This window comes from the organism of the source record quoted next, unplaced genomic scaffold, assembly GCF_019419815.1.
Source record: "Pyrus x bretschneideri cultivar Hongxiangsu unplaced genomic scaffold, Pyrus_bretschneideri_v1 Contig214, whole genome shotgun sequence".
Lineage (NCBI taxonomy): Eukaryota > Viridiplantae > Streptophyta > Magnoliopsida > Rosales > Rosaceae > Pyrus > Pyrus x bretschneideri.
This window is the reverse complement of record NW_025999518.1, coordinates 13,692-85,780: the sequence shown is the minus strand read 5'-3', so window position 1 is coordinate 85,780 and position 72,089 is coordinate 13,692. Positions and strand designations below refer to the sequence as shown.

Here is a 72,089-nt window from a genome sequence, read left to right as displayed (position 1 = left end):
TATAATTTTGTAAGAATGTGGAAAAATAGACCTATATACTTGAATATAATACAAATAGCCAAAAGATGTTGAACCAAGGAGGTTACATTGGGCATTTGTAATGCAGTGAAATACACTCACATGATATGACACAAGGTTGTAAACGAGTTCATATGAATGAAGAATTATATACGAAGGGTTATGAGTCGCACACATCATATCTCCATAAGTAAATCCCTCAAATATACATGGAAGAAAGTTACTCTGTATAAATTCCAAAGGAAAATGTGTCATGAAGTGCAGAAAATCCTTGAAGGATTCATATTGCTTGAAGAAAGCCCTGAAAAGGTAAAGCATAAAATATGTACTCAATACCAATGGATGGTATGGACTTCTGAAGAGTCAAGAAAGATTATAAAGTGTTGAGAGAAATATTGTCTCGAACTGCAGATCGAACAATATGCCAACACGAATCTTATCCATGATGTTTATGATATTAAAGAATCATATGGATTGAAGATTATGAGTTGAATACTCAAATGATTTAGACACTAAGAATGATCATTTATCTTCGTGAGGGTAAAGATAAATTGATATTTGGTCCTCAAATGATTTAGACACTAAGAATGATCATTTATCTTCGTGAGGGTAAAGATAAATTGATATTTGGTCCAGAAGTACCACATCTTAGTGAAGTATATGCTTTATTGTATTTAGCACAATACATTGAATGAAATAAAGCTTATATATTGATATCTCCGAGAAATTACAAACATGTACATACACATGAGTTAAAACAAACAAACAGGATGAAGCCTTCACAAAGGTTGCTCATGTGAAGCCTCAATACTCGGCAATAACCTAAAAGGGGGAGGCACTGGAGATTGATCATGTGGCACCCTAGTACTTGACAAAACACTAGAAGGGGAAGGCATCAGTTGCCTTCGGAATCTACCAACGAACCTCTGGTGTTCACTTTGAATCTGACTTTCGGATTCCTGTATCTAGTCGAGATCTCTTTTCATGCTCGTCGAGTAATTATTTGCAAGCACGCGTAACACTCTATTCTCGTGCTTGAGCCCTTTGATCTCTTGTTTAAGACTTGCCACCTCAACCATCAATGATTCAACTTGGTGAGTTCGAGCAAGTAAACATTGGCCCTTATTGGAAACAAAGCCGGCGAACACTGAGAGCCAAGAAGTCTTGAACGGCCGACTCATCAGACAGTTTTGAAAGGATTACGTTATCCCTTGGAGTGAGAACATTCCTAACTACCACAGTAGCAGTTATGTTATTCTTCATCACTCAGTCCCCAATTGTAAGAATACCATTAGAAGATAAGAAGGATGGGCGTCATATATTATCCTGACGCTACTTGTCTGTATCACTCATAAGACTCAAATCTAAGCAAATGTTAGATGGGCAAGCCATTTTCAGAAATGATGAAGGAAAAATGAGGTCAAATAAAATCTCAGAAGTGTAAGAAAGGGGAAAATTTCTATAGGCAACAACTTTCTGAGCATACTCTTGAACACAATTGATGTCTCTATAAAAGAAGAGGCAATAGAGCAACTTGTTCAGAGATCGAAGAGGCATCGTTATCCGAATTTCAAAAGCCAGATTTTCCTGAATAAAGTTTGTTGGCATTTTTCAGACACAATCTCAGCTTTTTCGGATATCGCGTGCAACTTTGTCAAAGATCTCTGACAAAGTTGAAAATGTGTAAATCTTACTATTCTAATTACATCACAGTTGCTGACAAGAGTAAAGACACAACACCACTACATGCTATTGAAAAATCTCTATATATGTCGACCTTCGTTCTCCATAACAAGGCAGACTTGTAAGAATACCTAACTCTTCCTCATCTTCGAGAATGCATCTTCAATAGAGCATCTCGAAATACTCAGTTTTCTTCATCTCCGAGAATACCTCTTCAAAACAAATCACACCAGACTAACATTATCTCATATCATCAGGGACGAGAGCAAGAGTGTCTCATATCATGCAATCTCTCTATCATTTCCTTTGTCCTTGTTCTTACCTGCAAAAACAAGGATATAGAAAGCAATATGTCGGAACCTCCACTCAAACTTCCGGTAAGGAATCGACTGCTTGGAACCTTTCCTGATTGCTTACCTAGAATTGCTCTCGAGTACTCATCTTCAATTGGTGGTGGAGCTGGGTCTTAAGTCATCAACACCGCAAAATAATTGGCCCGTTGATGGCTTTTTACACTGAAGCTGCCACGCATGGATGAGTCACTAAGAAGTGAAGGACATTTCAAATACAAGGTTTGCATTCCACTCCTGCATCAGTGAACAAATACTACAAGAGAAGATGCCACACATGCATGAGGGAAAACCAGGGAAAATACCACTTATGCAAGGGGAACAAGTAAGACAAGTAAAAATGATACATTGAAGCATGTGGAGACAAGCGTAACAAACATGTGCTGATTCATCCCCTGACAAAGCCGAAGATCACTTGCCACGTGAAGCTGCTCATGGTCCAATTTCATTCAAGATCAAGCCTCGAAGGTCCTTGAAGAAATCACAAGTCTGATTCAAGATCAAGTGTCCACCACCCTTGAATCAAATTCAGCTCCAGATAAAAGGAGTAAATTCAGACCTTTGGAGGAAATCAGAAGACCTTCCAGCCCAGTTCAAGAACGAGCCTGTGGAAAGTTAACAACAAGTAAAACGCCTCTTTCGGCAACTCTTTTCGCTAAGAGACTGAAGCAGAAGGATCAACGATCAGCCTAAATGATTTGAAATCAGGGGGAGATACTCATCAGGGGGAGCATCCAAAACAGATCAAGATTTTAACGAGTCAATCAAAGACTTGTGGCCATCCAAGGGGGAGTGTTGTGAATAATGTGGATGGCCCACATGAATAATTTGTTACTATTTATTTGTGGAAAATTTGTAAAGTTAATAGTGTTTTATTTGCTTATAAAATGGATGAGAAATGAAGAAGAGGTTCACGAAAGAGATTGTGAAAGAAGAAAGAGGAAGAGAGAAAAGAGAAGAAGAGGAAGAGAGAAAAGAAAGGAAAATGAGAAGAGATAATAGAGAGAGTTACTTTTGTACTCCTATTATTCTAATTTATAATGGAAGCACTACCGCTGTTCCGAGGACGTACTCCAGTCACACTGATTGTAGAGGAACCTCGTAAGTTTTCTGTCTTATTTTATTTATTCCATTGCACACAGTGTTGATTTTATAACAACACTTTTTTTATTAGTGTTCCTAAATAAAAAACCCCCTTCAAGGGCCAGCCAGGCCGAAATGGGTATTACCGTAAATTCCATAATTCCAGACGGCAGTCGATAGCGTTCCTTGAACTCCTCATAAACTTCGAAGGGCAGTGAAGGTGGAGTCCTCCGTCGAGAGAAAATGTCGGAAACAGACGGCATCTTCTCCCACGATCACCGATCAATGATTTTCAAGGTTCTCGTCGATTCCCTCAAGATTTTCCATAAAAACAAACAGACTTTTGTTTCCATTTTTGCCCTTACGACCCTCCCGCTTTCCCTCCTCCTCTTCTCCCTCTCCCTCTCCTCGCACCCCCTCAAATCCCACATCTACCACCTTGAATCCCTCGCACGCCTCGCCCCCACGCGATTCGAGGCCCGCCAGGTCTGGAAGGAGTCCCGCGATGACGCCATCTCACTCCTCCGCATCAAGGTCCTCTTCTTCTTCCCCTCCTACGCCCTCTCACTCCTCGCTTCCATCGCCGCCGTGACAGCCGCCTCGACATCCATCCATGGAAAACGCCCCACTCTCCGCTCATCCCTTAACGCCGTCAAGATCACTTGGAAAAGGCCGTTAGTCACGTCCATCTGTATCTACGCGCTGTCGATCGCGTCCGCGCTAGTGCCCCGCACTTTGTCTACTGTATTCAACTCGTCCTGGTCCAGATTGGTCATCATGGTTCTCGGGTCGGGTCTGGAAATATACCTGATGGGGATGATGGGCCTGGGGCTAGTGGCATCGATTTTGGAAGAGAGGTACGGGTGGGATGCGATTCGGGTCGGGTGGGAGTTGATGGCGGGTAAGAAGCTATGCGGGTGGGTGATGTCGGGCATGTTCGTGTTGTTTACGTGGGCGGTTGCGAGGAAGCTGGAGGAAGTGATGGATGGTGAGGATTTGATGGAGGGATCATCGACGGCGACGCTGACGAGGGTGGTGGTGGGCATTGAGGATAAATTGGGTTGGGTAATTTTGTACGGGTTAGTGGTGCTTTGGGGGTACGTTGTTACCACGGTTTTTTACTGCGACTGTAGGAAACGCCACGTAAGTGGAGGTGGTGAAAATGAGGACGGCCCTGACTGAATTCTCTGCTCTTCAGATCCAACTCCACAAGAGGTTTTTTTTTTTTTTTTTTTTTTTTTGAAATTTCTTTTTGGGAGATACATAGTTTGTTTGTCATTTTTAAATGTAATGGTATAGGATTGAAATAATGTTTTGATTTGGTTTGTTGATCAAGTTGAAGAAGCCGACAGGCAGACTATATTCTTTTGGGTTGAGATGTTTTGCATTTGAATCCAATTTATAGATCATCCTCACATCCACATGTATTGTTTTTCTTTTCCTAATGTGATTCAACAAGTAATGGGAAAACTATTTCAATAAATGTAAATACAAGATTGGATGATGGATGAGATTTGTCACCCACTCTCATTGTTTATTGAAAAGCTAGCCTTGGAATTGTATGGGTAATGCTACGAATACCAATATTTTAGATCAATTATGTAAACTATATGACGTGGTTGTTGATAATAATTTTTTTTTGAAATTAATTAATATATTAAGCCAGGGCCAAGCCATGAGGGGTAAAAAACCAGCAAGGGCAAACAAGCGGAGAAAACAATACAAAGTGAGAGAGGGAATACAAATGATGCGCCCAAACCCACTACAACAAAACACTAATTTGGGGAACAAGGAAATCCGTCTTTGTTTAAGATACCAACAAGCGAAGATGGGGGTCTTTCGACCTAGACATTATTGCACATCTTCATGCCCTGATGAGACATCACATAGTCCGTCGCAAAATTAGCTGATCTCGGAACTCAAGACCAATCCCAAGCATGAAAGGAGTTCCCCAAGGCATAAACGCGGAAAATGATGGGGAGCACCTCCCAGCCGCTATCATCAATCTTAGGCACGAGATAACCTTCAAGGAATTAGATTCAATGATAATATTTGAGAACCCTCGTTGCAAAGCCATTATGTTAACCAGTGTGGAGTATGAGGGGTCTACTGAGAGGACGACCGCGGGGTCCTGCTTACCATGGATCGAGAGGTGGGCCTCCTTAATCGAGCAGCCATGAAGGACACATCATACGCTTATTGCGGATCAAGAGGTTGTTGATAATAGATTATTACTTAAGTTTTGATAAACGTATTTATTGTCCATTGGTGACATATCATACGGTTTACAAATTTGACCTCAAAAGTTGGTCTATTGTAAATTTAGGCTATATGACAGTGGATCTTCTTAATAGCCTATGTAATTGTTTAGAGGTCAGCTTTTAGTTTCATAGATATGATCGAGGAGACTTAATAATTTTGTAGTGTGTTTTTTATATAGCCAATTTTGGATCCAACTGTTTTATCAAATTTTTATAAGGAAAAATTTGTAATTAATTTGTTGTCGGACTATGAATATGTTGATAATAATGCGCAATTTAACACTACAAATCTTTTATGCATGTACATATTTCCAAAGCATTTTAAACACCCGCAACACCGCGCATGAACTTTTGCTAATGCGTACCAAATAACCTTCAACATAATTACCATTAGTTTTAACACTAATGTCAAAAATTAATTTTAAGCATTACTAGTCCTTTTGAGCCGCCGGTACTATTCTTGCTTCATCATTGTACCCATAGAATAAAAACGTGGGTAAGGACAAACCGACCACTGCATCTACAGAGCACTTCCTGCAAAGTATGACATTTCCATGTATTTTGTTCCTACTCAAACTTACGCATGTCTTATCTAGTGCGAAAGTTGTTTTAATAGTAACAACATTATCAAAGTTTCTCTCTTACTAGAGGCGTTTTTCACTTTGTTTGATGTGTTTGTCAATGCCAAATGGTGTTAGAAATAAATGAGGTATGGAGTGTCCAATTTTGAATAAATATTAGATGACACATCAACAAGAACTTACACGAAATAGTAGTGGTGGTCCAAACCTAACCCTATCACGCATCCCCGCTTTTTAGAATTTTCTCGCACAACGTTGCATTATCGGTTTTGGACCCGCCATATGAAGTTTTTGTCGTACATAAGTCCCTGGAACAAGATTAGGACTGTAACTTGGTTTGAAAATTCCCTACCTAAAAATTTGCCAAGCCTATTCGAAATGATGATCCCAAACAAGTCTTAATGAAGAAATCTAATCTGTGTAATATTTTGATTCAAAAATGATATTCTTATTATCTAGTTGTATGATTTATATCATCTTTCTAATAAAGATGAGACCCACATATATTGATGGGTCTTATCTGTATTTGAAAGATAGTGGGTTCCATCTCTATTAAATAAATGACATAAATAATGATATAACTAGATGGTAAGTATAAGACTACTCCGTTTAATTATGATCAGGGTTTGGTTTGACCGCAGAAGCACATGCAATTCCTATGTTTTGATTCGTTCCCAAGTCCCAAGCCAATCCCACATGTCTCACCCAACCCAATGACTAGTTGGGTTCTCGGAAGCTGTCAAGCAGCTTAAGCTGACTAAAGAGAATGACGAAAGGATAAAGCAGTGCGTATCTTATTTTTAATGTTTTCCATATATATTGTGGGTTTGCCTTTTGGCTCCTAATTTATGTTTTGCCTTGTTGGCCTTGTTCCTTATAAATTTGAATTGTTTAGTTACATAAACGCAAAATAAAACATATACAAAGCGTAATTGCATCTGCAATAAAATTAAGGTTTTAAAAGACATTAGGTGCTAGTCGGGCGGCGAGTTGGGACCTAACGGCTAGACGGAGGTCTAAGCGGACTAAGCTAATTCAAATAAATTTATTATATGTTGTATAAATCTATTTATACAGAAAAAACACATAATTGTATTGTGATACATAAATTGCAAAAGAAAATGATATATAGATTATAAAATATTAGGACATATTGAAAACATGGGAAATAAGTAGATAATGAATGCTCATCCAAATATTCAATAAGCCTATTACATTTTATTGACAAAATAAAATTCAAAAATGAGAGCTATCGGATTTTCTATCTAAGTGAAAGTCACGACCTAGGTGAGTTTAGGCGGGTTAGGTGGACGCCTAAGCAGGTCTAGACGCATTTTCTTAATTTTCAAATGCTTAAAGACTAATCGGGACGGTGGCTAGTGACAATGCCTAGGTAGGGCCTAGCAGCGCTAGGCGAGGTCCTTTAGAACAACGAAAAACATTTCACCTCTCTCTCTCTCTCTCTCTCTCTATTCGTGGTTTCAAGAAATCGTGTTGAAATTTTGAAACAAAATCCTAATATCCTCGATTATAAATTTATCCCCCATAAAGTCGCACACCATCCCAAAATCAAATCATTAACTAGTTTGGAGTTGTCTTAAACAAGAACGTCCTTATAAATCTTTTGCAGTGCAAATTTTAAAGCATCTCTCAAAGCAAACTGCTTCCGAAATATGTCACCCACAAGACTACGACAGTAGGACTTCCTCTCTCATCACGAATGACAATACCACAAACCACAAACAACGTGTTGATTTAAGAGAGAACCATCAAAATTGATTTACAACTTGTTTCTTAGGGGTCCCTTTCACTTAATGATCCGTCTAGTTAGCCTACCAACAATGTCTCATAAGGTATGGCCCAATCACTTAGATAAGCCCGATTATTTGATAAGGTGCTAAAAGTAAAATGTGGTTAGTTTCAATGATATAAGTTTTTTTAATACATACTAAGGCGGGAAAGGGATCCTCTCCGGATCTCTTCCACCAAGACCATCAAATTAAGTGATCCGGACCTTTGAAATTTCATCCAACGGCCCACCTATTTTGATCCCTCAAAAGCTATAATAATTTTTGGGCGTTGGATGAAATTTCAAAGGTCCGGATCACTTGATCCGATAGCCTTGGTGGAAGAGATTCAAAGATGATCTGTTTCCACTAATGTGTGGAAGATTTTAACTAAGTCATACAATGGACTCATCATAATAATTTGATATTAAATTCGTTATCTACAGAAGTCGAGGCAAAAGAACAAGATATACAATGTCGTTTTCAAAAGTTGAAAGCATATTTATAGCTCTTAGCCGGTTTGAGTTGGCTTATGAACTTACAACTTGAATATATATACATATACATATATATACATATACATATATATACATATACATATATATACATATACATATATATACATATACATATATATATATATATATATATAGGAATCCCTTCCCAAGAGGGATCCCCATTTTTCAAAAAAAAAAAATGGGGATTCCCTCTTGACCTTTAAATTTGGCTTTAATGAAATTCTGTGGTTGAGATTCCGTGGTCTGTGATTTAATCTTAACCACAAAATTTCATTAAAGTCAAATCTAACGGTCAAGAGGGTATCCCCATTTTTTTGAAAAATGGGGATCCCTCTTGTGAAGGGGCCTGTATACACACACACACACACACACACACATGTGTGTGTGTGTGTATCAAATTGAACCAAACTGGTTAATTAGATCGCTTCACTGCTCTTGTCCAGTAGTTTGCTCTCCTATGATCCCCATTGTGGAGCAAAAAATAATTTCAAAAATCCTGAAGATGACACGTGGATTTTTTCTGAAGAAGATAAGAATGCTCTCATTAAATGAGTAGGTCCACAAAGAGTCACTAAACTCTGTAAAATTCTTTGACCAGTCCCTGGAGAAGGATACGAGAATGGAAAATTCTAAAACCAAGACGAATAGAACATCCCATGTACATATATACGGACCAATCAATGGAACAAGAACATATACGACCTCTACAAGCCACCACCGCAAGCTGCCATCACTTCCATTGCATGAACTGGAGCCACAGTAGCTGATGAAGCAGCCTAGCCCATGGTGTGAATGCCTAGGAAAAACTCCAGGGACAACAGCTACACTAGGCCATGGCATCAAGAGAAAGCTTGGCCTTCCAAAATCAAAACCAGACCATTCTCGTGCCACATGCTGCCCAATCAGGAGCCCAGATGTGGCGTCCAGGAGCAAATCCAAGAACGGGCCCAATCTCCAATCCATACAGGCTCAAGAGAGGATCCAGAAGGCCAACGTTCTAGGAAGTAACATGCGAGTAGCAGTGAGCCCAAGCCTCAATGTGCACGAGCACATTCCACCCTCACTGGTGCCACGTGTTTGAACCTGAGCTTGAGAGTGTTAGTAAATTGCTAATAAAGAGTGGACTAATGTTGAGAAGTATGATGTTACTATGGGGTTGAAATCTAAAACTTTCATTTGCTGGCTAAGACCTCCTAATGGGTGGGTTAAGTTGAATAATGACAACTGCAGGTTTGGGGAGAATGGAGTTATTGGTTTAGGTGGGGTTTGTTGGGGGACTTTTAGGTCAAGGTGTAGGCTTTGAGAACGTCATATTGTCTTCCTTGGTATGGATTCATAACAAGTCCCGAGATATCTCCAAAGAGTTAGTTTGTCTTAGGGAATACCCTGGTAACATTAACGACTCGAAGATAGCGTGAAAGATCAAGATAATTACTTGCTCAAGTGAAGCATGATGTGGAAACTAGAAGATTATCAATTTACATGAGAGAGAAGGGATTTGCATGGTTGCATAGCATTCTTTATTGGATAATTTGCCTTTCCTAGGGTGATAGTAAGGTTTCTAATGGCTAGGATATTTGATGCAAAGCTATGGAAATTACTAAGGTCACATAGATGGTGATGCTTGGGGCTTGGAGTATGCTTGTGGGCTAAATGGAGCTTTTTGGCCTTTTTCCTGGGTGGTTTTCTCTATCTCATTATCTCTGTGTTCCTCTAATCTTCTGTCCTCCTCTGATAGGAGCATATTTATGCGACTTTGTTATTTTATTTCTTTGCATTTACTTCGTTAATTTCCATTTATTTTGGTAGTTTATGTTATTTTTGTATTATTGTAGGTCCAGTTGGTAAAGATGACAATAAATAGTCAAATGGAGCAATTTGGAGCAATTTTGGACTTGGATTGGATAGCATGGGTGGATAGCATATGGGCTGAACGTTTTTGGTGTTTAAATGGTACTAGACATGTGCTAAAATCTGTAGAAATTAAAGTTGAGGCTTGGAAGGCAAGGAATTACACTAGAAAGAGGAATCCTAATTGGAGAGGAACATTACCTTATCTTATCTTATCTTATATTATCTTTTCTTATCCAACATTATCTTATCTTATCTCCAGCTGCAAGGAGGAATCCTAATCACATTCCAACACTTCTACCTGATTTTTAGAGTCCTAAAATAACTCAAAAACACCAAAACCCTTTCCTCCTTGGATTCAGCCATTTTCCCCTATATATATGAAATTCCTGCAGAGATTTAAGAGTGTGCCATGCCTACCATTCATCCATTGAAGTTGCCGGAATTTTCGGAGTTCATTCTATCTTTGTTTTAAGTTCAATGTTTATTTTAGATTGCTTTTCAATTATGATGAACATGTGTAACTACGTTTCTTTTTAGCTAGAGGTGAATTCGAAGTCATGATCATATGGTTTATATAAATTGATTACATTTAGTTATTGTTTTGTAAAACAAGAATGCAATTTACTTATCTGCTTTTGTTTGGGCCCAAAATAATATTGTTGGGCCGAGCAGCAGGATGTGCTCGGCCCAAGGCTCTGTCAAATACTATGGGCCGGGTGATAAATCCCGGGCCAAGGTGGCGGGGTCGGTCAAGTCCAATCCTAAGTAGTCCAGATAAACAGAAAAGGTCGAGGAAGTCCTGATGCGACCAGGAGTCCCGACCGGCAAAGAATAAAGCCTCAAAAAAGGGGAAAGTTCAAAGTCCTAGTGGGAGTAGGCTTTTTCGAGGTAAAGTTAAAACGGGACAAGGACTCCCAATCCAGATAAGGATGCAATTCGGTCTCAGGGAATGGGGCGCTATAAATACAAGAAATCATGCAACAGAAAAAGGACCTCCAATTCAGCATACAATTGCCCTGCGCAAAACCTCTCAAAATACCTTGAGATTTTTTCCCTTTTCTTGTTCTGCCGACACACCTTCAGTTTGGATAAACAGCACTGTGGAGGCACCCGGCGAGCACCTTTAGTTTGGATAAACAGCACTGCTGCCGCAGAATCAGCCTACCGAGAAGCACCTTCAGTTTGGATAAACATCACTGCGTCGAGGCTGACCGGTTACCTATCTAAGTCTCGGCTGATAAGGGTTTTTGAACCCTTGTTGGTAGAGGTCACCTTGCTAGCCTTTTCGGCATAGTTAGGTGTTACGAATTGTGTTACTCGGCGTACTGGACGTCGAGTGATTTTATGATTGGATATTCGCAAGTAAGTTTCAGGGTTCGGCATTCCAACGGCCGAACTACATTTACCATCACATCACATTCGAGTACCTGTGCCCATATAGTTTGGTCCCGATTCGACGTGCTTATACTCTTACGAATAGAATCACAGTGACCGAATCGGGCTCTGACAATTTGTGAACTCCGCAGAATTAGTAGCCTTGTCTTCAGGCTATAAAACCCAGAGACCGAGAGTGTTCCTTCCTCGGTCGCAATCGCAAGATAGTGAAGTCAACGACGCGCTCAACGCGACATCAACGAATTTTCTCCTCGACTGAGCTTGGCCGACGAGTTGGCACGCCTCGCATTCAACCGAAGGACATAGTTAGCTTATTAGTTACTCGGCCTGCGCGCCACGTAGGTTTTGTAATTTTTAAAGTCAACATTTTGGCACGCCCGGTGGGAGCATTGTGCTAAACCTTCAGAGTTCATGACCATTGAGACATGGTCTGTAAAAAAGAAAACAATCATGGGAAAGTCAACAGCTGACTTACCAGTGTAAGGCACTGGGCAGGATTTGCACCCTGCAAGAAATCCGATCATTGTTGCGCTGCCCGAGGCCACAAGCGCGACACACCGAGAGAATGAAATCTAACCAAATAGCCAGCATGTTCGTGGAAGGAATAGTAGAAGATTGCGACGAGGATGGTGGGGAGGGTTCTGATCCACCAACTAGGTCGTTTCTTCGGAGACGACTTGATGAACAATATCGACAGGTCGAGTAGTCGATTGGTCAAAAGATGAATGATTTACTGGAAGCAATACGAAGTAACAACGACACACAGACTAGGATGCTTGAACTGTTGGTTAGTAAAGCCTTCGAAGATGGCCAGGTCGGCCAGCCTCGGCAGCTTTCTACAAATGTTCCGATACAAGCCGAAAAAGGGTCTGCTCGGCCACAACCAATCATCTTGAATAAAAGAGGTGGACCGGGCAATAGAGCCGAGGGGCCAAACCAGGGAGAAGTAGCCGCTTTTGTAAACATGACCGAAGTCCAGAGAATGATTGACTCGGCCCTAAAGAAGGGGCCGAAGTTCCCAAAATTCATCCATCCATACCCGGCTTATGTAGAAAGGTTGGAATACCTGCGAGGTTTTAAGATCCCTGATTTCAGTCTTTTCGCCGGGGAATCATCTTTATCCTCTTTAGAACACGTGGCTCGGTTCACAGCGCAGTGTGGAGACGTCAATAGCGACTTCTATAAATTACGGCTATTTAATTTTTCACTAACAGGCTCCGCTTTCGCTTGGTACATTAATCTCCTACCTAACTCCGCGCAGAGTTGGGAAGAGTTAGTCGAAAAATGCCATGAACAATTCTATCGGCCAGGGATGGAAATGTCCGTATCATCATTGGCCAGGATGGCTCAAGCGTCTGACGAATCTCCAATGGAATACCTAACAAGGTTTAAGTCGGCCAGGAATTGGTGCCGAGTACCTCTCCCCGAAGTGGAATTCGTCAGGATCGCCCGCAACGGATTGGACGTGGAATACAAAAAGAAGTTTCTGGGGGCAAACATTAGAGATATGTACGAACTTGCTCAACACGTTGAACAGTATGATTATCTGCTCCGAGAAGAAAAAATATCAAAGTCACCATCCCGGGGGACGTTGTATAAGAACCCCACGGTTAGCTATGCATTGGCCTAGAGCGAGGACCATCAGTATGCTAGTGTCGATGCAGCCGAGATAGTAATAGATAAACCTTACGTCTGCAAGGCTTTAGCTCAAGTGAGTTCCAAAGACACCAAGACCTGTTCGGCTGCCGAGGAGATGAGTAAATCATCGAAAGTATATACTTTCGATATCACCAAAGCCGATGCAATTTTCGATCAATTATTGGCAGCAAAAATCATCAAGCTTCGGCCGGGGCATACTATCCCCAAGGCCGATGAATTGAAAGGCAAGGTATACTGCAAGTATCATAATTCTAATAAGCATGCAACCAATAATTGTGTTGTATTCCGGGACACAATTCAAAGTTGGATCGAGAAAGGAAAGTTGAAATTCCCGGAAAAGCAGATGGCGGTCGACGTCAATCCCTTCCCTTCAACAACAATTGGTATGGTGGATGCTCATCTTCCTAAAAACAAAGGGAAGGCCGAATACGTCCTGGTACAGCATATCCGTAAACGGCATGGTCAAACAAGACTAAAGGTTGATTTATTTTCAAATGCACCACCCACGGAACGTTCGGGGCCACCCATCAATGAGCCTATGACGGGGGCAAGTTCCGACGAGACTCATGAATCAAGGGTTTTATGCGACCATTGTAAAACACCATCGAACCTAGGAAGAAGACATCTTCGACACCATCCACGACCCCTACAACATCGCCAAGGGGACTTGGTAACGGTCCATGACCCCAAGTGTTTAATAGACTCGGCCCACAAGCATGGCCACAAGACCAGGCCCCGGTTAGGCGACGTCTTGACTTCGACGTACCGTTCTATAATGAGGATTATTACTCGCGCAATACCAGCAGTTCGGGCTCCCCAGCCGATCGAAAAACTTTCAAACCACCCAGGACATCGGATCAATGCTGGTACAGTTACAATTCTCCGACTGGTCTGTATACGGCGTTGTTTAAGTCTCGAAAACATCGTCGCCAACGGATAGATTGCATCGTTCGATGACGAGAAGCGCAGGCCAGCACTGCCAACCAGTGGCAACCAAAAAAGTCCGTGGAAAGCAGTAGTGAACGGCCAACCCCAACTATCATGACCGAGTTAGTCGAAGAGAGAAAAATAGTGGCTCTCGGATTTGAAACCACTATAGAAGAGTCTGAAAAACGTATCAAGCTTCTTCTCCGGCCTGGGGAAACGAGAGCTCGTCTCGAGCATTTTAGACAAGAGGCCGAAAGGAAACTTTCTTCGTTACCACCGTGCGAGCCGTTCATCAAAATACGACGCAATTTACACCTTCCATTCCTCGGTGAATCCCTGGAGTACATGCGAGAGTTTCATAGGAAATATTCCGCCAATGACTTATACGGATTACCCAAGGCGTGTCAGGAAGCCCTCGACCTAGCTCTAACTTGCCCTGATGCCGAGCAAATTATTTAGAAAACTTCCGACCCAGCGATCAAAGCTAGATTCCAACATATACGGGAGGCTCGGGTCCTTGGTTTTGAGGTCGATCCTTACACAGATATTGACGCCGCTGAATTACCCTTTTCACTCGAGGACCTTCAGCATTTGCGCTATCATTTTGAAGTTTTCTCGGCTGTATCTCTCTTCGGCCTCACAACCGACGAAGAAAAAAGGATAGCACGGTTGGATACATATCTGGACACGAGGAACGCCCGTATCGCCTATGAAGAACGAGCTCGTATAACACAGGACCACAATAAATCTTCGGCAGTAGACATAGCCGAAGAAAATAGCTAACACAAACTTGACTCGGTCAACACGCCTCAGATGCCGATTTACACCAAGGCACTCAAAAGTTCGATTGAGGGTGGTCCGCCGACTGATACTATGGTTACTTCTATGGAAGACGACGACCACGATCCGATGGGTCCCTCGGTCCTCGAACATATGGAGATCAGTATGGTCCACGTCCTACCGACTGAGTTCCAACCAAATACCCACCAATCAAATTTCTTGGACGGGGACGTGGTTGCTGAGGAAGCAACACAGGTAGATTTGGTCACAAACGACGATGATAGGGAAGTCCGAAATGAGGATAACCTTAAGGCTGCTTTGGCAGAATTATTTCCCCGTTCCTCCTCGGTTAATCTCCAACACCTTAAGCCGTTATATGTCACGGCTCACATCGAAGGATTTCCTATTTCTAAAGTGTTTGTCGACTGTGGGGCCACAGTCAACATTATGCCGATGTCTGTCATGAGGGCTCTACGCCGTTCCGATAACGAACTCATCTCGTTAGGATCACTATGAGCAGTTTTGTTGGTGACAAGTCTTAGACCAAAGAAGTGCTCCCGTTGGAAGTCAGCATTGCCGGTCGTCACCACATGACAACATTCTTTATAATTGACTCTAAGACCGACTATAATGTATTACTTGGCCGCGATTGGAACCACCAAACCAGTTGCATTCCTTCATCACTATACCAAGTCCTCATTTTTTGGGATGGCAAATCGGTCGTAGTACACCCAGCCGATAATCAACCATTTGAAACTAACATGATTCAGGCTCGCTATTACGATGATTACGTCGGCTACATCACCCTCCAAGGCCTTAACGTGGATGGGCGGCCGACGAGAATTTCGGTACAGAAAGTGATTGAGGTCGGCGCCGAGACTGTCCAACAGGATTTGGCGAGACTTGGCTTGGCCGACTTAGTCACCAACGCCGATGATTGATAACACGAAGAAAGAAAGGCGTCAGGCCGCAGTTTCATCAACAATGGAACGTTTGCTAGCCCATTGGTACGCCATTACCAAGCAACCAAATTCCGGCATCAATTTAATCGAATTTTTGGCTGAAGCGGATAACGGCCCCGTTCTATCTTTTTATAAAGTTCAGGCAGCACCAGCCAAACTCGAAGACAATCGGCCCCAGGTTAAGGACCTATTAGAAGAAGTTAATGTAGGCACGGCCGATGATCCTCGAACATTGTTTATCAGCGCGTTACTCTCACTGTCTATGAAGGTCGAACTCCGTAAGTTACTCCAGGAATTTAGAGATTGCTTCGCGTGGAACTACCATGAAATGCCAGGCATCGATCGAAACCTTGTCGAGCATGAGCGACGCATCAAGGACGGGTGTAAGCCTTTTCGACAACCCCCTCGCCGATTTTTGAACGAGGTACAACTCGGCATCAAAGAGGAATTGGTTCAGCTTCTAAAAGCCGGGTTTATTAGGACCGCTCGGTACGTCGAATGGTTGGCCAATATCGCCCCAGTATTAAAGAAAAACGGAGCCCTTCGCATTTGCATCGATTTCCGTAATCTAAATCTGGCCACTCCCAAGGATGAATATACAATGCCAATCTCAGACTTGCTCATTGACGCCGCAACTAATCATGAATTGCCATCTTTTATGGACGGCCATGCGGGTTACAATCAGATTTTCATCGCCGAAGTCGACATCCACAAGACAACTTTTCGCTGCCCCGGGGCACTCAGTACTTACGAATGGGTAGTTATGCCATTCGGCCTCAAGAATGCCGGCGTCACATACCAACGGGCCATGAATATGATATTCCACAACTTAATCGGTACAATCGTCGAAGTTTATATCGATGATGTGGTAGTAAAGTCTAAACACCGCCAAACACACCTGGATGATCTGCGACAAGCGTTCCTTCGCATGCACATGAATAATCTCAAAATGAACCCGGCCAAGTGTGCCTTTGGTGTTTCGGCTGGTAATTTTTTAGGATTTTTAGTGCACTATCACGGCATTGAAGTCGATGAAAATAAAGCTCGCGCAATCATTAGCGCTCCACCTCCGACAACAAAGAAATAGCTACAATCATTACTCGAGCAAATAAATTTCCTCCGCCGCTTCATCGCCAGTTCGGCCGGTAAGATGAAAGCATTCTCTACGCTCCTTAAACTTAAGGATACCGACAAATTTGAATGGCGTGAAGAGCATCAAACTGCATTTACGCAAATCAAGGTGGCCCTTTCCACTTCACCTGTGCTAATTCCACCTTGTCGCGGCAAACCCCTTAAATTATACATTTTGGCAGTCGCTGAATCCATTGGTTGTCTCTTTGCGCAAGATAATAATGTAGGGTGTGAACAAGCTATCTTTTATCTTAGCCGTAATCTGAATTCACCAGAGCTCAATTATTCACCTGTCGAAAAACTTTGCTTAGCTTTGTTTTTTGCCGCATCAAAGCTTCGGCACTACATGCTCCCATCAGTTACGCAGGTCATCGCCCAAACAGACGTAATTCGTTACATGCTCACTCGGCCCATCGTCAAAGGCCGAATCAGGAAATGGACACTCGCCTTATCCGAGTTCAGCCTTCAGTACATACCCCAAAAGGCTGTCAAGGGGTAAGCTCTCGCCGACTTCTTAGCCCAACACCCTTCCCCTTACGGTTTTGGGGGAGACGACGTCGACATCGGTTTAGTCACAACACATGATAACCATTGGACTATGCATTTTGATGGTTCCAATACTTCGACCTCGGCGGGTGTCGGTATTGCAATTCATTCGCCTGACCACTGCCGATGGTATTTTTCTCTCAAGTTGGATTTCAGCTGTACAAATAATCAGGCCGAATATGAAGCTCTCATTATCGGCTTCCACGTTTTACACGATCTATGGGCATCCCGCGTTCTCGTCCTTGGTGATTCCGAACTTGTGATTAACCAACTAAACGGCGTGTTCCGTTGCATGAGTTGTACTTTAGCGCCCTAACACATGGTCGCCACCTACCTGGCCGAGTTGTTCGAACGGATAACATTTGAACATATTTCACGTCTTCACAACACAGACGCCGACGAACTCACCCAGATCGCCTCCGGAGCACAACTCACGGGGGGCAAGCTAGATCAAAATGCAGCCACAAGTCTGCGATCGTACCCAGCCTTGATCAATCGGCAAACTCTCCAGCGCGAACACGTAATACGCACAAGGGTGATGTCGCTCCCATCCCTACTAGAACGGGGAGACTCAGTAGAAGTATGTGCTATCGAAGTGGAGCCAGATGATTGGAGAAAGACGATGTTACGATACCTCGATAACCCTAATGGGAAACACAACCGGAGAACGAAGGTCCTCGCCACGAATTACGTGTCATACCAAAATGAGTTATACCGCAAGGGTGAGGACGGGTTACTACTATTATGCCTCGGCCCACACGAGGCTGCCCAAGCAATGGTCGAGGTACACGAAGGAATTTGTGGGGCACACCAATCTGGACGAAAGATGCGCTGGTTGCTTCGACGACACGGTTATTTTTGGCCAAGTATATTAAAAGATTGCATCGAATATGCACGAAGATGCGTATCATGCCAAATTCATGGACCCGTGCAGAAAGCCCCAGCCGAATTACTCCACTCGGTTACTAAACCATGACCCTTCAGGGGATGGGTAATGGACGTAATTGGCAAAATCACGCCATCATCGGGGGCGGCAAAACACGCGTGGATAATTGTAGCGACTGATTATTTCACCAAATGGGTCGAGGCAAGATCATACGCCGAATTAACGGCCAAAGAGGTATGCAATTTTGTAGAGGAGAATATTGTGACCAGATTTGGCGTACCAGAAACAATCATAACTGACAATGGCACCATATTCACGGCCGATAGGTTTAAGGAATACACGGCAAGTCTGAATATCCGACTTGAGCAATCTACACCGTACTACCCTCAGGCAAACAGACAGGCCGAGGCAAGTAATAAAGTGCTGATCGGCATCCTCGAAAAAACGGTAAGAGAAAGGCCTGGGTTGTGGCATTTGAAGTTAAATGAAGCATTATGGCCATACCGAACTTCACCCCGGTCGGCCACTGGAACCACTCCTTACGCGTTAACTTATGGACACGACGCTATGTTACCGGTCGAGTTGAGTATAAACTCATTACGAGTAATCGAGCAGAGTAGTTTGTTCAGTGTCGAATATAGTCAAGCGATGCGACAAGAATTAGAAGACTTAGAAGAAGATCGAATCGACGCGGGTAATTTATTGATAGCACGAAAGAAAATTGCCGAACGAGCGTATAACCAACGTGTAAGACAAAAGACGTTCAGCGAAGGAGAATTGGTTTGGCAAATGGTGTTGCCCGTGGGGATTAAAGACCCCCGATTTGGTAAATGGTCGCCGAATTGAGAAGGGCCATTCATCGTTCACAATGTTCTTGGCAAGGGGGCATATCATCTCAGAGATCGGACGGGGTCGATTCATAAATTGCCAATTAATGGAAAGTTTTTAAAAAAATACTATCCAATTGCATGGGAAATGCAAGAGTAAAAGACCATTGTATTGATAGTAAAAGACCATTGTATTGATAGCAAAAGAACAAGTACAAAGATAATTTCCTAGGGGGTCGAGGGGAGGAAAGTCTCAAGGGCAGCTTTTAGCTCTAGCCACTGCACTTCGCTCAAAATTATCTCAGCCTGCCTCGTCTTTTTGTTGAACTGCAGTTGCTGGATGTGCTGTGCGCCGGCAGCGAAGGTCGTCAGCCGAGCCCTGTTGGCTTCAAAGTCCTTCTCAAGCTCTGAAGCGGCAGCAGACCTTTGCCGCTGAAGGTCAGAAATTTGACGCTGGAGGTCAGAAATCTGGCGATCAAACTCGGTCAGCTTCGCTTTCTTGGCTTTTATTGCCTCCATCTCCACTCGACCAACCTCTTGCGCGACCTTGGCCGCCTTCAAGTCATCCTCAGCCTGCAGTGCTCATTCAAAAATATTGAAGTGTTGCCGAGTTCGCTCCAGAAGGTCGGTGAGGAAGGAGATATTCTCCGTGCTCAGGTAACTGCCGTTGGCAAGGTCATTAAGACACTCCCCAACAGAGTCAAGACCCTTGCATCGGAGACCCTAGGAGGCAGAAAGAGACAGGACTTCGTGCAGCTTCACGAAGGCTTGGGCCTCGGGCATGATCCCCACTGGTTCAGCAGGAGCAGCAGAGGAGCCGGCCTCACCAGTCGTGCTCTGAAGAAGAGCATCGAGCTCCACTTCCCACGATGGCTGCACATAAAAGGTTAACTTTGTGAAGAAAAAATAAGACGTCGTAATATAGTGCATGACAAAGGGATTGTTTTAGACTTGCCGAGAGGAGACTTCGGCCATGCCCTGTGGGTTATTGCTCGAACCCAGGGAACTTAATGGTCGACCACAGTGCCCTAGACCGCTTCTCAATTCACGCGGCCGATGGAGGTTATCTACATTTGATAACCATGACGGGGGCCAGGAAATGTTGACAACGCCTGTCGACGCATAAAATTGTTGGTGAAATGAATGTTCGGGCACTTGAGATTTAATAGTTCTTTAAGAACATGTGTCATGATAAAATCAACGCAAAAGAAACAAGACTTACAAAGGTCGAAGAGACTTCTTGCGGAGGAATGGGGAGGTCTTCATCCTGCGGATGGATCGGCGTTTCGACCGTTGCCTCAGGATCAGCCATAGGCCTCTTTCCTCGATCCGCCGTAGGGAGACGCGGTTGGACGGTCGCCTCGACCAACGGAGGAGGAGGGACGGAAGTGTTGGCTGGTCGACGGTGGCACTCCAGCGAGACTTCGTCACTCTCGCTCTCGATGTCCTGAGAAAAAATTACATTACGACTAGGAGGCTAAAGAAACAAAGGATGTAAGTAGAATTATACCTCTTCCACAAAGACCGTCGGTCGTTGAACGGAGGGTGCCTCGACAGGTGCAGCCGTCTCCCCCACGGCAGGCGCCATGACCAGCTCCGAAGCTGGAGCTGATACGATCGTTGGTTCGGCCGTGGTCTTAGGCAGAGAGACGGCTGGAGGAATCAGGTGTGTTGAGGTTGGGGTAACCGGGACAGAAAGAGAGCCGGCAGGAGCAGTTGTCCCTGTGGTGTCACTGGGAACAACATGAATCTCCCGGTCGCCTTTCTTCGCCAATTTCTTGACGCTTTTGGAAGAACGAGGAGCGTCATCCTCCAGTTTGGCTTCTCGATGATGGCGTTTTGCGGGGACTATCCGCTCGGTGGCGAGGGTCCTCTTCGTGGGAACAAATTTTTTCGCCCTCGCCACCGCGGCGACCGCTTCCACTTTCCTCGACACACGACCCCCTGAAATAGCAGTAATTAATAACCAAGGGAAAATAATTGAAATACAAGGGGCAGACGAACAGTATACCATGGGTCGACTCCTTGAGTTGGGCCGAGGGCGCCGGTTTGGGCCGATCGCCGAAGACTTTGTTTACCACGTCTTCGGCCGCGACGCCGAAGAAGTCACTGGTGTACTCATCTCACCAGTCCCCGAAGGTATCAGTTCCTAGGGATTCAGGAACCGTCGACCGAAGTCGGAATTTCTTACACCTGTCTTGAAACTCCTGCTCCGGTGTCTTACATTCCCTCTCAGAGGAACCAGAAAGACGCCCTCGACTTAAGAAGGACCGAGAGGAAAGCAGGGGTACATGGCAACCTTGGAGGTAGCCAAGCTGCTGGGCGACGAAGTGGGGATGGTAGACCTCCCAGTTGGCTCGACGGGCATCGCAACCAAGGGGGAGATCGCGAGCTAGAATGAATGACCCCCAGTGTTGGCGAAGGTCCGCATCCTCAGACTCGACCCACGCTGCCATGGGGAGCCTAATCGAGGTGGGGTACTCCTGGCGCCGGCACACCAGGAACTCGTCGTCCGAAAGGACGTCGAGGCTAAGGAAGTGTTTGAGGACCTCGTCGGCCCTGTGAGGAAGCTCCGATCGAGAGGCCAGTTGAAGACCGAGGGCTGCCGAACGTTGAAATGCGGGAACCTCGGGCCGAAGGGTGGAAAAATAAACCTGCAACCAGAGTTGGAAGACCCAGAGGGGTCCGTTCTGGTACGGGTCAATCTTGTTAATGGTCGTCTCGGCCAAGCAGCGGTAGAGGTTGGCAAGTATGGCCGAACTGAGTACCAAGGAGCTACCACTAGCTAGTGTCTGGGCCACCGGCATATTCTCGACCAGGCATTTGTTCGACCTGGTACAACAAATTCATTTGTTGTACCAGTAGAAGAGGAAGGCTTTGTGTTCTCCCTTCCTAAGGTTTTCCTCGCCTCGGCTGACGAAGTAAAGGATGAGAGTGTTGTAGTTGAAGAAGTTCTTGTGGAGCTTCTGAACTTCTTCCTTTGAGGGCTCCCGGTCACCTCGACTGAGCGTCTCGACGGCCCGTTTGTCGAATAACGCCTTTAAGTCGAGAAGAGTAGGGCATCCAGAAAGAGCGGCATCGATGGGGAGGCCGGATGGAGAAGTCCCAAGGATGGCCGAAATGTCGAGGATTGTGGGGCCGAGAGGACCGAAAGGCAGGATCATGGTGTTGGTGGCCGAACACCATAAACTCAGGGCCGCTATAAGCAGCTCCTTATCCATGGTAATCTCCATGGTCGAAAGAATAATGGCATCATAGATACCAAGATCTTTCCACTCCTTGTCGAAGAATGTACTCATTCGGTCGACCCAGGCAGCCCAGGCTGTGGTAGTTGAGGGCCAGGCTCCTTGAGGCGGCCAAGGTCCATTTCGACCAATCGAACCCCTGCAGCAGGGGTGTTAAGCACTGCTCCTTGAGAAGGTTGGTGATGGACGACGACACTGCGTCTTTGAAGAGTGGGCCCAGAATTTGGTGAGAGGTGGCCATGTCATTTTCAAAGCGTAGCGTCCTGATGGCGCTTCGATTGATGAAATCCTTGCACTTATTGCACTTGTCGGAAAGCTTTGAAATAAAGGAGGCCATTGGTAGAGAAAAGAAAATGTGGTTTTAAAAAGTGGGAGATTACAGAAAGATGAATTTGAAGGCGTGGCTTGAACAAACTGGAATGATAGAAGGAAGTTTTCGGAATTTCTGAAGGCGTGGGATACGAATGGCAAAAGTTTGGGTATTTATAGGCTTTTCAGAGTAAAGATCAAACGTTTGGTATTCGAAAAGCACTGGTTCGAATTGGGGGGATATTTAACTGGGAAAAGGTCCTAATCATTTCGGATATTTTGGGAACCTGCAAGGATAGGATCGAGGTTTTAGAGGATCCAGGATGCACGATTGCGTGTGGCCGCGGTTTTAATGCATTAATGAGGAAGAGACGCTTCGGTGGGTGCACGTTTTCGAGGGCCATGATTGAAAATGGTTTGGATTGATAGAGAGTCGACACGTGGCTGCACAGCAAGAGTAACGAGGATGGTGCAATCATATCTCATAAATATGCAGTGATGGTTATCAAGAAAAGCGAAGTCTAAAAACAAAAGATGGTTCCGCTTCTTCAAGGTCGAGGCCCGACCTAAGGTCGACCATCGGTGACCTCAGAAGCGAGGGGGCAATGTTTGGGCCCAAAATAATATTGTTGGGCCGAGCAGCAGGATGTGCTCGGCCCAAGGCTCTGTCAAATACTATGGGCTGGGTGATAAATCCCGGGCCAAGGTGGCGGGGTCGGTCAAGTCCTATCCTAAGTAGTCCAGATAAACAAAAAAGGTCGAGGAAGTCCTGATGCGACCAGGAGTCCCGACCGGCAAAGAATAAAGCCTCAAAAAAGGGGAAAGTTCAAAGTCCTAGTGGGAGTAGGCTTGTTCGAGGTAAAGTTAAAACGGGACAAGGACTTCCAATCCAGATAAGGATGCAATTTGGTCTCAGGGAATGGGGCGCTATAAATACAAGAAATCATGCAACAGAAAAGGACCTCCAATTCAGCATACAATTGCCCTGCGCAAAACCTTTCAAAATACCTTGAGATTTTTTCCCTTTTCTTGTTCTGCCGACACACCTTCAGTTTGGATAAACAGCACTGTGGAGGCACCCGACGAGCACCTTCAGTTTGGATAAACAGCACTGCTGCCGCAGAATCAGCCGACCGAGAAGCACCTTCAGTTTGGATAAACAGCACTGCATCGAGGCCGACCGGTTAGCTATCTAAGTCTCGACCGATAAGGATTTTTGAACCCTTGTTGGTAGAGGTCACCTTGCTAGCCTTCTCGGCATAGTTAGGTGTTACGAATTGTGTTACTCGGCGTATTGGACGCCGAGTGATTTTATGATTGGATACTCGCAAGTAAGTTTCAGGGTTCGGCATTCCGACGGCCGAACTACATTTACCATCAAGACATACATCATATTCGAGTACCTGTGCCCATATAGTTTGGTCCCGATTCGACGTGCTTGTACTTTTATGAATAGAATCACAGTGACCGAATCGGGCTCCGACGATTTGTGAACTCCGCAGAATTAGTAGCCTTGTCTTCAGGCTATAGAACCCAGAGACCAAGAGTGTTCCTTCCTCAGTCGTAATCGCAAGATAGTGAAGTCAACGACGCGCTCAACGCGACATCAACGAATTTTACTCCTCGGCCGAGCTCGGCCGACGAGTTGGCACGCCTCGCATTCAACCGAAGGACGTAGTTAGCTTATTAGTTACTTGGCCTGCGTGCCACGTAGGTTTTGTAATTTTTAGAGTCAACAGCTTTATAGAGAACTTATTCTTGTATGTTTATTAAGGATGCAAACTTAGTTTGCATGCAGGGATTTGATGCTAGAATATAAGGGAATTTCACCTAATCGTTATGAACTTATATTTGCAAGTAGTAAAAGTCAGTAGTCATGATTGAGTTAAGTAAATTCTTGGTAGGAGTATCATGCTTTCCATAGTTACGAATGCTTTGTCAATGCTTATGATTTTCACAGAACTTCCTGATCTTTGAGATGTATCTCTGTCATGCTTTTCATAGTTAGGGAACTTGAGAAGAATAATTTGGTTGCGTCGCTGAGTCCAATTCAATGAACTTAGGAAAATTTGAGAATTAATTAGTGCTGTTTATAGTTAATTTGGGGCATTGTCATTCATGGTTCCGACTCGTAGGTGATCTACGATTATTCGCACAGTCTTCACATGATCGTAGCACTTGAGCGTATTTATTTACACCTAGTCTTGTCGTACAGACCACTAGAGGTGGTTTCGACTCGTGTGCAGGTATGTTTGATGAGTTATGGATAAGTCGTACAGGTCACTATATGTGACTCCGATTTATATGCTAGCATTGGTTGATGAGATATTGATTAAGTCGTACAGGTTACTATAGGTGACTCCGACTTATATGCTAGCATTGATTGATGATATATGTGATGAGATATTGATTAAGTCATACATGTCACTATAGGTGACTCCGACTTATGTGCTAGCATTGATTAATGAGATATGGATAAGTCATACAGGTCACGTGAGGTGACTCCAGCTAGTATGTTGATGAGTTATTGATTCAGCCGTGCAGGCCACAATAGGTGGATCCGGTTGATATACTATTTCATCTTGGTTACTTATTCTTGTTGAGATATATATGTTTATTGAGATCTATGGCAAGATATTCATGTGGACTTTGTTATGCCGTGTTTGGGATTGAGATAGATATGTATTCTATTTTCTGGGAAATATAAAGGTGTTACGGTGAGGGGCTACTGCCTTTGGTAATTGAAATTGGTTTGGAAAGTTTTGTTTCACTCACTCACACTTTCTATTTTTGCACCCCTCCAGGTTCTAGTAGTAGAGTTCCGTATGGACGAGGATTCGTGGCACTTTTCATTACAAATGTCTTCTTATGATGGTATAATCATTATCTTACCTTACTGTACTATACTTATACTCTGTATCATGCGTGCAATGGGTCCAGACCCGCTCATCGCGCACTCATGTACTTAGGCACTTTTAGATTTTAATTTATTCACATTTTATACATTATCAAACTTTATGGCTTTGTCACCTTCCTGGTGTCGGCTAGCACGGTTCGATTCGGGGTCCTAGTGGACATTCTAGGTTGGGGTGTGTCAGTTGGTATTAGAGTATATGTTGGGCAGTATTGTGTTCTTCACATGCGTGATGTGAGCATTCTTGGTTTTGTGTCTAATGTTCGAATCTTGCCACCTCGTCGAATACAGAAAAATATGTTTGTTTGTTTGTTTGTTTTTTTTTTTTTTTTTTTTTTTTTTTTCCAGTTTTGGGCAATTTTGTGGTCTTGACGACATTTTTGAAAATCATTTTGGTGTTTGTCCTTAGAATTAAAACAAAGTTATTCCTTGTGGAAGAACTGTGTAGATTTGAAGTAAGTTGGTGGCCTAAGTTAATGTATTGATAACCGTGTATCAATGGAGAGTTTACCAACCAAATTCCATCACCATTCTTCCACCGTTAGTGTTGATCCTTTTGAGATTGGAAGTCCCAGCTAGTTTTGATTCCTTGATAGTATTTGTTAGAATATCACTTATTTGAATTCTTGCGAAGTCTACTTTTGTTTAGACTCTAGAAATATCTCATGTGGTAATGTGGTGTTAAAGTGGTAGCACTCGACAGAAGAACATGTTGGGAAATTACTTTTGGCCCTTGGTAGTTTTAATATCTTGTGTTGTTACTTTTCGATCAGCAAGAATTCTTGTTAGTTCATTCTTAAATTCTACTTTTCTATATTTGACTTGGGACAAACTATCCAGGAGGACCACTTAAACATGGAAATTGTACATTTAGTCCAGATATCTTGTACTCTAGATTTCATGAACTTGTTTTGACCCTCAAATTCTTGAGTATTCTTTTAACCTTCTTGACATGGTTTTTTGCTCGGTTAGTGAGGAATTCATGATAGATCAACTTGGCGGGTGCTTGTGCCACTTTCATATTGACACTATCAGGAAACCATTGAAATATAATCTTTTTGCGAGTTTACCAGACTTACCAAAAAGAATTCTAAACAACTTTGAGTTGTGGGAATGTGAACGCCGAAACACTTTTAGTAGCCGAATTGGTGCACCTTGGGATAGTACGGTATCGTGATCGAGTTACGAGTCAGACAATTTAGGCATATTTGCTCAGGAGGCACAAAATGATATTTTGGTATCCTCAGGAACTTTTCACTAGTTGTTGAGATGACCATAAGTTATCGGTGTTACAGGCTACAGACTTAAATGTCAATGCTCTAATTGTTAGGTTCACTAACAAGTGGGCAAGACCGCTCATTTTTGGCAACATTTACTAATTAGCTATGGTTCGGACTCATTAGTGGAATTTGTGACACGACGAATGTTTGGTGAGGTCCCTTTTCATTTTAGGCTTTGATTTGGTTTGTGCAAATATTTTTTTGACTACCTTATTTTATTTATATGATGTGGTTATGGATGAACATGAATGAAAATATGGAATGAGATCTTGAGTTCACTTAATATAAACGTTTTCCAGTGAGTTTTTGCACTTAAAGAGGAGAATTGACGAAATTTTTTTTTTTAATTATAAAATTAATTGGTTTGGTTTGCCATCAATGAATTATGGCGTGAAATTCTAGTATTTTGTTAGCCACGATAGTTATGGCTTGAAATTTGATATTTCATTATGCCAATATCATTATGCCCATAATTTATGGTATTCGTGTTGCCTAAAGTAATGGGAAGCGGGATTACCAATAATTATGATGTAAATTTTCCAAATAGCAGGAATAGAATTTCGTATGAAAATTCATCGAGTGAGAATGGAAATCATGAACTGAGGTTATGATTTGGTTATTATAATTTACAATGGTGGGAAGTCCATGAAGTTATCTCCATTTATTTATTGGTGGATATGAGTAAAATTATGAAATGAAAATTTTGAGTTTGTTTAATATGAACATATTTTCAGTTGTGTGAGAAGTGAAATTTTATGAATTATGGAAAAAAAAAAATTGATGGAGAAAGGGTATAATTATAAATGTGTTGTTTTGGTTGCCATGGGTCATAGGTGGTCATTGTTAGAAATTGATATTACGAACAAAATTGATGACTAGCATATTTTCTCTTGGCTATGTGATTAGTAAGGATCAATTCCGTTGACCGTTAGGGTTGTAAAATGTGAATTTCTCTTCCTTGGTTGGTGAAATGTCAATAGTACTTTGGAAGTGCAGCTCACTAATTTATCCGAGCCGGGATGACACATTATACCACTATATTATTGAGGAAGGAAGATAGTATGAGCTTGGGGGCATGAAAGAGGAATAATTACATTCCGACTGCGACAGAATGTCATTTTTTCTTTAGCACAAATGTTCGAACTTGATTTTTGCTTTACGTATATATATTATACTCCTATCTTCGAGTGTTATATAGCAATGATTTTAAATTTCGGGGATGAAATTTTTTAAGGTGGGTAGATTGTGACAGCCCATCCCAAATTTTATTATTTTAGAAATCTTAAAATGTGAAATTTACGAGAATACCTTAGAGGCGAGGGTATTGATTTTCATTGATCGTTAGTTCATGATGCGTATAAACTATTACCTTACCATATTTCAAAAGTACGTTGGTAAGAATTATTATTTATTATCTTATTCATTTCTTATTATTATTTTTTTTTTTATGTAAAATGGTTGTGGGAGATTAATAAAAAGAAAAAGAAGAAAGAAAAAGGGAGGATGGTCGCCTGATGGCAGCGAAAGAGAGGAAAAGGAAGGATATGGGTACTGCCCAATCACAAATGAGGAGAGAGGGAGAGTGACGAATTAGAGAGAAGAACTAGGAGGGAAAGGAGAGAAGAAGAAAAGGAGGGAACCCAAAACGGTCTTCCTTGACCCGTGTGACCCGGGCGGTGGAAACCATAGAAACTGATGGTTTCCCAGCCAAATTTCGGTGAATTAAGCCAAACCATCACCTGGAAACACCTCCCTAGCCTTCTCTCTACCATTCCTACCCCTAAATTCATACAATTTGGCCTTAGATTTGGGAGAAATGCACTGGTGGTGTGTGTGGGTGTTCGGCGGCAATCCACAAATTGTGAAGCTAACTCAGCCAATTATCACTACCAATAGGCTCCCCTCAACCTTAGGAAGAAAGACCAAGTGATGGTAGGGGCGTCGGAGCATCCATGGAGTCGAATTGAATATACCCAAAAACTAAGGTTTCGGTGGGTTTTCGTGAAATTGGAGCCTTTCCAAGCCAAATTGGCCTTAGCCATAGGTATAAAGTTTGCTTTACTCATTGAGATCTTCATTTATTTGAAATTTGGTATTTTTTGGAAATAGTTGAATTTTCCGGCGAGTCGGGGTGGCCCACTGCCACCCACGGCATCGCGTGCGGCGGCGCGTGGCCAGTGGGCCGCCAATGCTATTTTTAGGCTATGTTAAATGTTTTGAATTCAGTTTTGATATTTGAATGACGCAGGTTGATTGTTGGAACCTAAATTCTCTATGATACGTTAATAGGTATTTATGTGAATTGACGATCCAACCGTTGGATTGTCACCAAACTTTATTACATTGTGGTACGTAATATTTGAAGAATGTAGAAAGTTATGGATTGGGAATCTGACGTGCGGATCTTCCCGAATTGGATTTGTAAGTTCGTAAAATAAATGTTAACTACCATTTGGTTTTGGACAAGTAGCAAAGATCTGACCGTTGGATCGTAATGAAATTTTAATATGTTATTCTAGAAGCATAATGTGAATCTTTGGAAGTTATGGATTGGAAATCTGATATGCGGATGTTCTGGACTGAGTTATACAGGGTTGTAGACCCTATTGTCGATCAAAGATCGACGGTTGACTTGTGCTCAATGGGCCTCAAACTGTTTAAAAATGTCCTTGAAGATGTACTTTATGTGAATTATGTATTCTGTTGATAAGAGTTTTGAGATGTAATTCGATAATTGTTCTAGGCACCAATCATTCGAACGCTTCGATGTGCGTGCTAGAGAATCATAGCGTGGAGTCCAGGTGAGTCGGTCTTTTCCCTTTTTATCATATGTATATAATTGATTGTTCCACAAACGCTTCTAAATTGATTTATGCATGTTACCTACAAATAATTATTGTGAACTACGATTGGCTTGATCCCTATTTAGGGTACATGGGCAGTCTAACGAGACGTTAGATGCAGCCATAGAGTAAAGGGGATTAAATAATCAAGACAAAAGCCTTGTTTGGGGAATTGAGCAATGTGAAGGAAGTTGATGGAAAATGTGAGATTTAACCTTATTTATTGGTGGTTAAATGTTGGTTATAAATTAATGTGTGAAGAATCGTAATATTGAAGTGAAAAATAATTAGGAATGATAGTTAATTTAACTAGTGTTTAGTTGAGCTTATCACCGATAATTATTTTCCGAAGGTAAATAGTTTGGGAGTGGGGTGTTACAGCTTACACATATTATGCCATTTGTATATATGTTTATACATGGGATGTGATATCTACACATCCTATTTTACTTCTCACACACCTTTTTAATTTTGACCGTCGGATCGGATGAATTGAAGAAGATCAACGGATAGAAATTATCAAGGGGTGTGTGAGAAGTAAAATGGGGTGTGTGGATAGCACACCCCTTATATATTTGGAAATATTATAATATAGTTGAATTTCAGATTTACGTTCTGGTATATCCATATGTATGTCACTTGTGCATAATTAAAGGTGAACGCTCTAAAGTGTAAAGGTGAACGCAAGATGCATAGGTAAGTTCAGGTGAGTTTATGGTATTAGTTGAAATTATGGAGTTATGGCATGACTACATATAAGTTTTAGGTGTTGTTATATTCCTTCCTAGTGCTAAAATATGCTTAGTATAATGGCACAAGTAAGGGTGTCGAATCCACAGGGACTAATTGGACCTATACAACCACTTGTTTTGCAAGAACCCTATTAGAGAATAAAACTAATCAATTTAGACAGATTTGTTGTTGTAACTTGAAAGCACACGAAAATGAAGTAAACACAAGTAAATGAATCAACAAATAATAAAATGGGATAGCACCAACGGAGATGAAGCTAGGGATTCGGTTTCACCATTGCTAAACCAAGTCCATGTTTGTTAAGTCAGTTTATACTTAGCCATCTACCTATTTCTTGGGTTTGTTTCACTTAGATATGATCAACCATATGATGTGTGGATTTGATCAAATGTTCCTAATCTTGAACCTAATTGTGATGTGCAACTTTGGTTCCTAATCAAGAATGTGTCATGCACAAGAAACTGTCATAAAACCAAAGGTAACACTCGACAGGTTGTTTGCAAAACATTCCCTTCATTCATTCACATATCCACCAAGAATATGCATGATGTGTGCTCTAATCTTGGCTAAACAACCTGTGGTTAATTCAAATGGTGATCAAACATTAAAATCAACACACAAAGTCACAATTAAATCAGAGAATGAAACAAGAAATAGATGGACCAACTGAGCATTCTAACTTGACTACATGGCAATCTTGCAAGGCTACATCGAATCCCTAGAAAGAGATTAGTTACACTTCATGTTTACAAGATGTTTGACATAAAAATATACAACATGAGTGAACAAAGAATTAAGGAGAAGGAACCCTTGAAGCAAACTGATGTCGAAATCCCTTAAGGGTGGCCTTCGGCGTTGGCTTCCCAAATGTGTTGTGAATGAAGGTGGAGAGGCTAGGGTTGAATGGTTGCTGCAAATGGGAGAGAATTTGGGCAAAGGTGGAGCGGCTAGGGTTTTGGAATAATAGAATGAAGCCAAAAAGAAGTCCCTGAAATGCCTAATTCGCTTGGTTTAAATAGGGGCTGGAAAGATGCATAAAAGGTAAGTGTTGATGGTGATATAGAAGGCTAGAATCTGATTTAAAGGTATTTCTGAGGATGGCATTTGTTTTGAACTTTGTTTCCTTATTTTTCCACCTCCAAATCAGGTTTTCACTACTTTAAAATATGGCTGAAAGGATGACAAACAAGGTAAGTGTTTAAGGTGAGTTAAATGGCTCAAATCTGATGTAAATGGTATTTCCACGTATGGCATGTGTTTTGAGCGTTTTTCCTTGCTTAGAACCACCCAATATGGCCGAATTGCACCACTTTCCTTCCACATCATTTCCTGAAATTCCAGCAGCTAAATTAGTCCTAGATTCCTCATTTGGACTCCAAATTAACTCCCCAGAATCCTCTCCACGTTTGGAATAATGCTCAGCTACCAAAAGGAGTGTTTTTACTTCATTTGCCTTCCAATTGATCCTATTACACACTTGGCTGCACACTAACACCAAATAATGTAAAATGCAACCAGTTTAATCCAAAAACATCACAAAGAAGCCAAATATGGAAGATATAAATGCATGCAAAATGTGAATTATCAAATACCCCCAAACCTGGTTTTTGCTAGTCCTCGAGCAAACTTAAAACTAAAACACACAAAACACTAACATCTAACTAAACCACTTTCGCTGGCCAAACGATTGCACTGAGCATGTGCAACAAGCCTTTGAACCCCTAGGTGTCCCTAGTTGGAGGAGTTGTGTCTCCTGAGGGTTTACAGTGATGACACCCACAAACATCTACAAAATCTGCAAACAATTTGGTTAATACATGCTTTAAACAAACTAATAAGAACCAATGAAAACTTTGTCATACATTCAAACTCAAAAGTTTGCCACTTCAAAGAATCGTATCAACTGTAACGTATAAAGATATTTCTCCATGTCTTACAACTTCAAGGTCACCATACCCAAATGCTTAAGATAGAATTCGCCTCAACTCTACTCCTCACAGATTTCACTCAAATTTTCACTCAGATCCTAAGGTTTAGTCTCTCCACAAACATATATGAGTGAAATTATGTAAAGGGAATCAAAAGTCTCACATATGAATTCTGAAATAAAAGCACAATTTCTGAGTAGATCTCATGAAATGAATCGAATGCTAAGAAAATAGATAACACACACACTTACCATCACCATGAATACATCCTCAATGATCAGCTAGGTCTTTCTCAAGATTGTAATGTAAGGCTTAGGTTATAGGTTACGAAAGAAGTGATATGAAATACTAGAGCTTGGGGCATACCAAAGTGTCCTTGAGGATCATGCTCTTCACTTGCATTTGTCTTCTTTCTTCTTTGTTTTTGGCGTCCAGGACCTATGCAATATAATGAGGAGATTTGGAACTTGTATCTACTTTGATTCTCTTTTTTTTTTCTATAACTTTATTTTTAGAAACAACTTCAACATAGGTAACCTCGATACACGCCACAATCTTGTTCTAAAGCTCGATTTACCTTTAGTCTTCATCACTTTGGTATTCCCCAAACTATAAGGTATGGCTTGTAATGGGCTAGAATGGGTAGAGTATGGTGTGGGTGATGAAAGAATTAGGCTAAAGTGTTTGGCTGCAACAAGGGTGAATGGAGCACACAAAGGGATAGGATTTAAGCCTTTTAGTAGTTAAAACATGCATAGCCTAACCTCGTCTCATTGAGTTCATTCATGAATGATACTAAACACATGGTATCTGCAAAAGAGAGTAATTCTTAGTATCCAAACAAAATAGAAGTAATGAGATCATTTAAAGTGAAATTGAAAGAAAAAGATAGGAGTAGAAACACTTTAAACCCTCTCAAAGAAGCAATTAGGCTCAAAATAACTCACTAGGGTAGTCTCCACTATTCTTCTTCCAGAATTTGAGTATGGTACCTCTATCATCATAATTTCAAGAGTTACAACTTTATAAATGACAACAAGATACAAAACTTTTTCATAGCAACCCAATAGTTTGTTTGCAAACATAGCCCTCATATACATTCGTATTAGTAAGCAAAAACACACTTAACAAAAAACAAACACAAAAACAAACCTTCCATCCCACACCCCCAAACCTAACCTAAGCATTGTCCTCGATGCTTAAAACTGTATGCAATGCAAGTAGGCAAAGAATATGGAATGGTGACAACATACACTCAATATAAGGAAAGAACACAAACCACACTAGGTTGCCTCCTAGCAAGCGCTTTATTTAATGTCTAGGCAAGACATGGTAGCTTGTTTACGGTGTTGTAAACTCAAGAAAATCTACAACTTGATAAACTTGCTCTTCCTCCACTTTCTCCAAATATGGTTTCAATCGCTGCCCATTGACTTTAAAAGAGGTGCCATTCTTCATGTTCTCTATCTCCACAGCTCCGTGGGGAAATGTTTGCAGCACCTTGAATGGTCCCACCCACCTAGACTTCAATTTACCTGGAAAAAGTCTCAAACGTGAGTCATACAAAAGTACTTTCATACCTTGGTGAAACTCCTTCCGTAGAATGGCCTTGTCATGATAAAGCTTAGTCCGTTCCTTGTAGATTTTGGCATTCTCATATGCCTCATTTCTGAGTTCTTCCAACTCATTAAGTTGGAGCTTCCTTGCTATTCTAGCATCCTTGTAATCAAAGTTGAACTTCTTGATGGCCCAATATGCACGGTGTTCAAGCTCCATTGGCAAATGACAAGCTTTCCCAAACACAAGGCGATAAGGACTCATGCCAATGGGGGTCTTGTATGCTGTTCTATATGCCCATAGTGCATCATTCAACCTCAGTGACCAATCCTTCCTTGTAGGGCTCACAGTCTTCATCAAAATGTTCTTGATCTCCCTGTTGCTAATCTCCACTTGTCCCGAGGTTTGAGGATGGCACGGGGTTGCCACTTTGTGGTTGATGTTGTACTTCTTCATCAAGGATTCAAAGGGTTTGTTGCAGAAATGGCTGCCACCATCACTAATAAAAGCTCTTGGGGTTCCAAACCTACAAAAAATCACATCTTTAAGAAAATTCAAAACAACCTTATGATCATTAGTTCTTGTAGCAATGGCTTCAACCCATTTGGATACATAATCTACTGCCACTAATATGTATAAGTATCCAAAAGAGGATGGGAATGGTCCCATGAAATCGATTCCCTAAACATCAAAGAGCTCCACCACCAAAATGTTGTTCAATGGCATCTCATTTCTTCGGCTAATGTTCCCCATTTTCTAGCACCTATCACACTTAGAACAAAAATCAAAAGCATCCTTGAATAAAGTAGGCCAAAAGAAACCAGATTGTAAAACCTTAAGAGATGTCTTTTTGGCACCAAAATGTCCTCCACATGCCAATGTATGGCTGAACGTTAGAATGCTTTGTTGCTCACTCTCTGGGACACATCTCCTAATGATTTGGTCAGGGCAATATTTAAACAAATATGGTTAGTCCCAAACGTAGTGCTTTACCATGGCAAGGAACTTCTTTCTTTCCTGAAAAGAAAGATCATTTCTAATTACACCACAAGCAAGATAATTAACAAAATCAGCATACCATGGTTCTTTTTCTTGAATAACAAGGAGTTGTTCATCTGGAAATGATTCATTTAGAGGCAAAGGTTGTCTAACTCCATGGTTTTCATTGAGCCGTGACAAATGGTCAGCCACAACATTATCACTTCCCTTCTTATCTCGAATTTCCAAGTCAAACTCTTGTAGCAAGAGTATCCATCTAATTAAGCGTGGTTTAGCATCCTTTTTTGTCAACAAGTACCTAAGGGCTACATGATCAGAAAACAGAATAACTTTAGATCCCACATGATATGACCGAAACTTCTTTAAAGCAAAAACAATAGCAAGCAACTCCTTTTTAGTTGTGGAATAGTTAAGTTGAGCATCATTTAGAGTCTGGCTTGCATAGTAGATCACATGTGGGAACTTGTTCACCCTTTGCCCTAAAACAGCACCAATAGCATAGTCAGAGGCATCACACATTAATTCAAAAGGTAAAGACCAATCTGGTGCCATAATGATAGGAGTCGAGGTTAATTCATGTTTCAAAGTATTGAATGCATCCATACAAGCTTTATCAGAATGAAATACAACATCTTTAGCTAACAGATTGCATAATGGACGAGTGATCATTGAAAAGTTCTTAATGAAACGACGATAAAAGCCCGCATGTCCCAAAAAACTTCTCACTCCCTTCACGGTTGTGGGAGCTGCCATATTGGTGATGATGTCAATTTTGGCTTTGTCCACCTCAATTCCTTTGCTAGAGATTACATGTCCCAACACAATTCCTTGTTTTACCATGAATTGGCACTTTTCCCAATTGAGAACCAAATTTGTTTCCTGACATCTTTGAAGTACTAAAGAGAGATGGTTAAGACATTCATCAAAAGAGGAACCAAACACTGAAAAGTCATCCATAAATACTTCAATAAACCTTTCTACCATGTCAGAACAGATTGCCAACATGCATCTTTGGAATGTTGCTGGAGCATTGCAAAGTCCAAAAGGCATTCTCCTATATGCAAATGTGCCAAAGGGGCAAGTAAAGGTAGTTTTCTCTTGATCCTCCGGAGCAATTGCAATTTGATTGTAACCTGAGTAACCATCAAGAAAACAATAGTATGAGTGACCTGCCAATCTCTCAAGCATTTGATCTATGAAAGGCATAGGAAAGTAATCTTTTCTAGTACTAGAATTCAACTTCCTGTAATCAGTGCAAACACGCCAACTAGCCGTGGGCTTTGTGGGCACAAGCTCTTTGTTTTCATTCTTCATCACCGTGATTCCCACTTTCTTAGGTACCACCTGAATAGCACTCACCCATTTGCTATCAGAAATGGGATATATGATCTCCACATCTAACAACTTCAACACTTCATTCCTCACAACTTCTTTCAAATGTGGATTGAGCCTTCTTTGTGGTTCACGGGTTGACTTTGCTCCTTCCTCCAAAAGAATCCTATGCATGCACATGGTAGGGCTTATTCCCTTGATATCTGCAATAGACCAACCAATAGCTGATTTGAACTCTTTTAACACCCTAATTAGTTTATCTTCTTCATTTGGGGTGAGGTCAGAAGCTATGATAACTGGAAGAGTTTCAAATTCAGCTAGATATGCATACTTTAGATGTGGTGGAAGTGGTTTAAGTTCAAGTTTTGGTGCCTTAACAGTGGAAGGGGTTAGATGTGACCTCGATGGTTCTAAAGGCTCTAAAAGAGGTGAAACATTCAAAGGATACGGTGCCAATGCTTCCAAGGCAGCTACCTCTTCCATGAGTGCATCCTCTTCATCAAACTCGTCTTGAGATTGACTCAAAACAGCTTGTAATGGTTCATTAGATTGTGCCTGCAAGAATTTAGAGAAAACAAGCGAATCAAGCACATCAATGGCATAACAATCAAGAGATGAGGAAGGATGAGAAAGAGACTCAAACACTTTGAATTGAACGGTCTCTCCTAGCATTGTCATAGTGAGGAGTCCATTTTGCACATCAATGATGGTCTTGGCCGTGGCCATAAACGGTCTCCCAAGCAAAATAGGCAACTCTCGGTCATGTATAGGAGCTTCTTCCATGTCCAACACTACAAAATCCGCAGGCAAGATTAGTTTATCAATTTGAACTAGAATATCCTCTACTATACCTCTTGGATATTTCACGAATCTGTCCGCAAGTTGTAATGAGATGGTGGTGGCCTTCAATTCCCCCAAACCTAGTTGAAGGTACACGGAATAAGGCATTAAGTTGATGCTAGCACCCAAGTCAAGCATCGCTTTCTCTACGTTCTTGTCCCCTATGGTGATGTTGATAGAAAAACTTCCTGGATCCTTGAGCTTTGGTGGAAGTTTTCTTTGCAACACGACACTTACATTCTCGGACACCACTACCTTCTCATGTGGTTCATACTTCCTTTTGTAGTTGTTTAACTCTTTGAAGAACTTCCCATAAGCTGGCATGTTCCTAATGACATCAAGCAAAGGTAAGTTAACATTCACCTTACTTAGAATATCAAAAATTTCCTTAAATGACTTATCCTGCTTGCTCTTGGCAAGTCTTCCAGGGAATGGTATTGGTGGAGTATAAGGTTTCTCGGCCTTGTGAAGATTTGGTGCTTCAAATGAGGAAGTAGCATGGCTTGGTTCCTCATTTGGTTTCTCATTTTCTCCTTGAGTGACCCCTGCATTCACATGATCAGATTCATTAGTAACTTCATTGCCAACTCTATTATTGATAACCTTACCACTTCTAAGTGTAGTAATTGCTTTGGCTTGCTCTTGGTTCCTTTGAAGTATCACGGGTTGGCTTGGAAACTTTCCAACCTCTCTTTGGTTCAAGGCATCTGCAATCTGCCCCAATTGTGTCTCCATTTTAGTTAGAGCCGCCGAATGTTGTTGGAGGGTGCTATTGGTGGTTTGTTGGAATTGCAAGGTATTTTGGGCTAACAACTTAACCGTATCCTCAAGTGTAGTGGCAGGTTTTGGTTAGAAGTTTTGGAATTGATTGTTGTTCTTCCATGAAAGGTTGGGATGATCTCTCCAACTTGGGTTATATGTATTGGAATACACATCATTCCTTGGCCTTTGATTGTAAGAATTCATGAGGTTCACCTGCTCTTGGACAAACTCGGGGTAAGCCTCCCTAGATGGACATTGATGAGTAGGGTGACTTGGTATGTTGCAAATGGCACACACTTCATTTGCTTTTGGCACCATGTTGAGCACGGATTCAAGCTTCTTTTCTAAGTTAGCTACCTGCAAAGAAAGATCATGATTAGAGCTTGTTTCATATACTCCAACTCTCTTACCCCTTAGATCTTTGTGTTGAGCATTAGACCCCAACATCTCATAAATGTTATATGACTCTTGAGCATTCTTTTTCTTCAAAGCTCCACCTGCTGCATTATCAACAGTTGATTGACATGTTTGGGTTAGTCCATCATAGAAAATTTGCATTTGTAAGTGAAGAGGTAACCCATGGTGTGGACATTGCAGCAAAAGGCCTTTAAAGCGCTCCCAACACTCATTGAAAGCTTCTCCATCATCTTGTTTGAAGTTGAAGATTTGTCCCCTTAATGTGGCTGTCTTTTGAGTGGAAAAGAACTTCTCCAAAAACTTCTTAGCCACGACATCCCATGTGGTGAGGGAACCAGGTGCTAGAGTCATCAACCAACCCTTGGCCCTATCTTTCAAGGTGTAAGGAAACACTCTCATCCTCAAATTTGCTTCACTTACTCCCTGCAAAGGTAAACCACTCACAACATTGTAAAATTCTTTAATATGAGCTAAAGGATCTTCATTAGGTAAGCCATAAAAAGAAGGAAGCATATGGAAATGTGAAGATTTAAGATCATAGTTTCTAGCTTCTGTGGGCAACAAGATGCATGAAGGTGAATTTGGTATGATTGGTTGAGCAAAGTCCTCCAAAGCTCGAAGATCATCTTGGTTGCCCGCCATCTCTTCTTCTCTTTCCCAATTAAAGTGCTCAGATCCTTCACTTGTTGGACTAGACGAATTCTCTTCCTCTTCTTCACGGACAATGGAGGAACTTGTTGGAACAAAGCTTTCCAAAGTGTTGCCCTTTAACCGTTCAAGTCTTTGGCCTAATTCAGCAAGTCTATTGGACATGTACTACCTGGAACAAGATAAAACAAGTTTGAATAAAAAAAATCAGAAATCTACTTAAAATGAAAAGAACAAGGTTTAAAACCAAAACAAGCAATTATAAGGGACTGAAATCAGTCCCCGGCAACGGCGCCAGTTTTTGTTGTTATACTCCTTCCTAGTGCTAAAATATGCTTAGTATAATGGCACAAGTAAGGGTGTCGAATCCACAGGGACTAATTGGACCTATACAACCACTTGTTTTGCAAGAACCCTATTAGAGAATAAAACTAATCAATTTAGACAGATTTGTTGTTGTAACTTGAAAGCACACGAAAATGAAGTAAACACAAGTAAATGAATCAACAAATAATAAAATGGGATAGCACCAATGGAGATGAAGCTAGGGATTCGGTTTCACCATTGCTAAACCAAGTCCATGTTTGTTAAGTCAGTTTATACTTAGCCATCTACCTATTTCTTGGGTTTGTTTCACTTAGATATGATCAACCATATGATGTGTGGATTTGATCAAATGTTCCTAATCTTGAACCTAATTGTGATGTGCAACTTTGGTTCCTAATCAAGAATGTGTCATGCACAAGAAACTGTCATAAAACCAAAGGTAACACTCGGCAGGTTGTTTGCAAAACATTCCCTTCATTCATTCACATATCCACCAAGAATATGCATGATGTGTGCTCTAATCTTGGCTAAACAACCTGTGGTTAATTCAAATGGTGATCAAACATTAAAATCAACACACAAAGTCACAATTAAATAAGAGAATGAAACAAGAAATAGATGGACCAACTGAGCATTCTAACTTGACTACATGGCAATCTTGCAAGGCTACATCGAATCCCTAGAAAGAGATTAGTTACACTTCATGTTTACAAGATGTTTGACATAAAAATATACAACATGAGTGAACAAAGAATTAAGGAGAAGGAACCCTTGAAGCAAACTGATGTCGAAATCCCTTAAGGGTGGCCTTCGGCGTTGGCTTCCCAAATGTGTTGTGAATGAAGGTGGAGAGGCTAGGGTTGAATGGTTGCTGCAAATGGGAGAGAATTTGGGCAAAGGTGGAGCGGCTAGGGTTTTGGAATAATAGAATGAAGCCAAAAAGAAGTCCCTGAAATGCCTAATTCGCTTGGTTTAAATAGGGGCTGGAAAGATGCATAAAAGGTAAGTGTTGATGGTGATATAGAAGGCTAGAATCTGATTTAAAGGTATTTCTGAGGATGGCATTTGTTTTGAACTTTGTTTCCTTATTTTTCCACCTCCAAATCAGGTTTTCACTACTTTAAAATATGGCTGAAAGGATGACAAACAAGGTAAGTGTTTAAGGTGAGTTAAATGGCTCAAATCTGATGTAAATGGTATTTCCACGTATAGCATGTGTTTTGAGCGTTTTTCCTTGCTTAGAACCACCCAATATGGCCGAATTGCACCACTTTCCTTCCACATCATTTCCTGAAATTCCAGCAGCCAAATTAGTCCTAGATTCCCTATTTGGACTCTAAATTAACTCCCCAGAATCCTCTCCACGTTTGGAATAATGCTCAGCTACCAAAAGGAGTGTTTTTACTTCATTTGCCTTCCAATTGATCCTATTACACACTTGGCTGCACACTAACACCAAATAATGTAAAATGCAACCAGTTTAAATCCAAAAACATCACAAAGAAGCCAAATATGGAAGATATAAATGCATGCAAAATGTGAATTATCATTAGGCAACTCCGACACTATCGTACTAGTTACCCATGAGTTGTACATGTTATATTGAGATGCATTGAGAGCTCATAAACCTGCACCTTGGTGTTAGTGCTCCAGCCTGTGGCCAGGGCACAGTCCTTCACGTGATGTTCACCTTCCGCACCTTACGCTCACCTTGGATCCAAGGTAGGTGCACAGTCCTGTTGTACAGACCACTATAAGTGGTTCTGACTCGTAGGTGACCCGCGATTATTCGCACAGTCTTCACGTGATCATAACACTTGAGCGTATTTATTTACACCTAGTCTTGTTGTACAGACCACTAGGGGTGGTTCCAACTCGTGTGCAGGTATGTTTGATGAGTTATGGATAAGTTGTATAGGTCACTATAGGTGACTCTGACTTATATGCTAGCATTGATTGATGAGATATGTGATGAGATATTGATTAAGTCGTACAAGTCACTATAGGTGACTCCGACTTATATGTTAGCATTGATTGATGAGATATGTGATGAGATATTGATTAAGTTGTACATGTCACTATAGGTGACTCCGACTTATGTGCTAGCATTGACTAATGAGATATGGATAAGTCGTACAGGTCACGTGAGGTGACTCCGGCTAGTATGTTGATGAGCTATTGATTCAGCTGTCCAGGCCACAATAGGTGGATCTGGCTGATATACTATTTCACATTGATTTATTTTATCTTGGTTACTTATTCTTGTTGAGATATATATGTTTATTGGGATCTATGGCATGATATTCATGTGGACTTTGTTATGCCGTGTTTGGGATTGAGATAGATATGTATTCTATTTTCTAGGAAATATACAGGTGTTACGACAAGGGGCTACTGCCTTTGGTAATTGAAATTGGTTTGAAAAGTTTTGTTTCACTCACTCACACTTTCTATTTTTGCACCCCTCCAGGTTCTAGTAGCAGAGTTTCGTATCGACAAGGATTCGTGGCACTTTTCAATACATATGTCTTCTTATGATGGTATAATCATTATCTTACCTTACTGTACTATACCTATGCTCTGTATCATGCGTGTAATGGTCCAGACCCGCTCATCGCGCACTCGTGTACTTAGGCACTTTTAGATTTTAATTTATTCACATTTTATACATTATCAAACTTTATGGCTTCGTCACCTTCCTGGTGTCGGCCAACACGACTCGATTCGGGGTCCTAGTGGACATTCCGGGTCGGGGTGTGTGATAAGAGCATATTCATGCGACTTAATTAGCTTGTTCTTGTGCATTTATGTTGTGTTTCCTTAGTTATTTTAGTGTTTAAAGTCACTTTTGTGTGTTTTCAGGTTATAAAGCCAAAGTGTGCAAGAAGATGCAAATTGGAGTCTTTTGGAGCAAAAGAGGAATGAATGAGATGAAGACTTGAAGAAATATGAATTCCTACTCCAACGAGGATTCCTACTCCAACAAGGATTCCTACTTGAAGTAGGAAAGTTAATCCTAGGTTTCCCATTTTGGTAACCTTTCCTAATCTTAAACGTCCGTATTTTCTAGCCACTTTGAAGGCCTCATAGGCACTTTAGGACACAAAACAAAGGCCCTAGCCCCCTTAAACCCCTTTGTCGTGGCCTTTTCCCTTCTCCCCATCCCTTGCTGTGCAAGGGGGGGGGGGCAATTTTGTCCTAGTTATGCATTTAAACACATGCTCCTTCCTAAACTAAACCCTAGCCGCACCTTGCAGCCACTTCCCTTTTAATTTCTGATTTTATTTCCTAATCCTAGAAGCCTTTGACTTAATTTTAGTTAATAAAAATAAGCTAGGGTTTTATTTTCTGAAACCCTATATAATCTAAAGCCTAGCCGCACCCTAGGATCTTTTTTTAATCACTCTATTATTCATTCACCCTAATACCTATCAGCCGTAGCTACCATCACCCAAAAACCTCTTTGCCGCAGCCTTCTCCATCCATTCCAGCCACCTCCCATCTCTGCCGCAACCATTTCCACCTTTCCAGCCACCATTCAAACCTCCATACACCTTCCACAACCCTTGCCGCAACCCTTCACCTCCCTAAAACCATTCCCAAACCAAAATAGCATCCAAAAACCCCCTAAACCATCTCTGCCGCAGCAAGAAGAAGAAGAAAGAGGAGCTTGAAACGTGCAGAAATTCAAAGTGGATTCGTTGGGCGTTCTAGGTGTAATCAATCTTTTGTTCTCTATGTTTAATTTCAATTTTGTTTCTCTTTCTGTGAACATGAGAGGCTAAATCCCTAGTTAGCTAGGGGTTGATTCAAAACCATGTTTATGCTTGCAATATAAATTGATTACCTTTGGTTGGAATTTCATGAGTTGTGGATTCAATTTGTTTAACTGCTTGATTGATAACTTATTTGTGTATGTTTATTGAAAGTGCGCGCTTAGTTTTCATGCATGAATATGATGCTAGAATATAAGTGAGTTTCACCTAATAGTTACAAACTTATATTCACAAGTAGTGAAGGTCGCTTATAAACGATCGCGTTAAATGAATTCTTGGCACTAGTTTCATGCTCATCATAGTAACGAATGCCTCGTCAACACTTATAGTTTTCATGATGCTTAATGATCTTTGATTGTATCTTTATTGTGCTTTTCACGTAAAGGACTTTTGGAGAATGCTTTGAATTGTTGTATGCGTTGTCCCATCCAATTTATTAACTTAAGGAGAACTTGAAGGTTAATTTAAGCGAACCTAATTAACCCGCGGTGTTGAGTTTCATGATTCATCGAAAGACCAACTGAAAATCATCTTGTATGCAAGTGTGACATGTGTGGAGAAGAACCTTCTAGCTAGCATTCCATCCATATTTTCATCAAATTCATATTTACATTCTGTCTTTATTACAATCTGTGCATTTTGTTTAATTTCGTCAAAAACTAAATCCCCATTTACTTTAGTGTTCAATTTAGTTAGAAAGTGTCTTAGTTTGTGTTTCTAAGTGTTTTGATTCAATCTATCACCCAAATTCGTCCAAATTAGTGTAAGTGCTCAAAACTGCCCAGATTGTGTTTTTAAGGCAGTTTTGAGTGTTTTGGTGCTGTTTTGAGTCTTTTGGTTCGTTTTAGTGTTTTAAGTGTTTAGTTTTGCATTCTTTGAGTCTAGTTTAGTGTTTTAACCTTTGTTTTATGTTTTTGAGTCAGTTTTCAAGTGATTTAGCAATCCCTCCTAATCCCCGGTTTAGAACGATCCCTACTTATACATATACTACAATTGTCAAAAAAGGGTTTTAATTTGTGTGCTTATATATTTCGCATCAAATTTTTGGCGCCGTTGCCGGGGATTAGCAACTTTGCTAATCCCTTGGATTGTTATTTCTGTTTGTTTATTTTGTTAAAGTTTCTGACCTTGTTTTGTTTTTCTTGTTTTAGGTACTAGTGTATGACTCGGAGTTCTCAACCGATTCGTGAGCATATCTTGGACTTTGACAGCGATTTTGAGAGGACTTTGAGACGAAAGAGGAAGCAACACGAACCAAATCCACCAAGCCCGGAACCTGACCTTGAAGAACAAGTCCTAGAAGAGGAAGAGGAAGCCACGACAAGGGTATTTGAAGAACCACAAGGCATGGCCGTGGACAACCGGACACTCAAGGAGCTTTCCGCTTCGGGATTGGATAATGCCGCACCTTTGTGTATCCAATATCCCCCACCTGCCAAAGGTAAGATCGAAGAGTTTGAGTTGAAGTCAAGTTTTCTCCACCACATTCCAAAATACCATGGGTTGTCCATGGAGGATCCGAACAAGCATCTGAAAGAATTCGAAGTGGTGTGTTCAAGCATGACTCCCGTCAACGTCGATGGAAGTATTTTGAAGATTAAGGCTTTTCCATTCTCTTTAATGGACAAAGCCAAGGATTGGTTGTATGAATTAGCTCCCGGAATCGTCACATCATGGGAAAGTGTGAAGAGGGCATTTCTGGAGAAGTTTTTCCCAACTTCTCGAATCATCCTTCTACGTAAAAGGATAAGTGGAATTCAGTAAGATGAAGGTGAGTCTTTTCCTACATATTATGAACGTTTTAAATCACTTGTTGCTTCTTGTCCACAGCATCAGATGAAGAAGGAGTTACTTCTACAATACTTTTACGAGGGGCTCCTACCAATTGAACGTCAAATGCTTGATGCCTCGGCGGGTGGAGCATTGGTGGACAAGACGCCCATGGCTGCCAAGGTCTTAATAGCTAATCGAGCGTTGAACGCTCAACAATACGAAGGAGTAGGCCAAAGAGGACCCCCACGGCAGCAAGTCCATGAGGTAAGTTCCACACCCGACATTCATTCACAATTAGCTAATCTTACTTCCATTGTGTCTCAGATGGCCGAAGGAATGAGGATGCAAGGACCAATTGTATGCGGAGTGTGTTCTATCCAAGGACATGCTTCTGAGAAGTGCCCATAACTCATCGAAAATGGTGGATGGGAAAGCGCAAATGCAATTGGATTTCAAGGCCAAAACCAACCACAGAACGATCCATATTCGAACACATATAATCCCGGTTGGAGAGACCACCCAAACTTTAAGTGGAGGGAGCCCCAACAACCACCACAACAAGGAGGCTTTAGACAACAACCCCTGGGGTTCTTCACTAAGCCATACGCACCCACACATGCTCCACAACAATCTACCCCAAATGCATCAGGTACATCCCCAGACAATGATACACTTCTTAAGTTACTAACTAATTTGTCTCAGGGGCAAGAGAATCAAGCCAAAGCCATGCAAAACTAGGACAAGAGGGTGGATCAATTGGAGAAGCAAATTGGGCAGATTGCGGAATTTGTAGGGCAATTCCGAGACCAAGGCAACCTCCCAAGCTCAACCATTCCAAACCCAAAGGGAGGGTTCGAAACGGCCAACGCAATCACCTTGAGAAGTGGAAAAGAAGTTGGCATTACATCCAAACCATCACCATCAAGCCTCGAAGAGGATGAAAAACTGAGAATTGAAGAGGAGGAAGCAAGCCAACCCACGACAAAGGTGGACATATCTTTGCCGCAAGCTTCTAAAGATCCCAACTTGTCCAATTTGTCCAAAAAGGGTAAGAATGTGTCAAATTCGGTTCCTACTAATGTTTTTCCTTTGAATGTGCCTTTTCCTAGTAGGTTCATGCAAACAAAGAAAGAAGAAGCCGAGAAGGACATCCTTGAGACATTTAGGAAAGTTCAAGTTAACATACCCCTCTTGGATGCCATAAAGCAAGTGCCCAAATACGCCAAGTTCTTGAAGGAATTATGCACTACAAGGAAAAGGGCTTCACTTAAAGAGGTAGTAAGGGTAAGTGAAAACGTTTCCGCTATTTTACAAAGAAAGTTACCACCAAAGTGCAAAGATCCAGCTAGCTTTACAATTCCTTGCATTATTGGCCAAACTAAGTTTGAACATGCTATGTTAGACTTAGGAGCTTCAATTAATGTCATGCCATACTCTATTTATGCATTCATGAACCTGGGTGAATTGAAAAATGATGGCGTGATTATTCAATTGGCTGATTGATCTAATGCCTATCCAAAGGGAGTTTTGGAAGATGTTTTAGTGCAGGTGAATAACTTGATACTGCCGGCGGATTTTTATGTGCTTGAAATGGACGACTCGGTTCATTCTCCACCCTTGCCACTCCTACTTGGAAGACCGTTCATGAAAATAGCCCAAACAAAGATTGATGTGGCCAAAGGAGCACTAACAATGGAGTTTGGTGGTGATATAATTAAATTCAATGTTTATGACTCTATTAAGAATCTTAATGACAGTCATTCTTGTTTTGCAATTAATGTGCATAAGGATATAGGGCCGAAAGGATCCACACTTATCAAGAAGGATGTATCAAGAACCACCATTGGAGATGAACTTGGAGTGATTGCCCTACAACCACCCAATGTGGCCGAAAGTAGCCATAGTAACATTGTTGATAGGGCTGCCACTTTTGAGCCTTCACCACACTATGTTTGTAAGTCTTCAATCCCAATTTCAATTCCCATTTCAACTAATAGGTTGTTACCTTCGTTGGTGCAGGTGCCCAACCGATTTAAAGGTGGTGGGAGCATCTACATGGACTTTCGGAACCAAAACACCACCATCAGGGAGGATCACTATCCCCTCCCATTCATTGAGTCATATTATGGAAGTGTTGAAGGGCATGTTGTGGAGGAAATCCCATTGCATGCCGTGGGCTCCAATAGGGAATAAGCATACCATCGTCCGGCTCAAGATGTTAAAGCAAGCACTTCGTGGGAGGCAACCCATGCAATCACCAAGGAGAGGATGTCAATTACACTCCATAACCAGATTTGCGTCCCTAGCCTCTTCTCTTTGTTATTTACATTCTGCAATGTTTAGTGTGTTTTGTTGCTGTTTGTGTGTTTACTTTTGTTTGGTGTGATTTTAGGCTTGAAACATTGAGGACAATGTTTGATTTAAGTGTGTGTGTGTGTGTGGGGGGGGGGGGGGTAACTAAATGTGTTGATGCAAATTCGTGGGATTTTATCACCCATAACTTCCAATGTTGTTGCTTGCTGTTTTTAAGTGTTTTTAAGCTATTTTAGAGTGTTTTAGTGTGTGTTGACTTAAAAATCCGAAAATCCCATAAAAATTTGAAAAATTGTTTTGAAAAACCCAAAAAGAGTTGTTTTTGTGTGTTTGTTTGTGTCGTAGGTTACCTTCCAACACAATGATGAGGATTTGGTTTTTAATTGCATGATGGTTAAAGAAAGTTACAAACATGGTTGGACGTTTGATATACTCTTTGGTTTATGCTTGGTTGTAGTTATAGTTTACAAATTCACATGTAATCACAAAGGATAAAATCAGTTTTTGTAACATGCTTGAAGGTAGGAACTCAAACAAACGCTACATCCCTGAGAGACTTGAGCCTAAATGTTTATTTGGAGAGTTATTAATCTGTGCATTATTGTTTTCTAAAGTCGTTGCATGATCTCATTATTCTTTGCTTGGTTACTGCGTAGAAGGCGTTTCATCACTTAGTTCCAAATGCTAGAACTCATGCCCATTTCATTCAAAGCATGTTATTGATTTGCATAACACATATTCAAGATGAAGTCGTGTAGTAACCACCATCAAAGCCAAACAGCCGTGTGCCCTTAACTCATTTTGTGTTTAAGTTTAACCCCATTGAGCCGTGTTAGCCAATGTTCTTTGTTAACCCATATTATCCTCACCTAGCCTAGATTAGGACCATCCATACCCTTGTTCTTGAAGCATAGTAAGCATGACTAAAAATGAATTCCTTTTGATCAATGTGTTGCAGAAAATAAGTGTGGGGGAAGGATGATGGATGTGAGTTCACATACTTCACTAAGATATGGTACTTTTGGACCGAGTATTGATCCATCATTTCCCTCACGAGAATGAATGATCTTTCATAGTGTTTAAATATTGGTTAATCATTTGAGCATCCAACTCATGATCTTTAATCCACATGATTCTTTAATACCATAAACATTTTGATGTATAAGATTTGTGTTCACATATTGTTCGATTTGCAGCTCAAGACAATTTTCTTTTCAACACATTATAATCTTTCTAGACTCTTCACGGGTCCTAATCTAATATCAACTGTAGGAGATTTATTATGTTGCAACAATATCATAATGATCATACTCACTAAGACAATTTATACCATGCATTGGTATTGAGTACATGAATTTTGCTTGTCTCTTCTAAGGTTTGCTTCAAAGCAATTTAAATCCTTCACAGATTTTCTACACTTCATGACAGATTCTCCTTGGAATTTATACAGAGCAATTTTCTTCTATGTGTACATGAGGGAATTACTTATGGATATATGCTTCGGGCATGTATATAATTCTTCACTAAAATGAACTTTCACAATGAAAAATCATAATTCCAGGAGTGTATTACAATTTGAGGTTTCAATTGGAAACCTAGTGTCACATCATGTGCGTGTATTTCCCTGTATTACAAATGTCAATTTGTAACCTTCTGGGTTCAACATCATTTGGTGATTTGAACTATAGGTCAGATTTTCCATGTTCTTACTAAATTGAAATGGAATTGTTCTCTTTTCATTTTGGCCAATAATTTTGTCTTTTCATCGACGAACAAAAGAACATGGCTCAATATCAACATAGCTCATAGATGAATCTAGTAGCTATTGTAAAAAACAGAATTAACATTGGTTATCATCAATTTGTGATCCCATATTTCCCATGAGCATGCACATACATATTTGATAAGCATTTCATTACTTTGAATATCCTTGCCTCTTCAGGGGCTCTACATTGTCTCTTCTAGGACAGTCATCTCTTATTAAATGAATTGTTTGGAGATTTGGATCATAACTTCCTCTACAGTGTTATAGAGCTTGGATTTTTAATCTACACTTCTAGGGATTTGAATCATTGGAACCTATACATCCATTATGCTTCAGACATGAGATATATAAAAATTGCTATGTCCATGGATTGTCCTTTTGGGACATGAATCCATGCGGTGACTTCATGCTTTGGGCATGCAATAGTTTAGTAGTGCCAAGTCTATGGATATTCTTATTGAGATACAATCCATGCATTTATGTAACTTGTTAATACATTTGGTAATAAGTAATTTTCAAAATTTGGATTACCTTTTTTTGTACATCATTTGAGTGATATAAATTGAGGAGACAAAAATGATTGTTGAATCTGTCCTTGTCATTTGGTCATTGTATACTCAGGTAGAGTTTTAGTGGGCATGTGAGTATAATTCCCACCATTGAGCTTTAGTCTACCATTCACTTGGCCAGCCACTCATTTTCTCCCTTTGAACTTTTATGCATTCATTGTTGATCCTTCAGCTTCAGCCTTATGCATAATAGAAGTGGTGCTAAACATTTACCTTTGAATGATCCTTCAAAACATCACTTCTTAACGACTCTTCCTTACTTAGCAGCTTCAATGTAAATAGCCAATAGCGTATCAACTATTTTGCAGTGTTGGTGACTTGAAATCCCATGCCAACAACAGTTAAAGATGACTACTTGAGAGCAATGCAAAGCAAGCAATCAAACAAAGGTTCCAGGCAATCAATTTTAGACTATAAGTTTGATTTCAGGTTCTGACTTATTGCTTTCTTCCTCACTATTTTGCAAGAAAGAGTAAGGGCAAAGGAAAAGACATGGAAAGAACATGATATAAGATACTCTTGCTCTCGACCTTGATGATATAAGATACTTTTGCTCTTAAAGAAAACGGTAGAAGACTTGAAGCTGATGTAAAACTTCCTAATCTAAAATATTGCTGAGGAAATGAGTTCGGCATTTTGAGGGACTTGGTTAAAGATGTATTCTCGGCAAGGAAGAAAAGTTAGACACTTTTGGAGCTTTGCCTTGCAATGGAGGACGGAGGTCGACATATATAAGGATTTCCCAATAGCAGGTAGTGGTGCTATAGGGACCATCTCCTTCATACTTGTCAGCAACATTGGTGTAGTTGGAATAGTAAAATTCAAGCGTTTCAACTCTGTCAAGAGATATTTTGGCAGAGTCGTCCTTGATATCCAGAAAGCTGAGATTGCATCAAGAAGTGTCAATGAACTTTATTCAGGAAAATCCGACTTTTGAAATTTAGAGAGTGATGTTTCTCCTATTTTTGAACAAGTGGCCCTGTTGCCTTTTCTTTTATAGAGGCATCAATTGTATCCAAAATGCATGCTCGAAAAGTTGCATGTATGTGAAATTTGCTTATGTTGTATTCCTGAGATTTCACTTTATTGGATTTGCTTTTCTTTCATCTCTTTTTGAAAATAACTTGCCCATCTAACTGTTGTTTTCATAAAAATGTTGTGGAAGATGCTGACGTGCCTTCTTGTATTCTGGAAGATGCTGACGTGCCTTCTTGTATTCTGGAAAATGCTAACGTGCCTTCTTATCCTCTAGTAGTCTTCGTACAGTTAGGGACTCTGTGATGAAGAATGATATAACCGTCACAGTAGTAGCTAAGAATTTTCTCACTCCCAAGGATATTGAAAATAGTCCAATGAATTGGCTGTTCAAGACTCCTTGACTTTCAGTGTTCAATGTGCAAGCTCTATATCAAATATAGACCAACGTCTACTTGCTTGAACTCACTAAGTTGAATCATTAATAGCTAAAGTGGCAAGTCTTAAACAAGGAATTAGAGGGCTCAAGCACGAGAATAAAGGGTTGCACATGCTTACAAATAATTACTCGATGAACATGAAAGGAAAGCTCGACCAACAGCAAGAATTTGCAAGTTCGATTGAAAGTGACCATCAGAGGTTTGTGGCTATATTCTAAAGGCACCCATTTCCTCCACCGTCTGGAGTTCTACTAAGTATTAAGGCTTCAAATGATCAACCTCTGGTGCCTTCCCTTTCTGGAGTTTTGCCAAGTACCAAGGTTTCAAATGATCAACCTTTGTTGCCTCCCCTTTCTGGGGTTCTTCCAAGTAATGAGGCTTCACATCATCAATCTCCAATTCTTTCCCCTTCTTAGGTTCCACCAAGTACTGAGGCTTCACATGAGCAACCTTTGTGAAAGCTCCATTTTTTTTTTTTTTTGTTTTTGTAGTTGTAACTCATATGTATGTACCTATATATATGTAGAAAAATTCCATCTCTTCAGGTTTTATACATGTCTGAAACTTTTGGTTCAGTTTGTTAGATATAGGAAATTATGGAAACTTCTAGTTCCATTAATATGAATCAGTGAAGAAACGATGGAAACTTATGGTTCCATGAATATGGTTCCATGAATATGATTCAATGAGCTTTTAAAACGATTGCATAAAAGAGAATGCTCGTCATGATCGGATGGCAATGATTCCTCTTTCTTGTCCCCAAACTTAAACTTTCCTTCTCCTTCAACATAATACTATAATATAATACCTTTATAAAACATAGAGTAAAAAAAAAATATATATATATATATATATGTATGTATAAGATCACATCAAAAATACATATATACTGAACATAGAAATGATTTTCACCTACGCACTTGTGGCATCATGTATTCCGAGGTTATGTGTGTAGTATCTTTAGGTCAAGCCCAAATAATAAATAAATAAATAAAATATTGACGTAGGCGACCCTACTTGCCCACTTGCTTAATGAATCCAACGAATAAGTTATCGATATTACAGTTTGCAGCTTGCAACACTGACAACTCACTGTTGTCTCAACAAGCAAGTAATAAATTTTCGAGGATGCAATATTACCATCTTGCCTTTCAATGGGAAATACACATAAATATCCAATTAAAGCCTTCATCGCGCTCACGCACTAACCTCTCAGGTGACATCGTCAAAAGTACATAATTTCCTATAATCTCGATCATTCGAATACCTGATCATTATACTCTTCTGTCTATCAAGTACTATCCGCTTAATTCTCTATACAACATCTCTAATGGTGCCATACCCAAAAATCAAAATTGTAACCGTAGTTACATGGAACTCTAACAAATTTAAGTGTCTATTACAACCATACTAAGTATGTAGAATGAACAAACGCAACATGTTCTCTAGTCTAGATAGGTCATTCAGATTGGCTGTTAGTCTAAGGGTGAAATGTGGTACTGGATAACAACTTAGTACTCATATCCTTCAAGAAGACTTCCTAAGACTTGGAAGTGAAACGAGCATCACAGTGACGTACAGTGACACGCACCATGTAGCCAAACAATGCAGTTCACAATGCCATAGTGAGCTGATTCATATTGACTTTCTCTCAGATTTAGCAAAAAACTTTGTTAAGAAGGCTAAAAGAACATTCAAGAATTTGAAGGCCAAAACAAGTCCATTAAATCTAGAATACAAGGTAACTAGAATGAATGCATGACATCTCATTACAACAGTAGCTTCTAAGAGATTCAATCACCAATGATAAAGCTTCGTTTAGCAAAATATGTGTTAGGTGGTTGAGGAATTAATGGTCATGACTAAAATTTCAAGGTCCGAGCAATTCCCCTAGGTGGTCTGTCTGCATAAGAAATAATACGAAGTGCAATGGGGTAAACACATACCCATGGTTGACTGAAATGCTTTCCAACACAAAAAGGTGAAAATGGAATCACGGTCAGAGTGGATGTTGATCGAAACACCAGAAAATTTGATAAATTCAAGAATGAGAAATTTTACTAAGTGTTCTAAAATGTAGTCCTTCTAAACCAACAGAAAGTAAGTTGACTTGTCAAGTCTGTCGATAATTACCAAAACATTATCATAATATCCACATGTACAAGATACCTCATACCGGGAGCTTATGGTGCTATTTCTTCATCTCCATTCGGATACAAGAAGTGATTATAACCACTTAAACGATTTCTTGATGATTTATAAGTAACGTCGTATCAATACTCATGAATTCTAGCTAAAATGAGAAAGGACATGCTGAAAGTGTTCAAGGGTAGATATGTTTTTTGCTGCAGTAAATGGTAACTACGTTTGCACAGCTGGGGTGATACACGATGGTGCAATCGTAGGTGTTGATTTGGTTCTTCCATCGTCACCGTCAGAAATTTAGTTCCTTTCAAATAAAGACGGGAACTGTTGACTCTAGGTCATGAGTAAGATGGTTTATCTCGTACGGTTCTAACTATTAGGAACATAAGCAACACGCCGTCATGCTGCATCTACATAGCCAAAACATCCAAAAAAAATGTCACTATGGATTTCAAAATGATCAATGTCATTGAAAGGTGTCAAACAAAGATGAGGTGATGCAACAGTTCGGTGATCAAAAACTTTATTCATAGTCAACATCACAAACTAAACCTTTCCTCGATTGACAAGAGAGGAGAAATGCTATAGCTGAAAAATGCTAATAAACCGTCAATAGAAATCGATAAAACTAAGGATCGTATTTCACAACACTTGTGAGGATTTCAACTTTCTTCCGCTACAACCTTTCAAGGAAATGAAAAGAATATCATATGCTAGATCACGTCTCCTAAGAAAAGTATTTGATGTAAACAAAGTTACACTTGAGGAATTTGGTATAAAGTTGACTGTCAGTGTTTTGAAAATTTGATTTCGTTGCTGAAATATGTGAGAAAGTCGTCAATAAGACTACTATGAATCCATCAGGCTAAGGAAGAAAACTCGGGTTTGAAAAGTTAGTCATGTAGACAATTAATTTGAAGTATGGGTTGATAGGAGCATATTTATGCAACTTAATTGGCTTGTCCTCGTGCATTTACGTTGTGTTTCTTTAGTTATTTTAGTCCTTTATGCCAATTTCGTGTGTTTCTAGGTTCATATGGCTAAGGAAGCAAAAAGGTGCATTTTGGAGCATTTTGGAGCAAAATTGGGCTTAGAATGGATAGCTTATGCTTGGAGCCAAAGTGTTGGACGAAATTGAAGCCTTGTATGCACTTTAGGACATAAAACAAAGGGCCTAGCCCAATCAAACAATCCTTTGAGCCATGCAAAACCTCTAGCCCAATCAAACAATCCATCAAAGCCATGCAAAACCACCATACACACACCATTCCACATCTCCATTCACCACTGAAATTCTTCCATTCACACAACAACACAACAAAAAAAAACACAAAAACAGCAAGCTTTGCCGTGCTTTCCCTTTCATTTCTGCACCATATCTCTTCCATTTCACCACTCCTCATCCCTCCAAAACACTACCCAACCATTCCCCAATCCATTCCACATACAAACACATTCCAAAACCTATCCTTAGACCTTGTGCCACAACAAAGAGGAGGAGAAGAGGGCTTAAACGTTCATACAATTCAAGTTTGAGTTGTTGGAATTTTTAGGTGCTTCCTCCCCTTGATTTCAATGGTTAAATTTAATTCTCTTTGTCTTGTACATATGAGGAACTAAACCCCCCTTTGGCTAGGGGGGGATTCGAAATACATGTTTATGCTTGCAATATGATTTGATTACTTCTAATTACGTTTCATAAGTTGTGAATTCAATTTACTTATCTATGTGAATTACATTGATTTGTGTGTGTTGGTTGAGAGTGCACGCTTAATTATCATGCATAAATTGGATGCTAGGATATAAGGAAATTTCACCTAATCGTTATGGAATTATATTCACAAGTAGTAAAGGTTGATGATCTCAATCGCGTTAAGTAAATTCTTGGCATAAGTTTCATGCAATCATAGTAACAAGTGCTTCGTCAATGCTTATGGTTTTCATAGAACTTAATGATTCTTGCTTGTATCTCTATTATGCAATCATGTAGGGGACTTGTGGGGAATGTTTTGGGTTGTCGTATGCAATCATCCAATTCAATAACGTTAGGAAAATCTGAGGGTTAATTAGTGCAATTCACGGTTAATCTAGGGCGTTGAGAATTCATGGTTTATTGAAAAGCAATTAGAAGTCGTTTTGTGTGCAAGTATAACATGTGTGGAGATGAACCCCTTAGCTAGCTTCCCATCCATTCAATTCCATCAAATTCGTATTTACAATTTGTTTTCTTTACAATCTGTTCATTTTAGTTTAATTTCGTCAAAACCTCAATCCCCCCCATATTTTGTTTAGTCTTAGTCATTACAATCTATCTTATTTTGAGTTTTGCATTCTTTGAGTCTAGTATAGTGTTTTAAACTTGTTTTTACGTTTTTGAGTCAAATCCAAGTGATTAACAATCCCTCCTAATCCCCAGTCCAGAACGATCCCTACTTACATACTTACTACAATTGATAAAAAGAGGGTTTAATTTGTGTGCGTATAATGTTCGCATCAAATTTTGGCGCCGTTGCCGGGGATTAGCAACTTTGCTAATCTCTTGGATTGTTTTGTTTTCGTTTGTTTTTATTTTATTCCAGATTCTTAATCTTGTTTTGTTTCTTGTTTTAGGTACTAGTTTATGACTTGGAGTTCTCATCTGATTCGTGAGCATATCTCGGACTTTGACGCCGATTTTGAGCGAGAATTGAGACGAAAGAGAAAGAACCCAGAACCTAGCGAATCAAGTGAAAGCTCCGAGTCCGTTTCTGAATCTGAAGAAGAGAAACCCACGGCAAGAGTGGGTGAAGTAGACATGGCAGCGGACAACCGAACAATCAAGGAGCTTTCCGCTTCGGGATTGGACAATGCCGCACCCCTATGTATTCAACATCCTAGGGCGGCTCAAGGCAAGACCGATGAGTTCGAATTGAAGTCAAGCTTGCTGCATCATATTCCTAAGTACCATGGGCTGTCCATGGAAGATCCAAACAAGCATTTGAAGGAGTTTGAAGTTGTATGCTCAAGCATGACACCCATTAATGTTGATGGGAATATTTTGAAGATGAAAGCTTTTCCATTCTCTCTTGTGGAAAAGGCTAAGGATTGGCTTTATGAATTGGCACCCGGGACAGTGACTTCTTGGGAAAGCATGAAGAGAGCGTTCTTGGAGAAGTTTTTCCCTACTTCAAGAGTCATTCTCTTGAGGAAGAAAATTAGCGGAATCCAACAAAGTCAAGGAGAATCTTTTCCGGCATACTATGAGCGTTTTAAAGCCCTTGTTGCATCATGTCCTCAACATCAAATGAAGGAGGAGCTTCTCCTTCAATACTTCTATGAGGGCCTTCTTCCCATTGAAAGGCAAATGCTCGATGCTTCGGCAGGAGGTGCATTGGTGGACAAAACTCCTATGGCAGCCAAGACCCTAATTGCAAACCGTGCTCTAAATGCACAACAATATGAAGGACTTGGGCAAAGGGACCCCCCACGGCAACAATTGAATGAGGTAAGTTCTCAATCCGATATTCAATCTCAATTAGCTAATCTTACTTCTATTATGTCTCAGATGGCCGAAGGAATGAAGATACAAGGACCAATTGTATGTGGTGTATGTTCTATCCAAGGACACCCTTCGGAAAGGTGCCCTCAATTGATTGAGAATGGAGGATGGGAGAGTGCAAATGCCATTGGATTTCCAAGCCACAATCAACCAAGGAATGATCCATATTCCAACACATACAATCCGGGTTGGAGAGACCATCCAAACTTCAAGTGGAGGGAGCCCCAACAACCTCAACAACAAGGAGGCTTTAGACAACAACCCCCGGGGTTTTACACCAAAACCCACAGCCAAGACCAAAACCAACATCAATCCGGCCAAAACCATCAAGGTACGTCTTTAGATAATGCTACAATTCTTAAGTTACTTACTAGTTTGTCTCAGGGACAAGAAAATCAAAACAAGGCGATGCAAAACCAAGACAAAAGGGTGGACCAATTAGAGAAGCAAATAGGGCAGATTGCGGAGTTTGTGGGACAATTCCGAGACCAAGGCAAGCTTCCAAGCTCAACCATTGTCAATCCAAAGGGAGGGTTCGAATCTGCCAAAGCAATCACTTTGAGGAGTGGAAAAGAGGTTGGCACCACATCTACACCACCCACAACAAGTCCTAACGAAGAAGAAACGTTGCAACATGAAGAGGAGGCTGAAGGGAAGCCCACGGGAAGGACACAACCTCCTTTGCCGCAAGCACACAAGTACCCAAATTCATCCAATGCATCCCATTCGGCTACCAAAGGTAAGTTGGGTTCAAATTTGATTAATTCTAACCCCATTCCACCCAATGTTCCTTTTCCTCACAGATTTTTGCAAACAAAGAAGGAGGAGCATGAGAAAGACATTCTTGAAACGTTTAGGAAAGTTCAAGTCAATATCCCGCTCCTAGATGCCATAAAGCAAGTGCCCAAATACGCTAAGTTCTTGAAGGAATTGTATACTACGAGGAAGAGGGCGTCACACAAAGAGGTAGTAAGGGTAAGTGAGAATGTTTCCGCTGTTTTACAAAGAAAGTTACCACCAAAGTGCAAAGATCCAGGTGGCTTTACAATCCCTTGTATTACTGGTCAAACTAAGTTCGAACATGCTATGTTAGATTTAGGAGCTTCAATTAACGTCATGCCATACTCTATTTATGCTTCAATGAACCTTGGTGAATTGAAAAATGATGGTGTGATTATTCAGTTGGCCGATAGATCTATTGCCTATCCCAAGGGCGTATTGGAAGATGTCTTAGTGCAGGTGAATAATTTGATCTTCCCGGCGGATTTCTATGTCCTTGAAATGGAGGAAACCACCCATGCTCCATCCTTGCCGATTCTTCTTGGGAGGCCATTCATGAAGACGGCCCGAACGAAGATAGACGTGTTTAAAGGCACTTTAACAATGGAATTCGATGGGGAAGTGATTGATTTTAATATTTCTGAAACTATGAAATTTCCTAATGATGATCACTCATGTTTCTCTATTGATATTCTTGATTCTTTGGCGCAGGCACACCTTGATCAATTACATGGCGATGTACTTGAAACGGTCATTACAAATGGCATCGAAATGAAGGACCACATAACACCCCACGACACACAATTGAACACCCATGCCGTGGCCTTTGATGAAGATGTGATTGAGACCGTGGCAGCCCTAGAGTCATTGCCACGGCTCCAAGGTAAGTCCCCTAGTCCAAATTCAATTCCAATTTCGACTAATAAGTTGCTTCCTTCTATAGAACAACCACCTACACTTGAGCTCAAACCATTTTCAAATCACTTGAAGTATCTGTTTTTGGGCGAGCAAGACACATTGCCCGTCATTATAGCTTCATCACTCACGGCACAAGAGGAGGAGAAATTGGTGAGGGTTCTCAAAGAGCACAAAGCAGCCATTGGGTGGACTTTGGCCGATATCAAGGGTATAAGCCCTACCACGTGCATGCATCGAATTCTCATGGAAGAAGGCGCCAAACCATCAAGGGAAGCCCAACGTCGACTCAACCCACCAATGATGGAAGTAGTGAAGAAGGAAATCATCAAGATGCTAGATTGTGGCGTCATCTATCCCATCTCGGATAGTTGTTGGGTTTCACCGGTCCAAGTGGTTCCCAAGAAGTCCGGAGTCACGGTGGTGAAGAATGAAGAAGATGAACTTGTGCCTACCCGCATTCAAACCGGTTGGAGGGTGTGCATTGACTATAGGAAGCTCAATGCCGCAACAAGGAAAGATCACTTCCCTTTGCCATTCATTGATCAAATGCTTGAAAGGTTAGCCGGTCATTCTTTTTATTGCTTTCTTGATGGTTATTCGGGTTATAATCAAATTGTCATAACGCCGGATGATCAAGAAAAGACCACCTTTACTTGTCCATTTGGTACTTTTGCATATCGTCGTATGCCATTTGGTTTATGCAATGCACCGGCCACTTTCCAATGATGCATGGTAAGTATCTTCTCTGATTATGTTGAAAAGATAATTGAAGTATTTATGGACGATTTTAGTGTGTTTGGAGACTCATTTGATGCTTGTTTGCATAATCTCACTTTAATCTTGAAAAGATGCATGGAAACTAACCTTGTTTTGAATTGGGAAAAATTTCATTTTATGGTTAAACAAGGTATAGTTTTGGGTCATATCATCTCTGAAAAAGGGATTGAAGTTGATAAGTCTAAAATAGATCTTGTACGTCACTTACCCTCTCCTACTTCGGTTAGAGAGGTCCGTTCTTTTCTTGGCCATGCAGGATTCTATAGGCGATTTATCAAAGATTTCTCAAAAGTTGCACAACCTCTTTGCCGCCTCCTACAAAAAGACGTGGCGTTTGAATTCACTAAGGAGTGCATGGCATCATTCAACCAACTCAAGGAGTTGTTGACCACGGCACCCATTATTGTTCCCCCAAATTGGAGCCTCCCGTTCGAGCTTATGTGTGATGCGTCCGATTATGCTTTAGGGGCTGTTTTGGGACAAAGGAAGGACAAGAGGTCGCATGTCATCTACTATGCCTCACGAATGTTGAACGATGCCCAGTTGAACTACTCCACTACGGAAAAAGAACTTCTTGCCGTTGTCTTTGCTTTAGATAAATTTCGATCATATCTAATTGGGACTAAAGTAATTGTTTTCACTGATCATGCAGCTCTAAAGTACTTGCTCACCAAAAAGGAGGCCAAGCCCCGGCTAATTCGGTGGATGTTGTTACTTCAAGAGTTCGACATCGAGATTCGTGACAAGAAGGGAAGTGAAAACGTGGTGGCTGACCACCTAAGCCGAATGGTGCATAATGAGGAGTCCCTACCCATTGCAGAGACATTCCCCGATGAACAATTGCTGTCCATAAAGGTTAGTACACCTTGGTATGCCGATATAGTCAATTTTTTGGTGTCAAAACGTATTCCAAGTGAGTTCAATAGGCACCAACGTGACAAACTTAGGCATGATGCACGGTTTTATGTATGGGATGATCCGTACTTATGGAAATTTTGCCCCGATCAGATTACACGTCGTTGTGTGCACGATTATGAATGTCATTCAATTTTGAGTTTTTGTCACACATATGCATGTCGAGGGCACTTTGGCACACAACGCACAGCCCTTAAGGTGTTACAAAGTGGATTCTATTGGCCTAGTATTTTTAAAGATGCTAAAACTTTTTGCTTAACATGTGATAAATGCCAACGAATGGGTGGAATTAGTGCAAGGGACCAAATGCCGTAGGTTTCTATCCTAAATGTTGAAATTTTTTATGTTTGGGGTATTGATTTTATGGGTCCCTTCCCTTCATCGTATGGTTTCATGTATATTTTGCTTGCGGTTGATTATGTGTCAAAATGGGTGGAAGCCAAGGCCACCCGAACTAATGATTCTAAAGTGGTTACAGATTTTATTAGAACTAACATTTTTGCAAGGTTTGGAATGCCACGAGTGATCATTAGTGATGGAGGGTCACACTTTTGCAATCGGACCATTGAAGCGTTATTGAGGAAATACCATGTCACCCACAAGGTTTCTACACCTTACCATCCTCAAACGAATGGTCAAGCCGAGGTTTCCAACTGAGAGATCAAGCAAATACTTAAGAAGACCGTTGGGCCAACAAGGAAGGATTGGAGCTTACGGTTAGATGATGCACTTTGGGCGTATCGTACGGCGTATAAAACCCCCATTGGGATGTCCCCCTTTCGACTTGTCTATGGCAAGGCGTGCCATCTTCCCGTTGAATTGGAGCACAAAGCACTTTGGGCCATCAAGAAGTTTAACATGAACCTCGATGAAGCAGGAAGTCAAAGGAGATTGCAATTAAATGAGCTTGATGAGATAAGGCACGAGGCGTACAATAATGCAAGCATTTACAAGCAAAAGACCAAAGCTTTCCATGACAACATGATCCGTGGGAAATCATTCTCAATTGGGCAGAAAGTGCTATTGTTCAATTCCCGTTTACGTTTGTTTCCCGGTAAGTTACGTTCTAAGTGGATTGGACCATTTGTTATTACTAATGTTTTGTTCATGGTGCAGTCCAAATCCAAAGCTTGAAAACGGGACACGAATTCAAGGTGAACGGGCATCGTTTGAAGCCCTATTATGACACCTTTGTGGAGCATGCCGTGGATGACATACCCTTGGAAGCCGTGGGCCCTAGTAAGGAGTGAATGAGGTCTTCGTCCGGCTGTACGACGTTAAAGCAAGCGCTACTTGGGAGGCAACCCATGCATTCAACAAAGGAAGACCGAGAAAGCACTCCAATTCCAGATTTGCGTTCCTAAACTCTTCTCTTTGTTGTTGATTTTGTTTCTGCCATGTTAGGTTATTAGATGTTGTTTTGTTTGTTTGTTTGTTATTTGTGTGAGTCTATGCTTAAAACATTGAGGACAATGTTTGATTGAAGTGTGGGGGGGGGGGGGGTAACTAAGTATGTTGATGCAAATTCGTTGGATTTTATCACCCATAACTTCATGTGTTGTTCCTTGCTATTTTAAAATGTTTTTAAGCTGATTTGGAGTGTTTTAGTGTGTTTTGTTTAATAACTCCGAAAATCACATAAAAATTTGAAAAACATGTCTTGAAAAGCCTAAAAAGAGTGTTTTGAGTCGTTTTTGTGTGTTTGTGTCTTAGGGTACCTTCCAACACAATGATGAGGATTTGGTTTTTAATTGCATGACTGTTAAGAAGAGTTATAAACATGGAGAAAAGTTTGATATACTCTTGGTATATGCTTGGTTATGGTTATAATGTATGACTTCACATGCAATCCTAAAAAAAAAATTAGTTTTTGTAACATGCTTGAAGGAAGGAACTCAAACAAACGCTACAACCTTGTGAGACTTGAGCCTAAATGTTATTTGGAGAGTTAAAATCTGTGCATTATTGTTTCTAAAGTCGTTGCATGATCTCATTATTCTTTGCTTGGTTACTACTTAGAAGGCGTTTCATCATATAGTTCCAAATGCTAGAACTCATGCCCATTTCATTCAAAGCATGTTATTGATTTGCATAATACATATTCAAGAAGAAGTTGTGTAGTGACCACCACCAAAGCCAAATTGCCGTGTATCCTACTTCATTATTTGTTTAAGTTAACCCCGTTGAGCCTTGTTAAGCCTTTATTCCTTGTTAACCCACATTATCCTCACCTAGCCTAGTTTAGGACAGTCCACACCCTTGTTCTTAAAAGATAGTGAGCATGACTTAAATGAATTCCTTTTGAGTTACATTATGCAAGAAAATGAGTGTGGGGGAAGGAATGTTTGTTCTTAAGTTTGTATGTATGTTTTGAGATTCAAAAGAAAAAAAAAAAAAGAAGCTTGAAAAGATGTAAGAATGAGTGATTAAGTGTTGAATGTTGAAGAAAGGGTTCAAAACACCAAATCTGGCCCTAAATTGTCTAAATTTTCCCTTTTTGTTCAAAAGTTGAGTTTTCATTCAAAAGTGAATTCTAAGTTGATTCGAATGCTTTGCTCACTATTTCTTTAAGAACCTTTGTTTTCCATATCCCTTCTTGGTTAGCCAAATACCCCAAGCCCCATTACAACCCTTGACTTCTATCTTGAGTGTTGTGCATTTCAATTTGTAGAGTTTGAATTTGGCATGAGCATATGGTGTCACTGGTTCTCGCGTCTAAGTAGTAGCATTCCAGTCATGAGATCATATCTAAACATGCTTATTAACTCCAGAAATTGCTTTCTTTGTGATACATATATGTGAGTGTTCGTTTTCATGTTTACATCAATCTTCTCACATATGACTAGATTAGGGTGTGTAGTTAGAAAATCTGAGTGAAAATTAAGTGCATATCTTGTAAGGAATTGAGCAAATTCTCTAAAGCATGTTACTACATTCAAAACATGGTTTTAAATGCTTAATTGTGAACTAGTATGTGGTGACTATGATTAAGAATGTACTTAAGTGTGAAGATGACTAAAATCTGTGGAGATAATGATTTTTTAACATGTCATGCGCATTGAAAATCCCTGAGACCATTGTTGGAAGGTTTAGGTTTTGTTTTGTTTTTCTGTTTTGCTCGAGGACTAGTAAAAGCTAAGTGTGGGGGAATTTGATAGGAGCATATTTATGCGACTTAATTGGCTTGTTCTCGTGCATTTACGTTGTGTTTCTTTAGTTATTTTAGTCCTTTATGCCAATTTCGTGTGTTTCTAGGTTCATATGGCTAAGGAAGCAAAAAGGTGCATTTTGGAGCATTTTGGAGCAAAATTGGGCTTAGAATGGATAGCTTATGCTTGGAGCCAAAGTGTTGGACGAAATTGAAGCCTTGTATGCACTTTAGGACATAAAACAAAGGGCCTAGCCCAATCAAACAATCCTTTGAGCCATGCAAAACCTCTAGCCCAATCAAACAATCTATCAAAGCCATGCAAAACCACCATACACACACCATTCCACATCTCCATTCACCACTGAAATTCTACCATTCACACAACAACACAACAAAAAAAACACAAAAGCAGCAAGCTTTGTCGTGCTTTCCCTTTCATTTCTGCACCATATCTCTTCCATTTCACCACTCCTCATCCCTCCAAAACACTACCCAACCATTCCCCAATCCATTCCACATACAAACACATTCCAAAACCTATCCTTAGACCTTGTGCCACAACAAAGAGGAGGAGAAGAGGGCTTAAACGTTCATACGATTCAAGTTTGAGTTGTTGGAATTTTTAGGTGCTTCCTCCCCTTGATTTCAATGGTTAAATTTAATTCTCTTTGTCTTGTACGTATGAGGAACTAAACCCCCCTTTGGCTAGGGGGGGATTCGAAATACATGTTTATGCTTGCAATATGATTTGATTACTTCTAATTACGTTTCATAAGTTATGAATTCAATTTACTTATCTATGTGAATTACATTGATTTGTGTGTGTTGGTTGAGAGTGCACGCTTAATTATCATGCATAAATTGGATGCTAGGATATAAGGAAATTTCACCTAATCGTTATGGAATTATATTCACAAGTAGTAAAGGTTGATGATCTCAATCGCGTTAAGTAAATTCTTGGCATAAGTTTCATGCAATCATAGTAACAAGTGTTTCGTCAATGCTTATGGTTTTCATAGAACTTAATGATTCTTGCTTGTATCTCTATTATGCAATCATGTAGGGGACTTGTGGGGAATGTTTTGGGTTGTCGTATGCAATCATCCAATTCAATAACGTTAGGAAAATCTGAGGGTTAATTAGTGCAATTCACGGTTAATCTGGGGCGTTGAGAATTCATGATTTATTGAAAAGCAATTAGAAATCGTTTTGTGTGCAAGTATAACATTTGTGGAGATGAACCCCTTAGCTATTCCCATCCATTCAATTCCATCAAATTCGTATTTACAATTTGTTTTCTTTACAATCTGTTCATTTTAGTTTAATTTCGTCAAAACATCAATCCCCCCCATATTTTGTTTAGTCTTAGTCATTACAATCTATCTTATTTTGAGTTTTGCATTCTTTGAGTCTAGTATAGTGTTTTAAACTTGTTTTTACGTTTTTGAGTCAAATCCAAGTGATTAACAATCCCTCCTAATCCCCGGTCCAGAACGATCCCTACTTACATACTTACTACAATTGATAAAAAGAGGGTTTAATTTGTGTGCGTATAATGTTCTCATCATGGGTTAACGGTTTTAATCGTCACCCAGTTGAGTTGCTAAAATCTAGGTACAATCCTAAGGTTCAGTCTTTTGCCTTCGCAAATAGGTTTGAGATTCCCTAAGGTAAAGTGTTGGGTTGGGTAAATTCCTAATCAATAAGATTTTGCAACTAAGTTTTCTCAAGGTCAAATGAGTTGTTCGATACAATGCAAAAAGAATAAGTGTGTTATTAGAATGGTGGATCGATGGTGTACTCTATTTCCCGCGTCGATGGTATCCCAAATAAAATTTTGAGAGATGACGCCAAAGATATTCATCCTCGAAATGTACCATACTACCTCCCATCTATATACCACGTACTAGAAAGTCTTCACAACTTTCTCAATGCTCATTCCGCTCTTACAACAAGAAACTAACTCGCGCTTCAAACTAATATTTGGTTGTGGAAGTGATCAGAAAGATGATTGGTAGTCGAAAAATGACAATTTTTCGTCAATGCTTCACCAAAGGGATAATTACGATGTAGTCAATTCATATATTGGATAACGTGGAAATCCACGATATCCAACGAAATGGATTGACTGGCACCATCAGATTGGTAAAAAGAATGGTGCATCCACCGTATCCACACAGGACAAGACAAACTTTGCCTCATGGTATTAGGATTCCCAAAACTTACTCAACTAGGGTACTAGGTGATTGAAATATTCGAATAGTTAAAGATGATATGATGACTTGAATGATACCCAAATTAAACAAAGTCCTAACAAAAGTGTCCTAAATTCGTACTTGGGACTAGTTAGGAATGTTCTGGTTACCTAGGTGGGTGAAGTGGTTAAAATAACTACAAGTTTATTGTACTTCTACAAGGCTTGCACCTAAGTTTCCATGATTTAATTTCTTCGGCCCAGGTTATCACTGTTAATTAGTTTATCAGTCGCGCCGCTAATTAACGCATTTATAATATTTTGATATTGTTTGTTACCCTGAAACTGTGAACCAGCATTTTGGCACAAAGGTATCACTCCCAGATATTATCATGTGTCTGGTATCAGAAATAATGCCTCCTAAATACTGGTTAACAACTTCTGGATATCGGACAATATCGTCAATAAGTAGCGCTACCATAAGCTAATTACAGGTTAGAGCCCGCTCAGGTGGATGGTTTCGGATGATTGGTAATGAACTAATTCTATGAGTTTGTTTCGTTGATTCTAGGGAAAATACTTACTACTTTCGGGATTTCTAATAACCGTAGGTATAACAACTCGTACCCCCATACCTATACTCATCAAAATGACGAGTACAGCACTGAAAGAAATTCAAGGAACTTGTATTGGTTGGAGTGTTCTAAGGATGGGAAAAGGAATTCGCTAATAATCTGCTTTAGAATGGGGTTTAACGGAAATCGATCATCCTCCTGAAGATCTGGAATTATAACTAGCAAATTTGAGAGATTGGTATTGTTGGGGACCAAAAGTAATTGTCCCCCATATGTTCTTTTGTCGAGTGCTACCACTTTAGCACCACATCATCACTCGAGACATTTCCAAAGATTTCGACGAAACATAAAACTTCGTAGGAATTTTGATTGGTGGTATACTAATGGGTTCTGCCAAGGAATCAAAGCTATTTCTGGTTTCATATCTCGAAGGGTTGGTAATGATGACGAGATAATAGTAGTAGGATTGATGGGAAAATCTCTGGTGGTGCACAACTACAGATACATTAGCCATACTTCAGGGCCACAAACTTGTCAAGAATCTAAATCTTTCCTTGGCAGGTGAATACTTCACTTAAATTTTGAACGTATTCGCCAAAATGATCTTCTAGAATGTCAATAAGTTGTCTAAATTTCCCAAAGCTTAGGAAAAGCTAACATGTTTTTCATATTTGACGAGGTGGCAAGGTTCGATGTTAGATTCAAAAATCGAGAATGCCAATATCACGTGTATGATGAATGCAATATTGCCTAAAATTATGCTCTAATACCAAATTGACACATCCTGACTTGGAATGTTCACCTGGACTCCGAATTAAGCTATGTTGGCCAACACCCAGAAGGTAACAAAACAGTAAAGTGTAGTGAGGTGGAAAATTTGAATAAATTTAAACCTAAAAGTTCCTAAATGGAAGAGTGGGCATGTGAGTAGGATTGAACCCAATTCACACGTGATGTTAGAGCATAAGTAAAGTACAGTAAAAGTAGAATGAGAATTGCACCAATGAAAGGAATCTCCTATACCAAGATTTCCCAAGAATCCTCGTGGACACGAAAGCTCTGCTACTTAAACTTGGAGGGGCAAAAACAAGAGTGAGTGGGCCTAAAAAAAAAGCTTTGTAAAAGCCTTTTCGAAAACGTAATAACCTCTCGCCGCAAAACAAGTATAGTTTCCAAATATAACATACTACGTATAGTATGAAAATACTTACCGTAGCCAACAATACCTCAAAAATGCAATACTTCATAGTAATTAGTAAATAAGCATATAACTTTCAATAATCGCAATATCTCGTAGAGATAAACATACCACGTCGAGTGCTCATCGATACATGCTGACACATGAGTTCATGTAGAGATATTCTGACATGAACGGGACTAGGTGTAATAATGATTTATGCTCTTTTGCTACATTCACGTGAAGACTGGCGTTATGCGCGTCACATACGATTCCTAATTGCCTATAGCAATCTAGGATAGGACTGGCATCTACAATGGATCCAAAGTGAGTGTACGGTGCGATGCGAACATACACGTGAAAGACTGGCCCTGACCTGGGTAAGTACTAACACCAGTAATCACACTAAGCATAATATTGGAACTCATTAGTAAAACTGAACTAAACAATTAAATTTGGGAAAACAGAGTGCGGATTTGGAATCAGGGCATCTAAATATGCTAAGAGTGTTCCAGACAATTTCCGTAAAAAGTCAACGAAAAGTTAAACCCCAAAAAAGTCAACCAAGATGTTGAGCCGATCAATTACATCAAAACTTTGTAATTTCACTAAACAAATGCCAAAATTGGACTCGGGACATCGAAATTAGCCTAGGAGGGTTTCCGAGAAAATTTCGAAAAAGTCAACTAACAGTCAACAGCTAACTTTAACAAAATATTCCATTCTCAGATGGAATATCCTATTAAAGTTAACTGGTAGGTTAATAGAATATTTCAAGGGAATATTCGCTCTAAATTCTTAAATGGATCTAGGTCAGATTTGGATCGAATCCGGGTTAGGGTTAACAGGTCTTGGGCTTGGGCCGGTTCTCGAATCCGGTTTGGGGTTTTTTTTTTGTATCGGGTCGGGTTGACCCGTTTGGGCTCCGGGGTCGCACCTATCAAACCCAACGAAGAAGGTCAGATCTCGTAGGATTTGGCTGGGAAACTTCCCAAGCTCTAATCAAGCTCGATTTTTAATCATTTCACTCCAAATTTAAACCAAAATAAAGATTAAAGGATGAGGGAAACGAATCTACCTTACCCAAGTAAAATAGGTGGCCGGAGAGGCCTGAAAATCGCTTGCAAAAATCGCGGCTCTCACCAGAAAACTGGGGAATTCTCCCCGAGTTGATTTCTACACTAAATCGTCACCAAAACATGTATGCAACTCAGAAATCAAATCAAAACGTCAAAGCGAAGAATTCACTGGAATTCTCTAACTCCTATTTGTCTGGTTTGAGTGCGAGCCCAAGGGTTAGTTCAAATTTCTGGGCTCGGGTAGAGAGATATGGGACGAGGTGATAGTTTGGGTTATGGCAGTGCTCGCAAGAGTAGGGAGTTAGTGACAGCGGTATTGCTGTTGATAGCAGTGCTCACCGGGCTCGGGAAAAAAGTGAGGGAAGTGAGGGAGAAAAGAGAGAGGAATATGAATAATTGTAGGGATGAGTGATACATGTTAAGAGAGGAGATGAGAGTTTGGTGTAGGAGTGGGCCCTATGGGCCAGAAAATTATTAAAATAATTAAAATATCCCACCAGAAAAATATTAAAATAATCAAGGACCAAAATTCAAAAATACAAAATTATTAAAGTACCCACACGTTCATATTTCCGTAAAATCTTCATCGTAACTTCGGATTTGGTTCCCTTTGCGCCTACGCATTTGTGCCATCAAGCAGTTCAAGAATACAGTAAAATAATAGCTCATGGGCATCACGAAATGATGGTCAACGAAAATCAACAATCTCGTCACTTAGGGGCATTTTTTCAATTCACTCTTTTAAAATTACTAAAATCGTAAAATTAGGGACGGGTTGTTACACGTCTGCCTTACCAATTTGGCAGGTGCTCAGATTTTCTTATAAGAATAGAAAAAGGGTTCCAAACCTTGATTCCCTTATGTATGTCAAGCGAATGTTCTTTAATGAATGCAGGTGGTTGGTACAATAGTATAATAGAACACACACACATTTTTTTATTGGATCCCACACACCACAACGTTAGATTACAGTATATCCTGCTTCTCACATCTTTCTTGTCGATACGAACCGAACTGTTAAAATATATGGGATGAGGGCCATTTCGAAATATTTTGTTAATGATACAAACCGTTTATCTTTTGGAACATCATTCATGGATCATCCTTGCAAAAAAATTAAACGAAATCCAAAACCATTAACACATTCATTTGTAGTGAAAAAAATGGACGAATACGATTCTACAAAAAAAACCTAAACCCTTAAACCAATGCTTATATGGTTTCGGACTTGGGTGATTGTTAGTATACATGATCTTTGAGAAAACACCAAAAATATAGACAATTTAGATCGTTGAATTACATTACAAAGCGTGACACACCCCGACCGAAATCAAGGTGTGCTGGTCGTCACGTGAAGGTGACGTAGCCATGTGCACAGTGCGGAAGCAATAATAATATAAGAAATGCGAATAATCAAAAACCAAACTAACTACAACACAAGATAAGTTAAGGTGCAAGACGAAATAAGTGTGAATTCACAATCAGAGCATAAGTAGCCTAAGTGCAGTCCAGCAGGACAAATACTAATTATACAACACCAAAGATAATCCTACAATGGTGATAATCTGTCATAGCTACTGTGGATTCCTCGCAAGCCACCAAAAAACACTCCTAACTAGAACCTGGAGGGGCGCAAAACAGAAAGTGCGAGTGGGCAAAAACAAAGCTTTTCAAAACTATTTCAATTACCAAAGAATAGTAACCCCTCGTCGTAAAACCTGTATAATTTCCCAGAAAATAGAATACATATACCATAACCATGCGCAGAATAGCAAAATTCACAAATATGCCATGTCAAATATCTCAGCATAAAAATATGTAAGCCAGGTGATATAAATCAATGCAAATGATATATCTGTTGAAGTTACTTAACGTGACCTATATGGCTGAATCTAGAGCTCATCCATCTAGCCGGAGTCACCTAACGTAACCTGTACGGCTCAAATCCACATCTCAACAAATATACCTGCACATGAGTCGGAACCACCTAAAGTGATCTGTACGACAAGACTGGGTGTAAATAAATACAGTCAAGTGCTACAATCACGTGAAGACTGTGCAAATAATCACGAGTCACCTACGAGTCAGAACCACCTAGTGGTCTGTACGATAGAATTGTGCACCTACCTTGGATCCAAGATGAGAGTATGGTGCGGAAAGTGAACATCACGTGAAGGATTGTGCCCCAACCACGGGCAGGAGCACTAACACCAGGGTGAAGGTTTATGAGCTCTCAACACATCTCACATATTCATCAATTCACATAAACAATCTACAACTCACCTGGTACTTACCTGAGTGTCCACCGCGTCATATCACAATATGCACATATCATACAAATTCATAATCTAAGCATAAATCAATAGGCATGGCATTTCAAACATAATTTCATTTAAATCGATTTTCTAGGAAATATCTCAAGTATATAGGTATATACAGAAAACCAAAAGCCGACTCAGTGGTATATGGAAGGGTCGTAGCCCCCAAGCCTCGATTGACTATGCTCATCCTGAGGATAGGTTTCACCTATATGCGAAACAACTATATAAACATTAATTTAAAGCATATAACGAAACTAGCTAATAACTTCTCATACCTTGCTCAAATGAGGTGTTTGAATATACCAATCTGATCTACTCAACACCACAAACATCCCCATATTTTTAGAAAAATTTTTTGATCACCCACTTGCCGCCCAAGGCATAGGCAAACGCACAGCCATGTGCCTGGCATGCCTAACGGAAAAGTTAACGCCGTAAGGAATATTCCGTTAAAACTAACGTGACGCCGTTAACTGCCGTTAGGAATATTCGGTCAACTTTGACGAAATATTCTCTTTTCTTCTCCGGTGAACCACCGGCCGTCGTCTCCGTCGTCGGAAACTGGAAAAATATTCAAAGCTTCATATCTCACTCGATTTTCAACCAAAATTCATGAAATTTTCACCAAAATGAAGCTTAGGATGAGAAGAGCACATTCTTACCAATTTCAGGCCCTAAAATCCACGAGATCTCGTTGGAGAACCCTCAATAATCTGGCCAAAATTTCAAACTTGCCAACTCGACTTCCCGACGTCCAAAACACCTCGTTTTTCTTGTCCGAGCTTCGTGAGAGTGTTCTAAAGCTTCCTATAGGCTTAGAATCTTCCAAAAACTTCACATTTATGTGTGCATGAACAATACCTCAAATTGAAGGTTATGGTTCTCGGGTTTTCCAATGGCTTCATGTCCTAAAAATGGTATAGATGAGATCGTATGGTTACAAGGAAACTTGTTTGTTTATATGAATTGAGGGTGCACACTTAATTTGCATGCATAAATCTGATGCTAGGGTATAAGGAAACTTCACCTAATCATTGGGAACTTATATTCATGAGTAGTTAAGATTGTTGGTTACAATCATGTTAAGTAAATTCTTGGCATAAGTATCATGCGCTTTCATAGTTACGAATGCCTCGTCAACACTTATGATTTCCATAAAACCTAATGATCTTTGATTGTTTTTCTATTATGCACTTTCATATAGAGAACTTTTGAGAAATAATTTGATTGCAATGCGCTAAGGGAAATCTGAGAGTTAATTTAAGCGTACCTAATTAACTTGGGGTGTTAAGGTTCATGATTCATTGAATAAGCAACTGGAGATTGTTTTGTATGCAAGTATGCCGTGTGTGGAGAAAAAACCTCCTAGCTAGCCCATCATCCACTTAATTCCATCAAATTCGTCCAAATCTGCCTAGTTTAATTTCTTGTTTTGTTTTGTTTATTTTCGTCCAAAACCAAATCCCCATTTGTTTTAGAGTGTCTAAATAGTTAGAATATGTTTTA

The 72,089-nt window shown here is 40.5% G+C and overlaps 1 protein-coding gene and 1 pseudogene across 1 annotated transcript; both read left to right on the top strand.

Moving 5' to 3' along the window:
• The first annotated feature begins 3,377 nt into the window (after nt 1–3,377).
• On the top strand, nt 3,378–5,687 carry LOC103957967. Its single transcript, XM_048584644.1, has 2 exons — nt 3,378–4,349; nt 4,801–5,687. The coding sequence occupies exon 1, from the start codon at nt 3,378–3,380 to the stop codon at nt 4,314–4,316; it is 939 nt and encodes a 312-aa protein (XP_048440601.1). The 3' UTR covers nt 4,317–4,349; nt 4,801–5,687.
• Nucleotides 5,688–38,584: 32,897 nt separating this feature from the next.
• Nucleotides 38,585–38,695, top strand: LOC125477498 (annotated as a pseudogene).
• Nucleotides 38,696–72,089: the final 33,394 nt, after the last annotated feature.

Bases quoted from the DNA above. Each gene is read 5' to 3' on its own strand.
- LOC103957967 (XM_048584644.1), top strand. From the start codon at position 3,378: ATGTCGGAAACAGACGGCATCTTCTCCCACGATCACCGATCAATGATT.